Genomic DNA, 72,089 nt, shown 5'->3' on the forward strand with positions numbered 1-72,089 from the left:
GGATTGGAAAGGGGGACCAAGGATCTGCCCAAGCTCTTGTTGAGATGTCACTGTTAACTTAGAAACACATACCAAATTCGATGAAATCTCTTTGTTTTATGAGGCCCACCAAAAACAAGAATCAATTGGTTTAGAAGATACTTTAAGTGGAACTTTTCAAATATTTTATAGTTACACTACTTTCAGAGATTGTTGCTGACATTAATGAGGAACCAAGGCCCTCAAAGGATTTAGGCATATAGATGAATTGCCAAGATTTTGGGGTATATTTATGAAAAATCTAAGTATCAATACCAAAGTTATGAATACCGTTTTAGTGGCCATTTCGATTAAAGTACTATAAAGAAATATTTCGGTACCTGTACCGTTTTGGAATAGTCTACATATAATAAATTAATTATATATGTATAAATTATATTTCAAAATAACGTCAATGCAAGTTTTAAAAAGTTAAAACACATATTTATAAAACTTAATAATACTTCTAAGTACTCAATCCAACTATTTAAAAAAATAATCACTCATCTTCATCACGAAAATGAGAGTAGGGATTTGATTTTTAGTCCTTGAGAAAATGAGACTAAAAAATGCTAAGAAAATAGTTTTCAAATGTGAGAATTGGAGTGAAAATTACAAAAAATAAAAAATAAATTTTTTTACATTAATTACAAAATCCACTAATTTTGGCTGATACATCGAAAATTGGCCGATATTGACCGAAACATACCGGAACGGCAAGTATTTGACTTGGTACGAAATACATACATTTCTTGTACCAGTCACTACTTTGGCACAGTAAATACCAGTTGAACTGGCTAGTACAATAGGAAAGTTAAAACACTAATCAATACCCCACCAAAAATATTTGAAGGAAGCATCAATATGCTTAGTAATTGAGACAAAGGCCCCCAAAGGATTTATGCATAGATATAGGCTTCCATGATTTTGGAGTATATTTATGAAGATTTAAGTATCAATACCCCACTAAAAACATCCGAGGGAAGCACCAATTTGCTTAGTAATTGATTTTGGAATCCAAAGAGATGACGTGATGTAGGATGGAATAGAGTTGGCTATTGATCCAATTAGAGTGGTTCTACTTGCTTGAGATAAGATTCTTGATCTCCATCCTTGCAATTTGGTTTAGATTTTTTCTTGGATTTCTTTTAAGAGAGGTTTCTTTGAAGCCACAATGTAAAGGGGAAGACCTAGATATCTTAGATTCGGAGCGACAACTTTGAAGTTTTTATTTTTCAAGATTTATTTTGTCTCGACCAAGAAGCCTGTGAGTCTAAACAACTTGCAAAAGATTGATCTGTTGGTGATGATGATGTTCCAAAAAGGATAAGGTCGTCTACAAAAAGAAGACGAGTAAGGGATGGACCCCTCCGAGGGAGACTAATTCCTTCTATGTTATTCTATAGTTCTTCTATGAAGATTAACTTAGATAGGACCTTATTTCCTAAAATAAAGAGAATTAGAGAAAGATGGTCTCCTTGTCTTAAGCCACGAGATGGATGGAAGAAAATCCAATTGGTGATCCATTGATGATGATAGAATAGGAGACTAGTGTGATTCATTCTTCAATCCAATTAATCAAAGCTAGGTTAAAACCAAGAAATTGGAAAATAAAGAGAAGAAATGACCATTCCATGAAGTTTACAGCTTTTTCCATATCGATTTTTATCGCCATAAGACCTTTCTTCTCCCCCCCCCCCACGCCCCCTTTTCAAGTGATGGAAAACTTCTTGTGTTAGTATAGTATTTTCTTGAATTAATATGACTGACACAAAGGGTATTTGATAAGGGGAGATGAGATTGGGAAGGAAAATATTTAATCTGTTAGCATGTTTTTTGCAATAATTTTGTACAAACCATTTTGGAGAATTAGCTTTTGGAACAAGTGCTATATTAGTATGACTCAATTCCTTGAGCAATTTTCCATGAGTGAAAAAACTGTCTATGGCTGTTAGGAGATCCACTTTGATCAAATCCCTATAGAATTTGTAGAAGAAACTAGTGAAACTGTTTGTACCCAAGGCTTTTGAAGATGGGATTTGACGAGTGGTATCCAATATTTCCTTAGAAATGGTCCTGAAACATTGATTTGATTAAAGAAGTGTCAAATGACCATTGGATTGGCCTATTTTAAGGCTTTTAATGTTATTTCTGTGACGCCTTACAGAAGTATGTGTAGAAGAATTTTGTGTTGAAATTTGATGTAGTTAACCAAGTGATCCTTGATTTCTGACACCAAAGAGAGTCCTCTCTTTTGAGTTGCTCATTAAGATTTTCTTTAATATCCTCTTCCAATAAGATAGAGCTAGGAGTGGGCAATTGAGACTAAATCTCACTGAGGATTAGATTGAGGTCTTTGATAATGGATTGAATGTGACCAAAGCAAGTAAAGTTCTAGTGCTTTAGAGCTTTTTTGTGGCTTTCAATTTTCTAATAAAAATAAAAGCAGGAGTTCCTAAGAAAGGAAAATTCTAAGCCCTTTTGACTACCTCAAAGCGTGATGGATCTTGAGTCTAGAATTCTTCACACTTGAATAATTTTGGAGAGTTCCAAGTATTTATTGTATCAAGTAAGATCGGAGAGTGGTTTGAGGATGCTCTGGGTAGGTTTTTTTATGGAAGCATTAGGGAAAAGGGCATTCCATTTGACATTGACCACCCTTGTCTAGCCTTTCCCTTATATTACTAAGGCCATGCCTATTGTTGGACTCAGTGAATTTAGGACCCGAGTACCCCAAGTCTATCAACCCATTTTTGTTAATAAAGAGATGAAGACCATTCAAAGAAGATGTATTCGCAAAAGGTCTACCACCTGTATTTTCTTATTGATGAAGAATTGAATTATAGTCTCCTATTGCTAGCACTAGTCCATGTAAGAGATCTGAGGAGATCCCAAAACTGGATTTTTTGTACATTTTGGGAAGGGCAATAGACCATATTTAAAAGCAAAGGTACATGTAAGGGATAAGAGAGTACATTTAGAAAGTAATAATATTAATTAGATATATTAACAAGGTTTACATCCAAACCCGAATGCTACATAAACAAAAGGCCTCCCCATTTTCCAAATGGGAAAAAATGTACATAATGGGGAAAATCCTAATCTATTCACAACACATGTAGTTTTTACATCTTTTCTTATAAGTAAAAATATTATATATATATTAATAGGAGTAACCAAATATACTAGACGTATACAAGAAAACACCTAACCCATACTAGAGAACCCCTAATGAGCCAAAAAGCTCTTGAAAAACTATCCAAAATACACTAAGCTCAAATGGAATGGAACACACCTCCCCAACCCATTGTTCCCGAAAAACTAATACTCTAACCTAAACTCCCTCTACGGGAACGTCTTCACAATGCCCTCCTTTAGTCTTCCTTCGACTTGAGCTACCAGCCTTAGTGTTGTAATGGATTGCCCAAGAAAGACGCTTTAACTCCCTATTTTTCTTGAAACTTGATTTGGTTTCATGCGCATGGCTTGCCTCAATCGCAATGATTAGTGGTTTAAATTGGTCGTCACATCCTCCATGTGAAATCTCCACGATATGCTAAATATCGTTAATTTTTACATCTTGCAAAAGAGTTTTTAAGAGGAAAACAACATTAAGTTTTGAGTCCTGATATCTACCCTTAAGCTTCTTATTGCCTGGGGGCAGGCTATTCCCAACAATTCCATGTTAGAAGCCTCATGGTTGTGGTGGTGGTAGTTTTGGTCCTGCTACATTAGTCATTGGAAAAAGCAAGTAAAGATTCATAATTTGGGTCTGGGACTTGTTACCCAGGTTTACTGCCTCTGGCTATTGGTAAGTACAAAATCTATTCTTCTTGGAACGATGCATCAAAGCTCCCATCTTTTTACCTTTAGCAGGCTTGACATACTGCAGAATGAGACTTGCTTGAAAACTCTTCTTCATTAGGGGTCACTGAGATAACATTTTTTGCATGTTAGGATTGAGCTCTTTTCTCTCATGAGTAAATTCTCCTTTTCTTCAAGGTCAACATTCCACTATGGAGTTCTTCAGAGAGGGAGGATTCATTCATGGAGTTAGGGAATTCTATTTGGATTACTGGAGATGTGCATTGGTTGGTGTTTTGTTTTTGAGGTTGGGCTAGGCATTTGTCAAGTTGGTTTGGGTTAAAGGCAATGTAGGCTTTCCTAGATAAACTTACCTAGATTGAAATTTTATGATTTGGGGCTTAGTTTTTGATTGGCCCAATATGTTTTTGAATTGGGCTCTTGTATGTTTAAAAATAGTGAAGGATCGTCTAGTGTATGATTTTGGTGCATAAAGTGATTGGGAGGAATTAAAGGCATTGTTTAAGATTTCAGAAAGAGGCCTCGATTACAGAGATTATGTGTTTGTTGTTATTTGTTTTTTGAAGTTCTCCAAAGGCCATGTTTAAGCGGGGAGTTTTCTTGTCTATCGTGATGGGTTGGTTGAGTTGACTGAGTGGGTTGGGGTTATTTTTATCAAGGTGTGACAAGCTTTGGTGTATTGTGTCATTTTTATAGCTTTCCTTTTTAGCTTCTGATAGATTTGTCTGGTACCTTGGATTTGAGCCATGTGGCTGAGATGATCTATATGGAGTTTTTGCCATTTTGCATGGTTGATTTCTAGGAAGAAGAAGGCACAGGGGTGTATCCTGTGATCGCATTGTTGCTGCCTATTGGATTCCTGAACTTTTTGGGCCTAATGATTGTGTTGTCATCCTCTTCATTTGGTTCATATCATGAATTAATTTTATTCTTTACTTCTTTTATTCATCTTTTTTTATTATGTGTTAGTCACATGTTTTTATTTCCTCATGTATTAACGTAAATACATGTCTTTAGTTATTGTACACAATACGGCATATTCAATTACTTCATTTATCTTCCAGAAGATTCTCTCATCTTTGACCTTTTCTCTGTAGGGTTTCATTCCTTACTGTGCTACCTTTTGCCCCTTTGTATTCTTCTAGTTTTTTCACATTTTACATGGTATTAGATGTCTTTTTTCGACTCGCTTCCATGGCACCTTCTCACAAATTTGTATCCAAGGATGCTACTTCTCCTCATTTTCTTCATCCTAGTGATAATCTTGGTGTTCTTTTGGTCACTCATTCTCTTCTTGGTGAGAACTATCATGCTTGGTCCCATTCAATGTCCATGGCACTCTCGGTGAAGAACAAGCTTGGATTCATTGACGGATCACTCCCTAAACCTTCGGATCTAATGGATTCTCTATTTTCTCCATGGCTCCGATGTAACAATATAGTGATATCTTGGATCTTAAACTCTATTTCTCCTTAAATTTCTTCTAGTAACTTGTATATTGCTACTGCTTGTGAGATCTAGTCAGATCTTAAGGAACGATTTTTTCAGAAAAATGGACCTCGCATTTTTCACTTGCAGAAATTGATTTCTCTTTCTCAGTGTTCTCTTTCGATGAGTAATTATTTTACTCATCTTAAGGGCATTTGGGATGAACTTTCTAATTACAAGCCTATTCCTACTGGTTCTTGTGGCGTTGTACGAATGTTGAACTCCTATGTTCAACAGGAACGTATTTTACAATTTTTGATGGGACTGAATGAATCTTTTGCACCTGCTCGTGCATAGATTCTGCGTATGGAACCTCTATCTCCTCTGAATAAGGTTTTTTCTATTATTTTACAAGATGAACAACAATGAGAAATATCTTTTGTCTCTTTGCCCCTATTGATTCTCATATATTTGCTTCTCATGTTGATGGCACCAAATCTGTTAAATCATTTTCTAAGAAGGATAAACTAATATGTAAACATTGTGGAATTACTAGTCATGTCATTAACAAATGTTACAAGTTGCATACTTTTTCCCAAGGCAACAAACCGAAATAGAGGCAACAGTCCATGGCTAATACTACTATCCTTAGTGATAGCAAATCCTTAGCTGTTTCTCCTTTTTCCTTAATTGAGTCTCAATATAAGCAGGTTTTGTCCATGCTTCCTCCTTCTAAATCTGCTGATGCAATTCCTTCTGCTGTCAGTACAGTTGTTTTGAATAATTTTTCTGGTATTATTTTTCCCCATAATAATACTCTCTTTATGTTTTCTGTTGCTCAGTTTACTACATTTGATTCCAATTCCTGGATTCTTCATACTAGGGCCACTGACCATAGATTGTTTTACTTCTATTGCCAATTCTGTTAATGCTTCTGTGAAGCTTTCTGATGGTCAATCTGTCTGTTACACATATTGGCTCTGTTTCCATTTTTGAACATCTTATCTTACATGATGTTCTATGTGTTCCAACCTTTAATTTTAGATTGATTTCTATTAGCAAGTTAACACAGTCACTAACTTGCTATTTTTGTTTTTCTCTGACATTTGTCTCATACAAGACCTGATTTGTTGGAAGCTGATTGGAGTGGGTACATTGCATGGAGGCCTTTATATACTGCAAAAGTCAAGCCTTTCTAGTTCTATTTGTGTCCACATACTGCTTGTTTACCTGAAACAATATCTACACTTGTTTGTTCAATTACTTCCGAATGCTCTGATTATGAGCTTTGGCATAATAGACTTGATCATCCTTCTAATTCTATGATGCTATTTGTGAATAATTTTGTCCCTAAATTGACTGTTCCATGCAATCCTTGTATGATTTGTCCTTTAGTTAAACAAAGAAAATTACATTTTCCTAATAATGCTCATTTTGATCTTGTTTATTGTGATGTTTGGGGTCTATATTTTGTACCTATTGTTGGAGGTTATAAATATTTTTTGACTATTATTGATAATTCAATTTGTGCCACATGGCTTTATCTTCTTAAGCATAAATTTGAAGTTTAACATATTTTTAGAGTGTTTTTTATAAAATGGTTAAAACACAATTTTATTTAAAAATAAAATCATTTCGCACTGATCAAGACACAAAATTTTCATTTGCTCTTTTTTTTTGCATTCTAAAGGCATAATATATCAGTATAGTAGATTTGAGACTCCTCGATAGAACTCTGTTATGGAGAGAAAACATTAGCACATCCTTAATGTAGCTAGAACAATGGTGATTCAGTCTCATCTGCCTATTCAGTTTTTGGGTGATGCTGTTTTAACAGCAACTTACCTCATTAATAGGCTTCCTACTCATCTTTTAAACCAAAAATCTCCTTTTGAGCTTTTGTTCAAAGCTTTTCACTCTCATGATCATCTAAGAATTTTTGGTATCCTTTGTTTTGCTTCAACTTTACAAAGATCTTGAACCAAATTTGATCCTAAGGCTCAAACTTGTGTTTTTCTTGGTTATCCTTTTGGCATAAAAGGTTACAAACTTCTTGATTTAAAAACTAATCAATCTTTTATATCAAGAAATGCTATTTTTCATGAACATATTTTTTTCTTTTACATCTCAAATAAAATTTCAAAATAAAACTAAATTTTCTTCCATTTTTCCTATTGAATATTCAACTTTAGATCCTTTAACTATGCCTTCAATAACACCTTCTACTGATATACCTCTAAACTTGTCTTCACCTTCAAATGATTCATCTGTTCAAACTTCTTCCTCCCCAGTTTCTATCACTGTACCTTCAGACCTTCCCAGAAGATCTTTAAGAATCAGAAGGTACTTGGTTATTTGCGGAACTTTCATTGCAACTCCTCTTCTTCACACTCCACATCAGATCATTCAACAATTTCTTCTTCATCAGATTTTTTTTCCCATTTATCTTCCCCTCCTAAATATGATATCTTCAATTTTCTAACTTATGCTAATCTTTCTCATGCTAATCTTTCTCCTTCACATAAATCTTTTGTCATATCCATTTCTGCCGATATTGAATCTGAGTTCTAACATCAAGCTGTTAAGCACTCTCATTGGAGAGATGCCATGTCAGCTAAGATTACAGCCTTAGAAATTAATAATACATGGACTGTTACTTCTTTACCTCCTAATAAGAAGCCCATCGGCTACAAATGGGTTTATAAAATTAAGAATCATGTTGATAGTTCTATTGAAAGATATAAGGCAATGTTAGTTGTCAAGGGATATGTAATGACCCGTTTTTACGTTTATTTTCGCTGAAGGAATGTTATTAATTTAATTAATATATTGGCTCTTTTATTTTAAATTATTGTATTTTAAATTGGTTTTTTATTTTATTTGATGTAGTGTTTAATTTATTTTAGTCGTTTTATGTTTTTAAAATCGTTTTCGGCGGGTTAGTTTTTGGACTTCGGAGGTGAGGATTGAACCTCATTTCTTTTCCCTCATCTTTTCTTTTCTTTTCTCTTTTTTCTTTTTTCTTTTTTCTTTTTCCTTTTTCTTTCTTTTTCTTTCTTTTCTTCTTCTTTCTTCTTCCTCCTTCTTCCCGTGCGCGTGCGAGCTGCTTCTTCCCTTCCCGTCGCCGACCCATTGACCCGCCCAGACCGCCGCTGTCTGGCCGGTGATCACTCCCACCAAATATCACCACCATCTGAGCCGTCGATCACCACCTAGAGCACATCTAAGTAGCACGGCTTTTTACCGATTCCGGCGCCGTCGCTCTACCTCCGACCACCATCTATTCACCACTTCTTCCTCTACCTCTTGTCGTCCTAACCCACCCAATTTCAACCCTGATCCGTTGCCGGAGCAGCTCCCATGAGCTCAACTCCGATTTGACCTTTTTCTGCTTCCACCGCCGTTTCCACCGCCACCCACGGCCAAAGCTCACTTTTTTTAGCTTCATAAACATCCCTAGACCATTCCCTATCAATTTCGTGTCTTGGTTTGTCCCCGTTTGAAAGTGGGTAATTTATTACTCACGGCCACAGTATAAAATACACTGTTACGTTGCTTTTTCTCTACCGTTTGCAACGCCGCTAGCTTTTGAAAAATACCTTGTAGCGCTGTAAGTATTTTCCAAACTATACTTTTACATTTAAATATATTTTTCTTTTACAATAAATTATCTGGTTGGTTGGTTGATTCCGGACTGAGTCCGAGGAGTTCGGGGGTCGGATGGATTGAGGACGGACTTGCTTGGTTTGTTGATTTGTGATTGGTTGGTTGTTTTGTGCCTTGAGGTTGCATTTACATGGTGCATTGACATGCATTTTATTTAATTGAGAGAAATCATGTTTTGTTGGCGTAAATGGATTTTCGGGTGCGTGTGTATCACGACCCTAAGCCAAGATGGGGTATTATCTCGGTGGAGCTCCTCTGATCACTCGGGAGCATAGTATACTGAGTGACGTCCCCTGAGTTGTCGCTGGGTGACAACGGGATCGAGTGGGATGGTAACGCTCTCATACCAACTCTGTGGCCCTTTTCTGGCAAGGGCTAGAGGATGCTTGGCTACAAATGCACGGGGCGCGAAACTGTGCATCGCTCGTTTAGGTGTCACATGCGTGGTCGTTACCCGCTGTGTGTCACAGGAGCCAGGGTGTGCGGATGAGCCCTAGGGGAGGTCATGGTGCATTCGGATTAATTGGATTTTGGATTGAGTTGGTTTTGGGCCACATGAGACTTTTGGCGTGAGTTGGAAAGAAATATGTGTTTGGGGCCAAATGAGATTTTTGGCATGCGTGGGAAAATATGGTTTTACGGGTCCTGTGCATTTGCATCCTTTTATGCATATTGTTTGAGTTTTAATATGCTTTTATTTAGTGGCGTTTGGATTTTACTTACCTGCGGCACCATTTTTGGTACCGTAGATTTTGATGCGGAGATCGAGGAGGAGAAGGAGGCTGAGCCCGAGGATGCTGCTCTACCGGAGTACTGAGTTGAAGTTTAAGCTTTGTTGTTGGTTTGAAACTATATTTGTAGTTTGTAATATTTTAATATGTATGTTTTGAACAACTTTGTATTAAACTAAGAAAAATTCTGGTACTTAGTTATATGACTTTGTTTATCCGCTGTGTGTTTTCTTTTGCACACTTGTTGTATGTACACACACTTGGCACTTGGCGATAGGTGGTGACCCGTGTTGTCATCATCCAGATGTCTCAATTTACCCGTGTCCATACGTGGGGATTTGGGGGCGTCACAGGTGGTATCAGAGCGGTTTAGCTCTAGGTAAAACTACATGTCCTGTAGGTAGTACCAAAATGTTTTTTTAAGTTGTGTTTTAAAATTTATTTTAAGTATAGTTGCTATTTGATTTGTTTTATTTGGATTTGAATTTTTTTGAGCTTGTTCCTTGTATTTATTTATTTAGTTATGTTATTGCATGCTGGTTCCTTTTTGTTTCTCATTATGTGGTTTGGTTTTGGTTTTTGGTTTTATGTTGTTGGTTTTATTTGTTTCCTTAAAGGGGGTCAAAGGTTGTGTTGTGGCAGGAAGATGGTGAGGCCAAGAAAGTCTACTCAAGAGCCTCGGGACGATACGCCGAGGGATGATGCTATAGCCCCAGCGATAAGGCAGATGACTGAGTTCATACAACAGAATTTTAGGCCACAACAAGGAGGTCCTTGGCCACAACAAGGACTTTGGCCACAACAAGGAGGGCTTTGACCACAACAAGGAGGGTCTTGGCCACAACAAGGAGGGCCTTGGCTATACCCAGGAGGGCCTAGTGGCGTGGTGCAAGTTGGATGCACCTATGAGCGCTTTCTAGCGCATAGAACTCCACCCTTCACAGGAGAAGAGGATCCATTATGGGCTGGAAAGTGGGTCAGAGATTTAGAGAGAACTTTTGAAGTATGTGGTTGCACTGAGGCGCAACAAGTACTTTATGCCAGCTATCTATTGCAAGGCACCACTTCTGAGTGGTGGGATACAAAGAGAGCAATGTTGGAGTCAGAATTGGGGTCTTTTGCCGCTGTGACCTGGCAGCGCTTCAAGAAAGAATTTAATGATCGATTCTTTCCTACTTCTGTAAGGTGGCAAAAAGCAAGAGAGTTCTCAAGCTTGGTCCAAGGGGGTATGACTGTAGAACAGTCCACCCAAAGATGCAGGCTGAGCATTTCTAGGAGGGTCTGCCTCCCGATATACGCCAAATGGTGGTCTGCCACCGGATTTCCACTTTTCAGGATTTAGTGGACTTGGCCACTCTTGCAGAGCGAGAGAATAATCTGAGTATGGGCTCCCCTCCAGGACATAAGAGGCGGAGTTTTTCTGGTGAAAGAATTAGTTCGGGTTCGCCTAAAAAGTTTGTTTAGTGGACCGGGACCTGACCACAAGTGGCCTCCGGTGTACGTATGGGAGGACGGATGCCAATTTGCAGAATTTGTAATAGAGCTCATGAGGGTGAGTGTCGGCTAAGTGGTGGAACTCATTGTTACCGATGTGACCAAGTGGGACATTTCGCTCGTGAGTGCCCCGTTAGAGTTCAAGGACGACGTGGAGGTAGACGTGGTGGAAGAACAAATCAGAGGCAAGCAGTGCAAGCCCGGGTTTATGCTGTTACACCCGGAAATGTTGATGATGAGGCACCAGTGACCCACGATGCTGGAGTAATTACAGGTATGGATCTAATTTAATTTAATTTTGGATTTGATTTTTGGTGTGTATTGGTTCCTTCTTTGTATTTGGATTTCATGGGTTAATGTGTTTGGTTCAGGGAGAGTTCGTTTATCTGAGTTTTATGCTTGCACTTTGTTTGATTCGGGTGCATCACAGTCGTTTATATCTTTCACTTTCGCTCGGATGTGTAATTTGGTTATGGAACTTTTGCCAAAGTCATTGGTAGTGGCTCTACCAAATAGTGAAGTGGTATGGTGTTCCAAAGTTGCTTTGGGTTACCCTTTAAATTTTGATGGAAGGTCTTTGGATGCTGATTTGGTTGTGTTTAAGCTGTTGGGTTTTGATATCATCCTTGGGATGGATTGGCTATACCGATATTCTGCGAGTATTAATTGTAGAAGTCGGGTAATTAGCTTTCAGCTTCCAGATGGTGATTGTTTGGAATTTGCAGGGAGTAAGCTAAAAGAAAAGCCGGTAATTATATCGGCAATTTTTGTATGAAGAGAGATTGCATGGGGAGCAGATGCCTTCTTAGTCCAGATGGTGTCCTCACCGTCTGAGAAGAAATCATTGGTAGATATTCCAATTGTGGAAGAATTCCCCGACGTATTTGTGGATGACTTGCCTGGGCTACCGCCTGTTCGTGAAATGGAGTTTGTTATAGACTTGGAACCTGGAGTGGCTCCTATACATAAAGCTCCTTACCACATGGCATCGGCTGAATTAAAAGAGTTGAAGACTCAGTTGCAAGAGCTAGTTGATAAGGGGTTCATTCAACCAAGTACTTCGCCGTGGGGTGCACCAGTGTTGTTTGTTAAAAAGAAAGATGGAACCCTCCGTATGTGCATTGATTATCGGGAATTAAATAAGGTGACCATCAAAAATAAATATCCTCTCCCACGGATTGATGATTTATTTGATCAGCTTCAAGGAGCAGCTGTGTTCTCGAAGATTGATTTGAGGTCAGGATACTACCAGTTGAGGATAAGAGACAAGGATGTATCCAAAACTGCTTTCAGGTTGAGATATGGGCATTATGAATTTAAGGTAATGCCGTTTGGGTTAGCCAATGCCCCTGCTACTTTCATGGATTTAATGAATCGGGTATTTCGACCTTATTTGGATTCCTTTGTGGTAGTATTCATTGATGATATTTTAATTTATTCCCGAGATGTTGAAGAGCATGTTTATCATCTTCGTCTAGTTCTTGGGAAATTAAGAGAACACCAGTTGTAGGCCAAGCTCAGTAAGTGTGAATTCTGGTTGGAGGAAGTCAGATTTCTTGGGCATGTGATCTCCCGAGAGGGAGTGGCTGTTGATCCTAGTAAGGTGGAAGCCATTTCGTCATGGCAGCTTCCGACGACAGTGCGTGAGATCTAGAGATCCTTGGGACTTGCCGGATATTACTGAAGATTTGTGGAGGGATTTTCTCGCCTATCCGGACCTCTCAGAACTTTGACTAGAAAGAATGCAGAATTTATTTGGTCAGACAAGTGTGAGAGAAGCCTCCAAGAATTGAAGAACAGGTTGACAACTGCACCAGTGTTGGCACTTCTAGAACTGCATAAGCCATTCGTAGTCTTCAGCGATGCGTCTAAATTTGGATTGGGTTGTGTCCTTATGCAGGAGGGACGAGTTGTTGCTTATGCATCCCGTCAGCTAAAGGATCATGAGAAGAATTATCCGATGCACAACTTGGAATTGGCTGTGATTGTTTTTACTCTTAAGATCTGGCAGCACTTTTTGTATGGAGAAGTTTACGAGGTATACACCGATCATAAGAGCTTAAAGCACTTGTTTTCCCAAAAGAATCTGAATATGAGGCAGAGGCGATGGCTAGAGCTAATCAGTGACTACCAGTGCGAGATCAAGTATCATCCGGGGAAGGCAAATATAGTTGCTGATGCTTTGAGTCGAAAATCGCACTTGGAAGATGAGGTCGAGTCGTCAGGATTGGATTCTTTGCTTTGCGGGATGAGAAGACTCCTTATTGAGAGTTCACAACAAGAGGAAATATTATCTTCGATTCTTGATATTCGACTGGCTGATTTTGAAGAATTGAAGACTCTTCAAAGGAAGGATCCGAAGCTGTTGGATATCAGAAAAAGAGTTAGAAAATCTCGAGGGCCGTTGCATTACAGTATGGATAAAGATGGAATCCTTTGGTTCTGAGATCGTAGAGTGGTCCCCAAAGATTCAGAATTCAAGGAGCGGATTATGGCAGAAGCTCATGCGGCCCCTTATTCAGTCCATCTTGGTAGTACGAAGATGTACCGGGACTTGAATAAAAATTATTGGTGGGATGGAATGAAGAAGGATATTGCCTTGTATATCGAGAGATGCCACACATGCGGTCAAGTCAAGGTCGAGCATCAAAGACCCTCTGGTATGCTCCAACCCCTCCCTATTCCTTAGTGGAAGTGGGATGACATCACGATGGATTTTGTAGTGGGCTTACCGAGGACTCCTAGTGGGAAGAACTCGGTTTGGGTGATTGTTGACTGGTTAACGAAGAGTGTCCATTTCTTGCCTGTTAATAACATTGATTCCTTGGGTAAGTTGACTCGCTTGTACATGAAAGAGATAGTGCGGTTGCACAGTATACCGAAGAGTATTGTGTCGGATCGGGACCCAAGGTTCATGTCTCAGTTTTGGAAAAGTTTGCAGGCAGCATTGGGTACTAAGTCGAAGTTCAGTACTGCATATCACCCGCAGACGGACGGCCAATCAGAGCGCACAATTCAGACCCTTGAAGATATGTTGCGAGCATGTGTCATGGAATGTCAAGGGAGTTAGGAAAATCACTTGCCGCTCATAGAATTTGTGTATAATAATAGCTTCAATGCGACCATTCAGATGGCTCCTTATGAAGCTCTTTATGGGAGGAAGTGCTTGAACTTTTGGTGATAACCGAGTGCTTGATCTTCCAAATTCTGCCCTTTTAGCACTGTAAATAATTTTTCAAAGAACTTTTGAGATTTAAATATATTTTTATACTAACAAATTTTCTGCAGTCTGTTGGTTGTGTCAGAATTTGAGTTTGAGGAGTTTGGGATTTTTGCTTGGATTTGGAGAATGGGTTGAATTATGGAGTTGGGTTGTGTTCGTGTATTTTATTCAGTTGATTTTTGTGTCATTGCTTCTATTGCATTGTTGCATGCATTTTCATGTATATTGAATGAAAACTGGATTTACACGTGAGAAAGGATTTTTGGGTGCCTACGTATCACAATCCTAAATCCAGAGGAGACATTATCTCAGTGGAGCTCTCCTGGATTGTTGCTAGGCGACAATAGGATCGGACAGGATGGTAATGCTCTCGTGCCGACTCGATGGCCCCTCTACTGGTGGGGGCTAGAGGATGGTTGGCCACGAACTCACTAGGCGTGGAATTGAGCATCGCTATTTACAAAGTCACATGCACGGTCATTACCCATGATATGACGAAGGGAGCTAGGGTGTGCAGATGGTCATTATCGGAGATCATAGTGCATACGAGATAATTGGATAGTAGGTCATTTTCTGGAAAAATATTGGGCTTTGATAAAAGGATTTATGTGGACCATTTTCTGAAAAAATTGTGGATTTTATATTGGGCTATTTTTTGGAAAAATGGCAGGTAATTATTTTTAATGGACTTGTTTTTAGGCTAAATGGGATTTTGGCGTACATTGAAAAATAATCATTTTGAAAAAATGATGGCTTCGAGCTCATGCATGTTTCAACATGTGCATGCGTACATGTTGGTCGTTTAAATGTGTTTTTATCTCGTGGATTGTTAGGTTTATTACTTACTGAAACTTATAATCTCACATGGTATTCGACAACCTACGGTACCTTATTATGGTACCAAAGATTTTGGTGCATATGAGGACATTGAGCCTATGGTTTTGGCTCCGTCAAAGGAGTGACTTGGGGTTGCTTCTTCGTGGTTTGGGGATTTGTTACTTATTTTGCTATGTACCTTTGGTTTGTATTATATTTTTATTGGATTACTGTATAAAATTTGAAGGCATTTTATTTTGGGAGACTTGTATTTAAAATTCTAGTACTTGGTCGACTAAATTTAATTTATCCATTGCGACTTTTATTTTTACACTTGTTGCATGTGTACACACTTAACACTTGTCGTTGGGGTGTGTGACCCGTGTTGTCAGCATCTCGATATTACGATTCCTGCATTTCTATATGTGGGAGTCAGGGGCGTCACATTACCTCTCAAAGCCTTTGCTGATTCTAATTGGGCCTCCGGTTCTGATAGTTGAAGATCTACAAGTGGTTATTATGTTTTTCTTAGGTATTCCTTGGTTTCTTGGAGGATAAAGAAATAGATCACTGTTTCTAGATCTTCTGTAGAGGCTAAGTATAGATCAATAGCTTCTACCACTTGTGATATCATTTGGTTTCTTACTATCTTATATGATTTTCTTATTTCACATACTCATAATGCTCAACTTTATTATGATAGTCAGGCTGACCTAAACATTGTTGCCAATCCAATCTTCCATGAGAGAACAAAGCACATTGAGCTGAATTGTCACTTTATTCGACAAAATTACAAGCTGGAATTATCAAGATTTTCACTTGGCTTCTAGTCATCCACTTGCGAACGTGTTAACCATACCTATTGGTTTTCACCAATTCCATCACTTAGTTTTCAAGATGGGAGTCCATTCTATATACTCTCCATCTTGAAGGGGGGTATCATGAATTAATTTTATTCTTTACTTCTTTTATTCATCTTTGTATATCACGTGTTAGTCACATGTATTACTATAAATACCTGTCTTTAGTTACTGTACACAATATGACATATTCAATTAATTTCAAGGGCCATTATTCTTTACCTTTGTGCATGGACTGAGACATTAGTTTTTTGCTAGATGTCAGGTTTGTTTTAGGATAAATTTGTTGACTTGTTGATTCTTTAATTTTGTTAAGAGGTAGAGTTGGTGGCCTTTAAAGCATTTGAGATTCTGGTATAATGGGATCTAGCATTTGCTCCTCTATTCTAACATTCCTTCTCCGCTCTTGACCATTAGCTTGCATCCATTGACCATATGGGGGTTCATCAACATTACCATGGTTCAGTGGACAAGATTGTTGTATATGTCCTAAACTTTGACAACCATAACAAAACTAAGTGATGCGACTAAAATCTGACTCAAATTAATGAATCAAAATTTAAGTGCAGTTTTACCTGCAAGTATACAGGCGTTGTAGTATCTTACAGGATCGAATCCACAGGGAAAGGTTACTTAAAATTAAACTTGTTAGAAAAATGTGAAAAACTTCACAAAGAGAAAACAAAAGGATGATATGTACAGTGGATGGAAGAGGTTACTAGTCATGGACTAGATTCATATTTTTAGATGTTTGATTGTCGGATTGAAATGTAAATGACTACAAATTTATTAAAAAGCAATGCAAAAAGATAATCGAAATTGAAATTGGAGTGTCTAAAAAGAAAACAAATTAACGAACACTTGGGTTGGGTTTGAGACTTTCTTTATTTTGGATTCTAGATAATTTTCTCGATTAACAACCCAATCAAGGCATTGATAATCGGAAGATAAAAAGGTTAAGCTCAAGTTTTGCAATATTTTCCTAAGGGATTTTCTATTTTACTAGCCGAACACACATTAACAAACAAACGAGAGAAGCCTTGATAATTTTCAAGCTTTTGTTGTGCCTTACGTCAACAACAAAACAAGAGCAAGAGCTTCAATCTTGGTCCAATTTAAATCCAACTAGTAACTTAGTGAAATCAACATTCAACCATAAAATATTGCATCGATCTAGAACCTAAAATAAATTAAGTCTCATTCCACAACCCAAGTTTTAGAATTTAGCTACACATGATGTTTCTAACAACAAAAATTAATCTTAACAAAGCCATATTAAAATCTGTGAGAACGTATTCAAATGAGATGAAAACTAATATTAACCGGACGAAAGATAAAGGAACAAGTATAAAAACTACAATAAGTAACGTAAACGAAAAGGTAAAGGTAACAGAAAATAAATTCCAGCCATCTCTTAAACTCTAAACTAACAAGAACGAAAAGAAAACATAACCAAAGCTAAGAACAAAATTCTGCTGCTGCCACTAGCTTCCTAAACATGGAAGGAAAATAGATAAAAACTAAAATAAAAGCTGCTGCTTCTTGAAAACAGAAAACAAAAAGTAAAAGAACTGAAATAAACTGCCCGAGCTCAAGGTCTGAACGAAAACAAAATAAGAAAGCCAAGACTTCAAGCCCCTACTGCTCCCCCTTTCTATTTCTGGAAACACTCAATAAATCACCCACATCAACCGACCGAGTTCCTTAAGAGTAGCTGGTCTCACTCCAGCTCTCTTCCCCCTTTCTCTTTTTTTCTCTTCTGTTTTTATATTCACTCCCCGAACATCCCCCTTTTCCTTGAACGTGATCTCTTTTATTTTTTTCTTTTCTGTTTTGTTTTCTTCCGTAATCAACTCCAGCGACACACCTTTTCTTTCTCTCACTATATTCATGCATTCACTTTTTCTACCAAACCGACCCCACTCTCTCTTCCAGCCGAGTTGTTGATCTCTTGCGGTTGTTGATCTCTTGAAGCGTACCCCACGTTCTCACTTCTACTCTCCTGGAAAACTTCAGACCGACCCCACACTCCCCACCTTTCACCCCTTCAATCGGCTGCATCTCTCTATTCTAATCATGCACCGACTGCACCGACTGCCTTCTACCTCTTGACTGGTTCCACACCTTCTCTACACTCCTTCAATCTTTTCTTTAAGCGTTCAACACCCCAACTTCTGCTCCCCTTCAATCACGGCGCAACACAATTCTGTCTACTTGCTCTCACTCTCATTTCTTTCTTTTTCGTACATCCTCTTCTTGAAGTCTTCTTGAAGATTTCCTTAATTCCGGAATCAATCCTTCCTCTAGCAGATCATGCACCGAATATACACTCCACTCATTCTCCCACCGAAATCTCTCTATGTCCCACGTAACCATCACCAGCCGAAAATCAATACCCCACTTGCCTCTCTTGAAGAATTATTTTCTCCAACCGGTTCCTCTCACATGCATTGAATAACTACTCCACTAGCTCAATTCTGCACATTCCCCTCTCCTTCATCCATTGCACTCCCTTTTCTTCTCTTTGTGTTGAAATGTGCCTCCCATTCATTTCGGCTGTCTTCTTTTGCTTTTTATTTCTTTTATTTGCTCGACTTTTCTTCACACGTCTCTCCCTCTCTCAATTCCCCACCAATTCTGCTGCTGCCTACCCCCTAAACGAAAAGTAAGGAACACAGCCCTCTCTCCACTCAAACGAAAAAGATCTTTCCGTGAAGTCTGCCAGCCAAGAAAACCCCACCTCACGAAAAAGTAAAAGCTAACATGAGTGCTCCAGCCGTATGTGAATGATGTTGTTCCTGCTGATGTGTGAGTGCTGCAGCTCCAAGTGTGGTTTGTTGAGCATGTTTGCTTCGTGTGAGTGGGTCCCATGCATGGTGTGAGCATGTGTGCATGTGTTGCTTTCCTGCATGTGTCCGGTGTGAGTGGCTGTGTGCGGAATGAAGCTGTCCGAATGAGGCATCTGCCAGCTGTGTTGCATGTGTATTACATGTTGGTCATTTCTTTTGCTGTCCATGTATGGTTGCATCGTGTGAATGGATTTCAAAGGACATCAAGCACAATGAAAAACATTTTCCTTTTGCACCAGCCCATCGTTGCCTATTCTCAATCAAGCTTTGGGCCCTTCTTCACCATCATCCTCTATCTTTCTTCCAACTCAATATCACACACTGCATCATGCACATATGGTTGTCACTTGTTCACAAACAATAAAAATAACACCCAAAAATAAATTAAAAGAAAAATAGATTATCACAAATAAACTATATATGTGAGGAAATATTGTCCCATTAAATCATAGTTATAAAATTAAGCATAAACATGATATTAATCAATTAAAAATCGCAACTCGTATTTATGCTTATTAACTATTTTTTTCATTTAAAACCAATAATAGTGTCATGAAGAATTTAAAATACATTGGTTTTAAACAGCTAAAACATGCAATATTTCAGCTCAATCACTAAGGAAGTCTTTCATATTAAAAATAGCCTTAGTAGGGGCTTGTTGAGGCATGGAAGAAAGAAATTGTTGGGTTTTGCTCATTTGCTTTTGTTTCACATGGGTTGGGAGTGAAGGAAGAGGAAGGCCCAAGGCCTATAAAAGGATGCTAATCCTCCTTGGTAAAGTGCACCAGTAAAAAAGTTTATCTAGTAACTTTTGACTTTAATTAAAATCCTCTGTTGGCCATTTTTGTAAAAGAGGAAGAGGTGTGAGTTAAAATTTTGCTAGTGGGGAAAGCTTTGTTGGTGTATTTGGGGTGAGGAGAGAAATTGTGTAATTTTAACAATTTTCACATAGTGGATTTTCTTCTTTAGGTCTAGTGGTTTTTCTCTTGTTTTGGGAGTTTTCCACGTAAAAACATGTGTTGTTATTATTTTTCTATTTTTCTTAATATTTCTATAAAGGGTAGATCCTAGGGGGTAAATTTGGGAGGTCCAAATTCCCAACAGAAATCATCTGGGAGTGGTTTTGTGATGTCAGTCATCCTAAGAAATCTTTTATGGCTAGATGGGAAATTATGGAGTGACCAAATTCCAAGAGATTTCGCATCCCTTTTCCTATCTTATTTGCATTCTTCAATGTCATCATTTCTAGAGGGCATCCATGTATTTGAACCCAAAATGCTGAGTGATTGAGACCAAATTCTTTTAGGCTTTGACCTGGTTGCCATTCTTTGAGAATCATGTGGAATCCTTTAAAATTCTAAGGCCTTTGGTTGAATACATGATTTTTTTCCTGTGATGAAGGGAATGCATGTTAAAAGGAAAGTGTTGGTACCAAGGTCTTCTATATTGAGGCCAATGATGAAGCTCCATACAATTTTGATGATGGAATGGTATGAGATTAATTTTCCAATGAGAGTATGGCTGGAAATTATTTCAGTAGCTTCCATGGTTGGTTCAAGGATGATATCTTTCCAACATAGGACTTTTGTTTGAGAGATAAGTAAGACAGATGCGCCTTGATCTGAACAATGAAATTCTTTGCATACAACGAAGTAAAGGGGTGCCAACTTACACAATGATATAGGAGGTGTTTGTTTCATGGCTAGATGTAGAAGACGGATGAGTAGGAGTTTGGCAAGGTATTTTTTGTGAAAATTGAACAGAAGTGACGAGGATCTGAGACGAGGTTAGATTAGGAACGGACGAAGTATAGGGAAAGGCTACTGAGAGGAGAGGGACACTCATCTTGAGAGAGAGAAGGATATTTTTAGGAGGTTTCCACCAACCAATTTGATGTGCAAAGGACATATTCTAATGTTACTTTTCGATGTCAAAGTTACTATTAATGACAATTTTATCACTCCACACTTATATTTGGAAAATGCTTGGGGGATGATAATGTGCCTTCCAAGTGGACCGATACATTTTTTTTTTACTTAATAGTTAAATAAGTAGTTTTTAGTAAATTTGTGATTTAAAAAAAAAGCATTTTAAAATGTTTAAAAATGTGTGAAAGAAAAAAAGAAAAAAAAAAAAAGGTTGTGCACCGGTTCTAGTAGCACCATCCATTATGTTTATACCTTAAAATTGTTACAAATATGCCATGCCAAGAATCAAAACCAATCGAACCATTTACAAACTTGACCAAATCCACCAGTTTGGTTCAGTTCAATGAGTTCAACTAATTTTTTGAGTTTTTTTTTTAACCTCTATACTAATACAAGTAAAATTAATATCTCCAAACTATGAGAGAACATATTAACAAGAAAAAGAATATTAATGATTTTGAGATACAAAATAGTCAAATAGTAACGTCTATATATATATTATCGATCTCACATATATTGTTCTTGAAGTGATGTTGTTATGCTCTCTAATTTATGCCACTCACTTTGCCCGGCCTTGATGTGGCACCACATTGTATTTTGGGTTTTCGTCCTATTTTTGTATTTTGGGGTTCCATTTTTTTAATATATATATATATATATTTATTACTGCATGACATTCTCCTTATGGCTCCCAGCCTACATTCTTGTACCACTTCATCTTCCTATGACCACCATCCTTCTTCTTCTTTCTTTACTTCTCCTTCTTCAAACCATTCCCTTCTCATTTTCTTCTATTTTGAGCTCCACCATCTTTGAGTGTTTCATAGTTCTCCTACTTTGATGGCTCCTAGAATTCCTTCATGTAACCTTCTCGATCACGTAAGTCCCTAGATAGTTCCCATGGAGTTGACTCCTCACAGCATGTTTTTTAGGCGAGTTGTTAGATTGCCACCACTACTAAGGTAGAGTTGGATTCTATGATGATATCCTTGAATCGGTAAGATTTGACTCTTCCCAACTCTCGTAGTGGCATAGTCAATGCAAAGGGGGTCACCAAATATGCTGGACTTTGTATTGGCATGTTCTTGATGGGAGTGAGGCTTCCTTTTTCTAGCTTGATTCATGACATTTTTGACTACTTGGGAATGGCTTCGGCTCAACTCTTACCTAATGTTTGGAGGATCCTACTATCTTGCTATATTGTTTGTAGGCAATCCTTGGAGGTGGTGGGAGAAGAGAACCCTGAACTCACTGCTCATAAATTCTTCCATGTCCATGGCATAAGAAGGCATGACAGGAACCAGTGTAGTTAGTTTCTATTCACAAATAGGCTATCGGTTCATACACTAGAATCCAGCTATTCTCACATCAAGAAAACTGTTGTGAGTTTCATTTGAGGGCCTCTTGGCTTTTGTGCTTGACGGCCATAACTTCGAAGTTGCTCCCACTAGGGAGAGATGGAGCACCTGGACCTTATCTATGCATGGGTTAGGAAAAGCCCAAACTCTATTGGTTGAGCCAGAACTTTAAAGTTGCTCCCACTAGGGGGGAGATGGAGAACCTGGACCTTGTCTACAGATGGGTTAGGAAAAACCCAACCTCTATTGGTTTGAAGGTTCACTCAAGAGAGTATTGACCCTTTCTTGGTTATAGTAGACTGATCACATCTTATAAGTCATCAGACTCCTAATTCCGTGAGTTTGCAACACATTCAAGTGTGCAAGGTGTATGCCTCTACTTCATCGTACATGAAAAGAAAGAGACCCTATAATGATGGTGATGAAGTCCATGGTGTGTCACATGCCCGTTACAACCCTGCTTGTCAAGAGAAGAGGCTACAAAGCATCCTTGGCCTCTTACTATCCCTTTTTCTTGGAATTGTCAGGAGACTTAGCGCTCATCTTGCCATTACACCCTGATCACTTAGCCGATGTTATTTTTAGATATGATTTCTAATGTCTTCTAGGGTTCTTTTCTTGATGCATTATATGAAAAGTTTAAATCTTCAACATCTTCTTTGTCGTCAGTGGTCCATCAAAGTGTTGGAAGTTGGTAGTGGAAAGTTAACCTAAGTGTTCCGAATAATCTAGTGGGGAATGAGGAAATCGCTGCTGATCCATTTGCATCCGTGAGACAAGTTGCAGCGTCGGGTGAGTAAATCCTACCTACCAATGTTGAGATTGTTGAGGTGGCGATAATCTCCCTAAAAGGATGCGCCCTTACTCATCATTTTTTGTTGTGAGGAAGTTTCAGTATTTGTTGTTTTCACTAGTTCAAACAATGCTCCAAGGGTTGGCGAGGATGATGGTTCCTCCATTGACCTCTTGAGGAATCAACATGTGGTCCTCTCGCTGAGTATGGGAACACCTTCCCCTATGATGCATCCTTCGATGGCTTCTACTGCGTAGGTGGACATCCCTTCAGTTGAGGCATCTCCTTAGTAGGCTGGTGCTTGTTTAGAGGATTTCGATTCCTCCCAGGTTCCACCTACTTTGTCTATGCCACTGGCAGGTATATCTTTTGATCATTTGGTCACTCGAATTGCTCGGGAACTTGACCAATTCCTCTCTTCGGTGTGTAACCCTACTACTAAATTATGTTAAAAGTCATGATTGACAATAAGTATGAATGACAATATATGACACAACCCATAAACCTAACATAAACATGATACGAAATTAGTATGTTTGGGTTTGAAATAAATGGGTTCGGATCAAAATGGGTTGACCTGTTATGACACTATCAATAAATGGGTCAACCTGCTTAACTTGAAATCAACTTGCTTAAATTTCATTTCAAAATTAAAATTTTATTATTTTTAAGTTGTATTAGTATTTCTCAATATGCATATGTTTTTATTGTTATAATTGTAATTTTGGACCTATGTTCATATTCATTACTGTCCAGTTTTAAATATTGGTTTAATTATAGGTTAAACATGAAAAGTATAGATACTTTTTGTTAGTAGATAGTCTTTTTTTTTTTTGGAGATATTATGGTTATTAATAGATATAGATTTTAAGTTTTATTTGAGATTATGTTAATTAGGTTAAATAGGTTATGTGACACCCCCAACCTTCACATGGGATGTAATGGAGATTTGAAGTGTTGAGACATGCAACACATGGTTACATACCCCCGTTTATGACAGTTAATATGTAATGCGTACTAGTATGCAACTAGTAGTATGCAATAATTGCATAGAAAAAAAGGTGACTTCTAAAATTTTTGTGCCAGAACAAACTAAACATCCAAATATTCAAATTAAATAAAGTAGTGTCTTACTTAAAGAGGTCCACTTCATAAGGCATAAGTTCAAACACAACTAAGAGATACAATCTCCTTATTACAAACAACTTAAAGATAGCTTAAATCATTTCTCTAAGGCGTTGAATAGCAATCAAGAAAATCTTTAAAAACATCATAATCAATTCCAAATTACGGTAAGGGTCAGGCTCATCGTCAATCATATGTATCCAAGGGTTGGAGTTCATCTCCATCTTGATCATCGAAGTTTAGTCCTATTACAACTTCTTCCTGGAGAATAGTAGTAAAGACTACCACAGTGAGATTTCTTGAAATGTTAGTAAGTTAAACAATCAACTTGCACAAAGATATCTTGCATGATAGATGATAAAATGAGATGTATGAATGAAATGTAGAAAATTGTATTTTTGCATTTCATCCAAATTCCTCAACGTCTTTTAAAAAACTTTGATAAACATTTTCTTACAGAGAACATCTTTTTAAAACATACTTCTTGTTATTAGAGCCATTATCGCATAACAAACATAAGGTATCATCACAATTCCCATTTGCATTGTGAGTACCCATTGGTGATTATTGTACAACTCAAGTTGAGACTACGTTTTCAAAGTTGCTTAGATATAACTTTCAATGCGTTAATATTAAACATTTCATCATCATCATCATCAAAATATATGCACCCACCAGTATTAAATGCCATATACAACTGCACTTCAGAATTCTTTACAAAGAATCTTTCCGAAGCTCATTGACGGCTTGTTGTCAACTCAGGGGTTACCACTCTATTTTTATTCACTTCAGAGTAGACATATGAGTTCTACTAAAATATTCTCCCATCCTAGCATTGGGTCATGATAAAACATTTTCATGCTATGTTTTATGACAAGATATTTAATGGCATGCTTAAAAAGACATTCTTATATACCATGCTAAAATAGTGTTTCATTCGTGCTTTGTGCAAAAGTAACATAACACATGTAATGTATGCAAGTAGCCAAATGCTCAATGATGTATCATATGACAATTCATGATCAAAATGATATTTATAATATGAAGGTGGCGTTTGTACAAGAATCATAGATAAATTATTGAGAGTAAGTTATAAACTAACTTACAAATTTCTTGAGTTATAAAAAAAAATCGTCACAGCTGAAATAAAAATACATCTAGAGTTAGGAATTATGAAATTTTCAGAATTTAATAAATTAAATTAATTTTTTACAAAGTTGCTGCTATCTCAAAATTGCTATTTGGACCCTAAACTTTTACTATTTGTATTGTGGCTCTAGATTCTACCAAATTCTACAAACTTCATATAATCCATATTCTTATTCCATATATGACCTTAGACTTTCATGAATCAAATATCCACTATGAGAAAATCATCTAACCTATGGCATGCATATGACTTAGTTTACACAATATGTAATTTTAAGCCTATAATCTCTATGAACTCTTTATAACCAAATATTAGATATGAAATTATTAAGATGCTAATAACTTAGATTTAGTGCATGTTTAGAGTTGTGGTGGAAAACATTGCTTTTAGCTTAAGGCTTATAGCTTAGAGCTTAACGTAATAAGTTCTACTATTAAAAAGTTATCTACTATTTGGGATTCGTATATTTAAAGTAATTTCAAACATATTAAATTTATTTGGAAACGAATTAAAGAATCACTTTTTAAGGTAGGAATAACACAAAAGGGCATATCCTTGATAGAAATAAAATATTATGATAAAATAATAGAGAAAATAGTTTAATAGGTTTTCCAATAATTATAATGAAAAAAAAATCTCTTTATAATCATGCTCAATATTCATAACATTTTCACTGGATATCTCTGATTGTTGCATGCTTGAGTAATCTTTTGCTTCTTCATCCTCCATGCTTCTAGGAGGTAGATAATCCTCATCGTCATCGTATGGCTTGAACTCAATGTCCTTTAATTTGTGAGTTCTAATAAAATTATGAATAGCCATAGACGCCACGAAAATTTTAACTTGCTTATTATAAAGAAAATTTGGCATATGGTCTAATATCTTCCATCTATTCTTCCAAACTCTAAATGTTCTCTCAATAGTGCATCCGAGCAATGAATGTGCATGATTAAATATTTATACCCATTAGTCGAGGACCATGATGAAATTTTGGTAGATGAAATCATTCCCTTCTGTATGACCCCATGTATCCATTCATATGAGGATATCCAGCATCTACCAAGTAATATTTACCTATATATACTTTAGGATAATAAATCAAAAGTAATGCAAAAATAATTTATTATCTTATTAAAGTTCATTAATGTCATTCTTATTAAATTTAAACCTCTAGGTGGATGTGGAAAGCGCAATACCTCCTTCCGAATAGCTTCCATAAAAATATGTGTATCATGTGTTGTACCTTCCTATCCAGCTCAACCAAAAGTGAAACGTATATAAAAATCACAAACTACCATTATATTCTGAGTAGGTATGCATTTTCTACCAATTAATAGAATATGATTTGTTAGAGAAATAGTAACTGGCACATGGGTTCTATCAATAACTCCAATACAATCTTTAAAGTATGGCCAATATCGCTCATCTTCACTGAATTTTTTTTAACATCCTTAAATTCCCTATTAATGGGGCTAATAATGTCGACCACCATTTGTGAAACATCCATTAATACACTATTAAAATGCCTACTAATAGTCTCTCCCGAATGTTGAAATCTTTCTTGCACCATTCTATTCCTTAACCCATGGCCTAATGTGATCAAGAAAATTCCTACCATTTCTTCAATAATATGTTTCGAGTACCAGTTAAGTTATATATTCCATTCAATTCTTTGCATGAAGTATGATATAAATATTTTTCCAACCTAAATTGTTGATAACATCTATCATGATGACCATTTAGAATCTCCATAACAAACTTATGACCTATATGTGGAGAGGTCCTACAAGGTTCCTTTACAATATATGTTGTGTAATATTTAGAAACCACCATTAATTGTAATGTTATCACAAAGTCAATATCATTCTCTTTCTCTTCTTTTTTGCAACTATCAACATCACTTGTGTAATCTTTAGTGTCGCGACCATTATTCGCCATGTCTATAAAAAGATAAAAATTTGACGCCACCAACTCCTACGTACGGACACGTGAAAATTGAAGCATCGGGATGATGACAACACGGGTTACACATCTCATCGCCAAGTGCCAAGTGCGTATACATGCAACAAGTGTACAATAAAATCACACAGCGGATAAGAAAAGTCTTATAACTAAGTACCAATTTTTTTTTAATACAAACCCGCTTAAACCACACATAATAAAATACTACAAGTTTCAAATATTGTTTCAAAACCAAAATACAAGACATAAAAATCAATAGAGATATTTTTTGACATAAACAACTCCAAATCAAAACTCTGGCCGCCTCCTCGGGCTCAGCCTCCTCCTCCTCCTCGACATCTGCATCAAAATCTGACCCCTGACTCCTCGGACATCTTCCGGAATAACCAACTAGTCACAATTTATCGTTAAAGCAAAGATATATTTTAATCTAAAAAAAGTTTGGAAAACACTTACAGTGCTATATAATAATTTTTGAAGGATCAAGGAACTGCAAATGGTGGATAAAAAGCAACGTAACAGTGTAAAATACACTGTGGCCGTGGGTTGTAAAATACCCACTTTCGAACGGGGACAAACCAAGACTTGAGATTGATAGAGAATGGCTTATAGGTGTTTATGAAGCTAATGGAAGTGAGAGTTAGTCATGGGTGGCGGTGGAAATGGCAGTGGAAGCGAAAATATGGCAAAATGGAGATGAGCTAGTAGGAGCTGCTCCGGCAACGGATCGGGGCTGGAAATGGGTGGTTTAGGACAGCAAGACGTAGGTGATGAAGTGGTGAAGAGATGGTGGCCGGATGTGGAATGACGGCGGCGAAAAGGGGGAAAAACAGTGCAGAATGGTGGGACTCTCAGTGGCTAACGGTGGCACGGGAGGGGCTGATATTTGGTGGGAAGGTGCATAGCCGGAGGGGAGTTGTGATGACCCGCTTTCGCTTGTATTTTCGCTGAAATGGTTGTTTTTATTTTAATTAATATATTGGTTTATTTATTTTAATTTATTGCGCTTTAAAATTGGTTTTTTCTATTTAATTGATGTTGTGTTTTATTTCTTTTAGTCTGTTTCCTTTTTACGGATTTTAAATCTCGTTGCGGCGGTCTAGTTTTGTTTTCCCGGACTGAGGATTAGACCTCATCTTCCTTCCCTACACCTCTTTTCTTTTTTTTCCTTTTTCTTTTTCTTTTTTCTCTTTTTTCTTCTTTCTTTTTCCCTTTCTTTTTCTCTTTTTTTTTTCTTTTTCTTTTTTTTCTTTTTTTTTCTTCCTTCCCCTTCCCGCGTCGACCCCCCCGGTCTCTCTCTCTCTCATGCCGGAGCCCTTTCAGCCTCGACCCGCCGCCGTCCGGCCACCGTGCGGCTCACCGCCGTCACCGTTCGACTCCCCTCCCTCCGACGCACCTCTCCACCAAAACCCACCCCCATCCGGCCAGCCGTTTGGCCGGAAAAGCCCTTCAAAGCCTGCACGGTTTTTGCTCCGTTCCGCCGCCGTCGCTCCACCTCCGGCCACCATTTCTTCACCACTTCATCACCGGTCCCTTGCCGTCCTAACCCACCTATTTTCGGCCTCCAACGACCACTGGAACAGCTCCCACGAGCTAGCTTTCCTTTTTAGGAAATCCGGTCTCCCACCGCCGTTTCTGCCGCCACCCACGGCCAACCACCACTTCCAATAGCTTCACAATCATCCCTAGACCATTCCCTATCAATCCCAAGCCCTGGTTTGTCCCCGTTCAAAAGTGGGTATTTCACAACCCACGGCCACATCACTGTAACGTTGCTTTTTCTCCGCCGTTTGCGACGCCGGGTGTTTTCTAAAATTGCCATATAGCGCTGTAAGTATTTTCCAAACCCTATTTTCAGATTTAAATATATATCGCTCATTCAATTTATTTATTGCTGCTAGTTGGTTGATTCCGGACTGAGTCTGAGGAGTTCGAGGGTCGGATGGATGGAGGACGGAGTTGCTTGATTTATTGTGTTATGGTTGGTTGTTTGTTTTGTGCATTGATAATTGCATTTGCATGGTGCATGCATGTGTATTTTATTTTATCTGAGAAATCCTGTTTTGTTGGCGTGAATGGTTTTGGGTGCGTGTGTCTCACGAGCCCAAGCCGGGATGGGTTATTATCTCGGTGGAGCTCCTCTGGTCACTCGGCAGTGGATAAAATTGAGTGACATCCCCTGGGTTGTCGCAGGGCGACGACCGGATCGCACGATACGGTAACGCTGTCGTGTCGACTCCGTGGTCCTTAGAGTGGCGGGGACTAGAGGATGGCCTGGTCAGGTACGCGCTGGGCGCGAGTCTGGGCATCACTCGTGTAGGTGTCACATGCGTGGTCGTTACCTGCGGTGTGGCACAGAGCCAGGGTGTGCGGATGATCCCTAGGGGAGATCATGGTGCATGCATAATTGGATCGTTTTTATGGTTTTCGGATGTGGGCCATTTTCTGAGGAAATGACGAGGTTGGTTTCGAGGCTTTTGATCCATTTTCTGGGAAAATGGTGGTTTGGGCCATTATCTGGGATAATGGCGAGGCTTGGTTTTGAGGATATGTTTTTATGGACCAAATGGGTTTTTTGGCGTGCGTGATAAAAATGTGGTTTTGCAGGACTTGTGCATTGGCTTTTCTTGCATCCATGTTGCTTGAGTTCTATGTGTTTTTATCTGGTGGTGTTTGGGTTTTACTTACTCGCGGTACCATTTTTGGTTCCGTAGCTTTTGGTGCAGAGTTCGAGGATGAGGAGGAGGAGGCTGAGCTCGAGGATGCGGCTCCGCCGGGTTGCTGATGTTATGCTTTGTATTTGATATTATATTATATGCGTGTTTTGTAATATTTTATTTATGTACGTTTTGGAATAGCTTTGTATTAAACAAGAAAAATTCTGGTACTTAGTTATTGACTTGCTTTTCGCTGCATATTTCTCGTGCACATTCTTCGTTTATACACACACTTGGCACACGTCGATAGGGTGATGACCCGTGAGGTCATCATCCGGACGTCTCGATTTTCCCGTGTCCGTGCATGGGGATTTGGGGGCGTCACAGGTGGTATCAGAGCGTTTGGCTCTGGGTAAAACCACATGTCCCGTAGGTAGTACCAGAATGCTTTTTAAAGTTGTGTTTTGAAAATTATGTTAAGTACAGCTATTTGATTTGTTTTATTTGTTTGATCTTGTTTGTTCGTTTTTATTTATTTGGTTATGTTTTTGCAAGTTGGTTTCTTTTGTTTTCTGTGATGTGGTGTTGGTCTTTGGTTCTGTTTTTGTTGGTTGTTGGTTTTATTTGTTTTTGATTTCTGAAGGGGGTCAAAGGTTGTGGTGGCAGGAAAATGGGAAGGCCAAAGAAATCTACTCAGGAGCCATGGGACAATACATCAAGAGATGACTCCATAGCTCAGGCCATACGGCAGATGACGGAGTTTATGCAGCAAAATTATAGGCCACAACAGACAGGGCCTTGGCCACAACCAGGGGGACCTTGGCCACAACAAGGGGGTCCCTGGCCGCCACAAGGAGGGCCTTGTCCGCAACAAGAAGGATTTTGGCCGCAACCAGGAGGTCCTTGGCCGTATCAGGGAGGGCCTTGGCCTTACCCGGGAGGGTCTAGCAGCATGGTGCAAGCCGGGTGCACCTATGAGCGCTTCCTGGTGCATAGGACTCCACACTTCACTGGAGAAGAGGATCCGCTTCGAGCTGGAAAGTGGATCAAGGACCTGGAGAGAACATTTGAGGTGTGTGGATGCACCGAGGCGCAACAGGTACTCTTGCAAGGCACTGCTTTGGATTGGTGGGATACCAAGAGAGTGATGCTGGAATCGGAATTGGGGTCTTTTGCTGCGGTGACTTGGCAGCGCTTCAAGAAGGAGTTTAATGACCGCTTCTTTCCCGCATCGGTAAGGAAGCAAAAGGCGAGAGAGTTCTCAGATTTGGTCCAAGGGGGCGCGATAGTGGAACAGTACGCCCGGAGATTCATAGAACTTGAGCGATTTGCTCCTCACCTTATCGCCACAAAGGAGATGCGAGCTGATCGTTTTCAGGAGGGACTACGCCCTGATATATGCCGTATGGTGGTCAGCCATCAGATATCCACTTTTCAGGAACTAGTGGATGTGGCCACCCTGGTGGAACGAGAAAATAATCTGAGTATGGGCTCCCCTCCAGGGCATAAGAGGTGGAGTTTTTCTGGTGAAGGAAGCAGCTCAGGTTCGCCTCAGAAATTTGTTCAGCGGACTGGGACTCGACTGCAAGCATCCTCAAGTGTTCGCATGGGAGGACGTGTGCCTGTATGCGGAGTTTGTAATAGAGCCCATGTGGGTGAGTGCCAACCTAGTAGAACTCGATGTTATAATTGTGGCCAGCAGGGTCACTTTGCCCGAGAATGTCCAAGAATAGTTCAAGGAAGCCGTGGAGGTAGACGCGGTGGAAGAACAAACCCGAGACAAACAGTGCAAGCCCGGGTTTATGCTGTCACACCTGGAGAGGTGGATGATGAGGCACCAGCGACCCATGATGCTGGAGTAATTATAGGTATGGATTAATTTAATTTTAAGTTGGATTTAATTTTGGTGTATTTGATTTATTCTTTGCTTTTTGGATTTCATGGGTTGATGTGTTTGGTTCAGGAAGAGTCCGTTTGTATGAGTTTTATGCTTGTACTTTGTTTGATTCCGGTGCGTCGCAGTCATTTGTATCTTCCACGTTTGCGCGGGTGTGTAATTTGGTTACGGAACCGTTGCCGAAGTCTATGGTAGTGGCTCTACCTGATGGTGAAATGGTGTGGTGTTCCAAGGTTGCTTTGGGATGCCCGTTAAATTTTGAGGGAAGGTTCTTGGATGCTGATTTGGTAGTATTCAAGCTGTTGGGTTTTGATATCATCCTCAGAATGGATTGGCTATACCGATATTCTGCTAATATTAATTGCAGAAGTCGGAAAATTAGCTTTCAGCTTCCAGATGGTGATTGTCTGGAATTTGCGGGAAGTAAATTAAAAGAAAAGCCGATAATTATATCGGCGATTCAAGCAAGAAGAGAGATTGCATGGGGAGCGGATGCATTCTTGGTTCAGATGGTGTCCACGCCGTCTGAGAAGAAGTCGTTGGCAGACATTCCAGTTGTGGAAGAATTCCCCGATGTGTTTGTGGATGACTTGCACGGACTAGCCCCTGTGCGGGAGATGGAGTTTGTTATAGACTTGGAACCTGGAGCGGCTCCTGTGCATAAAGCTCCTTATCGCATGGCACCGGCTGAATTAAAAGAGTTGAAGACTCAGTTGCAAGAGCTGGTAGAGAAGGGATTTATTCAGCCTAGTACTTCACCGTGGGGTGCACCAGTTTTGTTTGTTAAAAAGAAAGATGGAACCCTCTGTATGTGCATAGATTATCGGGAATTGAATAAGGTGACCATCAAAAATAAATATCCTCTCCCGCGGATAGATGATTTATTTGATCAGCTTCAAGGAGCAGCCGTGTTCTCTAAAATTGATTTGAGGTCGGGATACTACCAGCTGAGGATCAGAGACAAGGATGTGCCTAAGACTGCTTTCAGGTCGAGGTATGGGCATTATGAATTTAAGGTGATGCCGTTTGGGTTAGCTAATGCCCCTGCTGCTTTCATGGATTTAATGAATCGAGTGTTTCGACCTTATCTGGATTCCGTTGTGGTAGTATTTATTGATGATATTCTGATTTATTCCCGAGATGTTGAAGAGCATGTGTATCATCTTCGTCTGGTACTTGGGAAATTGAGAGAACACCAGTTGTACGCCAAGCTTAGTAAGTGTGAATTCTGGTTGGAAGAAGTTAAATTTCTTGGGCATGTAATTTCCCGAGACTGAGTGGCTGTTGATCCTAGTAAGGTAGAAGCCATTTTGTCATGGCAGCGCCCGACTATAGTGCGCGAGATCTGGAGTTTCTTGGGGCTCGCCGGGTACTACCGAAGATTTGTAGAGGGTTTTGCTCGCCTATCCGGACCTCTCACAGCTTTGACTCGGAAGAATACAGAGTTTGTTTGGTCAGAGAAATGTGAGAGAAGCTTCCAGGAATTAAAGAACCGGTTGACGACAGCACCAGTGTTAGCGCTCCCAGAACCGCATAAGCCATTTGTAATCTTCAGTGATGCGTCTAAGTTTGGTTTGGGTTGTGTCCTTATGCAGGAAGGACGAGTTGTTGCCTATGCATCTCGTCAGCTAAAGGACCATGAGAAGAATTATCCGACGCACGATTTAGAATTGGTTGCGATTGTTTTTGCTCTCAAGATCTGGCGGCACTTCTTGTATGGGGAAGCTTGCGAGGTATTTACTGATCACAAGAGCTTGAAGCATTTGTTTTCCCAGAAAAATCTGAATATGAGGCAGAGGCGATGGCTAGAGCTAATCAGTGACTATCAGTGTGAGATCAAGTACCATCCGGGGAAGGCTAATATAGTTGCTGATGCTTTGAGCCGGAAGTCACACTTGGAGGATGAAGCCGAGCCGTCAGAATTGGGTTCGTTGCTTTGTGGGATGAGAAGGCTCCTTATAGAGAGTTCGCAGCAAGAAGAGATTTTATCTTCAGTTCTTGATATTCGGGTAACTGATTTTGAAGAATTGAAGACTCTTCAAAGGAAGGATCCGAAGCTGCTGGATATCCGAAAAAGAGTCAGAAAATCTCGAGGGCCGTTGCATTATAGCATGGATAACGATGGGATACTTCGGTATCGAGATCGCAGAGTGGTCCCCAAGGATTCGGAATTCAAAGAACGAATCATGGCAGAAGCTCATGCGGCCCCTTATTCAGTTCATCCCGGCAGTACAAAGATGTATCGAGACTTGAAGAAAAATTACTGGTGGGATGGAATGAAGAAGGATATTGCCTTATATGTTGAGAAATGCCACACATGCCGTCAAGTGAAGGCCGAGCATCAAAGACCTGCAGGTATGCTCCAACCCCTCCCTATTCCTGAGTGGAAATGGGATGACATCATGATGGACTTTGTAGTGGGTTTGCCGAGAACGCCTAGTGGGAAAAATTCTATTTGGGTGATTGTTGATCGGTTAACGAAGAGTGCTCATTTTCTGCCTGTTAATAACACCGACTCTTTGGGTAAGTTGACCCGCTTGTATGTCAAGGAGATAGTGCGGCTACATGGCATACCAAAGAGTATAGTGTCGGATCGAGACCCGAGGTTCACGTCGTAGTTCTGGAAGAGTTTGCAAGCAGCTTTGGGTACTAAGTTGAAGTTCAGTAATGCATATCACCCGCAGACAGACGGCCAGTCAGAGCGCACCATTCAGACCCTTGAAGACATGTTGCGAGCATGTGTCATGGAATTTCAAGGGAGTTGGGAAAACCATTTGCCGCTCATCGAGTTTGCATATAATAACAGCTTCCATGCGACCATTCAGATGGCTCCCTACGAAGCTCTTTATGGGAGAAAGTGCAGGTCGCCCTTGTGTTGGGATGAAGTCGGGGAGAGTAGGATAATTGGACCCGAAATAATTCAAGAAATGCAAAGTCAAGTCTGGATCATCAGAGATAAAATGGCGGCAGCTCAGAGTCGCCAGAAAAGCTACGCTGATACCAGGAGGAGAGAGTTGTCTTTTGAAGTTGGTGATTGGGTTTATCTCAAAGTCTCTCCCATGAGAGGTGTTAAGCGTTTTGGTAAGAAGAGGAAGTTAGATCCGAGGTATGTCGGCCCTTTTCAGATTCTGGAGAAGGTAGGGTCCGTCGCCTATAGAGTTGCTTTGCCAGGATATTTTGGGGATATTCATGATGTCTTCCATGTATCATCCCTGAAGAAGAGCTTTGGACAGTAGGAGCCACGCTTCGTCGACCCAGCGGGTATTCAGTTGCAACCGGATCTCACTTATGAAGTTGTTCCGTCGCAGATCATGGATTGGAAGGAGCAACAGTTGAGGTCCAAGACGATACCTTTGGTTAAGGTGGTTTGGGGAGATCCGTTAGCTCAAGACTTCTCTTGGGAACGAGTAGCGGACATGAGGGAGCAGTACCCGTATTTGTTTGAAGGATGAAGGTATGTATCTTAATCTTGGTCACAGTTGGTTTATGTGCTTTTATGTGGCTTGCTTTAAGATGGTGGTTGATATTGCAAATTTCGAGGACGAAATTTGTTTTTAAGGGGGGGAGGATGTGATGACCCGCTTTCGCTTCCATTTTCACTGAAATGGTTGTTTTTATTTTAATTAATATATTGGTTTATTTATTTTAATTTATTGCGCTTTAAAATTGGTTTTTTTTATTTAATTGATGTTGTGTTTTATTTCTTTTAGTTTGTTTCCTTTTTACGGATTTTAAATCTCGTTGCGGCGGTCTAGTTTTGTTTTCCCGGACTGAGGATTAGATCTCATCTTCCTTCCCTACACCTCTTTTCTTTTTTTTCCTTTTTCTTTTTCTTTTTTCTCTTTTTTCTTCTTTCTTTTTCCCTTTCTTTTTCTCTTTTTTTTTTTCTTTTTCTTTCTTTTCTTTTTTTTTCTTCCATCCCCTTCCCGCTTCGACCCCCCCGGTCTCTCTCTCTCTTCTCTCTCTCTCTCTCTCTCTCTCTCTCTCTCTCTCTCTCTCTCTCTCTCTCTCTCTCTCTCTCTCTCTCTCTCTCTCTCTCTCTCTCTCTCTCTCTCTCTCTCTCTCACTCACGCCGGAGCCCTTTCAGCCTCGACCCGCCGCCGTCCGGCCACCGTGCGGCTCACCGCTGCCACCGTTCGACTCCCCTCCCTCCGGCGCACCTCCCCACCAAAACCCACCCCCATCCGGCCAGCCGTTTGGCCGGAAAAGCCCTTCAAAGCCTGCACGGTTTTTGCTCCGATCCGCTGCCGTCGCTCCACCTCCGGCCACCATTTCTTCACCACTTCATCACCGGTCCCTTACCGTCCTAACCCACCTATTTTCGGCCTCCAACGACCACCGGAACAGCTCCCACGAGCTAGCTTTCCTTTTTGGGAAATCCAGCCTCCCACCGCCGTTACTGCTGCCACCCACGGCCAACCACCACTTCCAATAGCTTCACAATCATCCCTAGACCATTCCTTATCAATCCCAAGCCCTGGTTTGTCCCCGTTCAAAAGTGGGTATTTCACAACCCACGGCCACAGTGAATTTTCACTGTAACGTTGCTTTTTCTCCACCGTTTGCAACGCCTGGTGTTTTCTAAAATTGCCATATAGCGCTGTAAGTATTTTCCAAACCCTATTTTCAGATTTAAATATATATCGCTCATTCAATTTCCTTATTGCTGCTGGTTGGTTGATTCCGGACTGAGTCCGAGGAGTTCGAGGGTCGAATGGATGGAGGACGGAGTTGCTTGATTTATTGTGTTATGGTTGGTTGTTTGTTTTGTGCATTGATCATTGCATTTGCATGGTGCATGCACGTGTATTTTATTTTATCTGAGAAATCCTGTTTTGTTGGCGTGAATGGTTTTGGGTGCGTGTGTCTCACGAGCCCAAGCCAGGATGGGTTATTATCTCGGTGGAGCTCCTCTGGTCACTCGGGAGTGGATAAAATTGAGTGACATCTCCTGGGTTGTCGCAGGGCGACGACCAGATCGCACGATACGGTAACGCTGTCGTGTCGACTCCGTGGTCCTTAGAGTGGCGGGGACTAGAGGATGGCCTGCTCAGGTACGTGCTGGGCGCGAGTCTGGGCATCACTCGTGTAGGTGTCACATGCGTGGTCGTTACCTGCGGTGTGGCACAGAGCCAGGGTGTGCGGATGATCCCTAGGGGAGATCATGGTGCATGCATAATTGGATCGTTTTTATGGTTTTCGGATGTGGGCCATTTTCTGAGAAAATGGCGAGGTTGGTTTTGAGGCTTTTGATCCATTTTCTGGGAAAATAGTGGTTTGGGTCATTATCTGGGATAATGGCGAGGCTTGGTTTTGAGGATATGTTTTTATGGACCAAATGAGTTTTTTGGCGTGCGTGATAAAAATGTGGTTTTGCGGGACTTGTGCATTGGCTTTTCTTGCATCCATGTTGCTTGAGTTCTATGTGTTTTTATCTGGTGGTGTTTGGGTTTTACTTACCTGCGGTACCATTTTTGGTTCCGTAGCTTTTGGTGCAGAGTTCGAGGATGAGGAGGAGGAGGCTGAGCCCGAGGATGCGGCTCCATCGGGTTGCTGATGTTATGCTTTGTATTTGATATTATATTATATGCGTGTTTTGTAATATTTTATTTATGTACGTTTTGGAATAGCTTTGTATTAAACAAGAAAAATTCTGGTACTTAGTTATTGACTTGCTTTTCGCTGTGTATTTCTCTTGCACATTCTTCGTTTATACACACATTTGGCACACGTCGATAGGGTGATGACCCGTGAGGTCATCATCCGGAAGTCTCAATTTTCCCGTGTCCGTGCATGAGGATTTGGGGGCGTCCCAGGAGTCGACTGGTGGGGGCGGTGCAGGTCACGGCGGTAAACTGGGCGGTGGAAGAAACGGACGGAAATGGGTGGCTGGGTCGCGCGCACGGAGAAACGAAGAAGGAAAAGGAAAGAAAGAAAAAAAAAAGGAAAAAGAGAAGGAAAAAAAAAAGAAAAGAGGAAAAAGAAAAAGAGAAAAAGAAAAGATGGAAAAAAGAAATGAGATCCAATCCTCACCTCTGGAGTCCAGAAACTGATCCGAGAAAAATAATTTTAAAAGCTATAAAACGACTAAAATAATTTAAACACCACATCAAACTAAAATATAATAAATAATTAGTAAAAACCAACAACTAAATTTTAAATCAAAAAATAAACTAAAATAAATTACACAGCAATTTAAATTCAAAACGATAATAATATTAAGAAAACTCTACAAAACAAATATCACAACTAAATAAATCTAATTAAAATACGATAATTTAAAATAAAAGAACTAATATTTTAATTAAATTAAAATACTCATTCAGTGAAAATACACTTAAAAATGGGATATCACATCCTTTCCCCTTAAAATAAATTTCGTCCTCGAAATTTGTAAGGTCAAACATCATTGACAAAGCAGGATACAAGATACAACTCATAACACATTTGGGAGAAACATACCATCATTAACACCCAAACAATTAATGATATTTCTCTCTCTTGTCTACTCCTATAGGCGATTCCATCATACCCACACAAGTCTCCAAATGACCATCACTTCTAGTACTCCTAAGGCAACTATGTAATCCGAAATCTCCAATTCCACAAAAAACTTAATACAACACCCAGTAAACTCCAATGGTTATTATCTTTGCGCTATAAACTGTATTAATCTCAATCGACTCTCGTGCTAAAAGAAAACTTCCAAACCTCTATTATATTCCACAAGTTGGTAACCTATTAGTCACTTCCAAAGTAAACCATCAATAAGCATAAATTACACAACCAATGATTAATCTTCCATTAAAATTTTGAATCACTACTAATTCCTCAAAATCAGCACAAAATTTGAATATTTAATTATCTCAAGAAAAAAGCATGCTTCCGTGTGCATTTTGATAATTCGACAAAATATAAAAAAGACTATGTCCTCATAAATCAATAGTACAAGCTAACTCAACACCTGAAAACAAGAAAATAATTTCTCACACTTCAATAGAAAATAATATACCTCCAAAAGCCATGAATTATTACTCACTCCTCATTTGACTCTTGCTACCTTAATCAAAATTAACATTCCGCAAAAATACATCCATTGATTGAGGACAGAAATTAATACTAATCAACCTCCAGGCCCCAAATTGAAAACACATAACATCATCCCAAAATACATCTGTCTCTTCTAAAGATAAGGAACATATCCAAAAGGCCCAAGTCCTTCTCGGCCAACCAACGAGAGCGCCCATAACTTCTACCCGATATCTCACACTTCAAGCTCATTACCTATATTTTGAATAACATCTAATCTTGCAATAACTAACTCACTATAAACTACCATTGACTTCACCTAGACATAATTGAAATGCTCTTGGTAACTCACCCACCTACTTGTACCCTCAAAAACTCTAGTATTAAAACTTCTAACGCACATCACAAATGAATCTCAAGACACGCCATACTGTTTAAATCTTCAATCCATCAAAAACTATTGAACAACACTCATGGATCTTAATGCTTTATTACTTCATACATATGATTATGCTACCCACCGTTGATGCATAAGTTTCAACTTCCAAGATTTTATCATACACCACACATGGTGACCTAATGAAACAATATCCCTAATTCTCCCAACTGGATACTTGATCTCCAAAGAAAAGTATAGCCTCACAAATTTAAATTCCTATGACTTCAAGTCGCAATTACTTCTCAAGATAAACACAACAGTTGTTACAAACCATCATTCCAATGGGTAACCTGCTTCGACTGCACATTTCGTTCAACTTACCAAACAACTCAAAGCCAATATCTCTTGAATATAATATTATCACACAGATTCCTATTCAACTCCTACCAAGCCAAAAATAAATGAGACTAGGACCAGCACTCTTCGAAATCCATACATACTCACCATTACTACTCATCGATCTCTTGCACTCTTAGCCAACACCAAAAATCATTCAAACGTACAAGTGATCCATTATCACATTTCCATCATTTGGACTTATATCCTCAACTCAACAAGAATTATTCTTGAATCCACTCAACTTATATCCTTAAATCAGCAACTAGCCATTGCTTAAAATTTGGTACCAATAATGACCTTAAACCTGCTAAGAATCCATTCCCAAAAGTCTATGGATCATATAGCCTCAAATTCAATCGTATTCAATACCAACATAATATCTACTATTTCCAACACCCTGATAGACCTATATCTTTCGAATCAATAAAATCATTCCCTAAAATATGCTACTACAACCTCGAGTTAAAAATAATTATTTTTTAAACTAGCTCGATATCTTCAATCCTCAAAGAAATACACGAACTAGATCATTACCTTCAATCCTCAAAGAAATCTACTCTAGAAAATTTTTTATATCAATAACTCAACTCTAATCAACCTCATTTTAATGGTTACAAACTAATCACTCACTAGAGTAGATCAAGCTACAACACTAAGTCTGTAAAACTAAGAACTCAAATCTTATTATATATCAGTCCTTCAACTTTGCAATTCTAAAACCTTAAATCAAATAAGAACCATCTTCCAGAACTTCTAAGATCAATGAACTTATATCCCATGATAGAACAATCGACTCCCAAATCTTTCAAAATCTAAAACATTAATGGATAATAAATCATTTTCTGAAATTCTCAACATTGATGGCTTTAATCCAAAACATTCACCTTAAAAGCTTGTAAAATCTAAAGCCCCAATTGCCACGAAATCACTCATCCGAATCAAGGAAATTTAAAACTTGAAATTTAATTATTTCCCCCAAAGCTTGTCAAATCTAACACCTTAATTATCATAAACTTATTTTCCTAAAATCTATAAGGCCTCAAACCTTAAATAAAATTCTCTTAAACATATCTTTAAAGTTCGTTGAACCTACACTCTCCTATTCTATAGCCTCGTTACATAAATTCTACAAAACCTTGACCTCAATCATCTTAAGCGACTTAAAGCTAATTCCTCTCCTCATTGCGATGTGAGTTCCCACCTTACAAAGATTGCCTAAACCATGACATTCCCTTCAGACCTCAACATCATACAGGCAAACTACATCGCTAAAAATTCAAGCCTACTACACTAAATGTTCATGCCTAATAATAGTATCCTCGATTATACCGCCTTCTTGCCATAACGTAACCCTTAACCCCAATTTCAACTCCGAACAAAACAAATCAAAATAAATTAAAACAAAATAAATAAAATAACATACACTGAAATAAATAAAACAAATAAAACAACATACTTCCAATTCCAATAAGATCAAACCAAACCAAACCAAATCAAATAGAATTAAATCAAATAAAATCGAATCAAGTTAAATAAAAACAATTCAAATTAAATAAACAAGATAATACCAACTCAAGCTTTTAAAACTTTCTGGTACTCCACCTATGGGACATGTGGTTTTACCCAGAGCCGAACCGCTCTGATACCACTTGTGATGCCCCCAACTCCCACGTACGGACACGTGGAAATCAAAGTGTCGGGATGATGATAACACGGGTCACACATCCTATCGCCAAGTGTCAAGCGCATGTACATGCAACAAGTGTACAATAAAATCACGCAGCGGATAAGAAAAGTCTAAAAACTAAGTACCAGAATTTTTGTTTAATACAAACCCGCTTAAACCACACATAATAAAATATTACAAGTCTCAAATATTGTTTCAAAATCAAAATACAAGACATAAAAACTAATAGAGATATTTTTTGACATAAACAACTCCAAATCAAAAATCTGGCAAAGCCGCCTCCTCGAGCTCAACCTCCTCCTCCTCCTCGATATCTGCATCAAAATCTACAGTTCCAAAATAGTACCGCAGGTAAGTAATAAACCAAACAAACGTCAAGATAAAAAGTATATTCATGCCACAACAATATGCATGAAAGTGATGCCAAACGCATATATCCCAAAAGTCCACGTTTCCCACGCATGCCAAAAATCTCATTTTGGCCCAAAACATTCCCTTTAAACATAACTTCGCCATTATCCTAGATAATGGCCCAAAAACTAAATCATCAGAGCACTGTAGGCGGGAATAGTAAGCGGGATTCTACCACCATCCCTACGCATGCACCGTAGGTGGGAATCACAGGCAGGATTCTACCGTCGTCCCTGCTTACCACCATCCCTATGCCGCGTGCACCGTAGGCGGGAATCATAGGCAGGACTTTACCACCATCCCTGCTCACCACCATCCCTACACGTGCCTTTTACTCAAACCAGTCAATCCAATTGTTCACATATACCATAAATCATTTCTCGCTTACAAGCCCAGTTTTCATTTTACAAACACATGTACATGCATGCAATTACACGAAAATCTAGTTTTTCCTTTTTAAACATGGACATGCATGCACTATACAATGAAAACATCAAGGCACAAAATCTCCAACAAATTTCAACATCAACCAAACATAATAAACTCCATCCTCAAATCCATCTGACCCCCGACTTCTCAGACTCCATCCGATTAACCAACCAGTCACAATTTATCGTTAAAGCAAAGATATATTTTAATCTAAAAGAAAGTTTGAAAAATACTTACAGTGCTATATAATAATTTTTGAAGGATCAAGGAGCTGCAAACGGTGGAGAAAAAACAACGTAACAGTGTAAAATACACTATGGCCGTGGGTTGTAAAATACCCACTTTCGAACGGGGACAAACCAAGACTTGGGATTGATAGGGAATGGCCTAGAGGTGTTTATGAAGCTAATGGAAGTGAGAGTTGGCTGTGTGTGGAGGTGGAAATGGCGGTGGAAGAGAAAAAATGACAAAATGGAGATGAGCTCGTGGGAGCTGCTCCGGCAACAGATCCGAACTGGAAATGAGTAGTTTAGGATGGCAAGAGGTAGGTAATGAAGTAGTGAAGAGATGGTGGCCGGAGGTGGAACGACGGTGGCGAAAAGGAGGAAAAACCATGCGGAATGGTGGGGCTCTCGGTGGCTAATGGTGGCACGAGAGGGGCTAATATTTGGTGGGCAGGTGCGCCGGCCGGAGGGGAGTCAATCGGTGGGGGCAGTGCAGGTCACGACGGCGAACTGGGCGGTGGAAGAAATGAACGAAAATAGGGGGCTGGGTCGCACGCACAGAGAAACGGAGGAGGAAAACGAAAGAAAGAAAAGAAAAAAAGGAAAAATAGAAGAAAAAGAAAAAGAAAAGGGGAAAAGAAAAAGAGAAAAAGAAAAGATAGGGAAAAGAAATGAGGTCCAATCCTCACCTCTGGAGTCCAGAAACTGATCCGACGAAAACAATTTTAAAAGCTATAAAATGACTAAAATAATTTAAACACCACATCAAACTAAAATATAATAAATAATTAGTAAAAACTAGCAACTAAATTTTAAATCCAAAAACAAACTAAAATAAATTACACAGCAATTTAAATTCAAAACGATAATAATATTAAGAAAGCTCTACAAAACAAATATCACAACTAAATAAATCCAATTAAAATACGATAATTTAAAATAAAAGAACTAATATTTTAATTAAATTAAAATACTCCTTCAATGAAAATACACGTAAAAACGGGGTATCACAAAAAATATGAAAAAAAAACAAATAATAAAGATGCAATACTTAAGAACAAACATCACTAAAAGAATGTTGTCAAAATTCATCCAAAAAATATAATAAATAAAATTAAGTCTCAACAACCTCTAAAATAGCTTATTACAAATCATTCAGAAAAGAAAGTAATAATGAATCCCTAAAATAACATCGTGATAGTCAATATTGACTCCATTTATTTTTCATTCGTTTAATAAAATCAATCTGAATTGTTGGGTCCTTTAGGGCAATAAAAATTTCTCTATAAGATTTTAAAAAACGTACCTCACTTGCATCCCTAAAAATCTCATAGTAATTTTCTATCTATTCTAACTCCCATACAATAGCCATCACCTTGTAAATGCTACGACCAGGTTTATCGAAGGATGATGTTATAATCCACTTTTCAAGTACATCACACAAATGTGTGAAATATTTATCAAATATTTGAATTTCTTTTTTCCTTTTCCTACCTTGGACTGCAGGACTAACCTGTTTATTTTCTTTCATCTAAGTGTCTAAATTAATTTGAATATCACCAGATTCGTCATTTGAGTCATCAATCTCTTCTAACTCTAACAATGCATCATTTTACTAATCACATCTTATTGCATCTTCAAAACTCAATCCAGAGGATGATGCCCAAGTTCCCTCATCAGTTGCAGTTATACCCTAAACATTATATCCAACTTGAAAATATGAGCCAAACCTGCATTCCGAAACTTAGCTGCTTTTGGAAATTCCTGTATATGCAATGTAATTAATTAGATTAAGTATTAATTGATTATATAGAAGAAACTAAATAGGTGAAAACTTAGTACCTGTAACTTTTTGCCCACCACTCATCTGTAGCATCAACTGTCTTCTTCACAAGATCCCATCCAAGGTCAATTTCTTTTCGAATCAATTTTGTCCAAATTTTCCAATCATTTTTTAAACTTATGAATTTGTAGTTAAATTCTTTACCAATTTTCTCGCTAAACTTATTAATTACATTTTTCCATCCTACCTCATTAATATGGATTCCTGGACGGTTACCAGCTTAAATCTCACTAATTCATATGTCTACATAATCCTCTAACATTTTATCTATCCAAATTAATCTTGTTGTCTGACTATCTTGCCTTTGTATAGTAGCAACAACATTATTTTGATTTATCTTAGAAATGTTTGTTATGTGCTGAAAATTATAGAAGGAAGTAAGTTTACAAATTTGATACAAGAGAGTTTTTAATCTTCACATAATCGCAATAGAAAATAAATGAAACATAATTGCAAGGGAAACCCAATATTTATTCAAATAAACTATTGAAGAAATTTAAGAACTAAATTCTAGAATTAGAAAGATATGAACTACAAAAGAATGACACCCAGCAGACAAATGAGAATTTAATTAATGCATACGAAACACTACGGTCAACTATAATGAAAAATCCAAAAGCACTCATGTTTCCAGAGCACCTCTATTAATGTCTTGTTAGGGCATAATTGAACAAAAGGAACCTATTTCTAAATATGGGCCACTGTTTTGTATACAAGAGTCATCTCATCTGGATTGAAAGAGCATACATACAAAGATAAAAATCTGCCTAAGTGATTACTGTACTGTTGTTTTTTTTTTTTTTTTTTGTATTTTTGGTCCTGATATTAATAGATTGATTGGATTCATCATTCATGAGTTGAAATGAGCATGCTTAACATGAATATTTTTCATACTTGTACTTGCTAGCAACCAATATGATCTCTCTATTTCAGAGGATATTGTAATCTAATGACTGCATATTCCATTATATCATCATTTTTTGGCAATCACGAAGTGCTAATGCAATAAGATTGGGGAAGGCAATATTGTACAGAAAATAAATAGTACTAGTTTAATTACTAGTTTAGACTTGGGAGAAGGTATGAGTTGTCCTCAACTTGTATTTTGTCTCTGTCCTTAACTAGTTTAGTTAGGAGGTTCTATACTTGTACTAGAAATAAAGATACAAAATCAAGAGAGATTTGACTAGCTAAAAAGAGGAGTTCACCTTCTAGGAAAAAAAAAAAATCTCAACACAAAACAAACATCTTCTCAACACAAATAGAGGGCTTACAATCATGAATCAATACAAACAACATATATGCAATGTTTACACAAAAATATGATAACATTATCCAAGGGTAAGTTAGAGGCTAACTTACAAAGCTTCGAATCAAAATAAAATTGCCAACAAACAAGAAAGTTGTAAATATATATATTCTAAGCGTTAGAATCTTGAAAGAACTTCTAAAGCCTATGCATACCCTTGTACTAAGGGGATAAAAATTCCCAACTCTAATTGGGTTTAGTGATCACCCAACCTTCCAATTCACTCTTGTTTTTATACATCTTGGCTCACACTTAAACACAAGGCAACAAGCGGTAGGGGGGGCGAATGGCATTAAGCTTGTTGTCAAGCTTTCCCATTACATGGATGAAACCCTAGTAGGTTGCGCGTGTTACAAATCATTCTTGTGTTTGAGTAAAACCCTAATGGCCAAATGTTACTAAAGATGTAATGTATCATTCTAGATTTTGTTTTTCTCATTTGACGACTCAATTAGAATATGCTATGATCTTACCATTACCGAAATCTCTCCCCTCATCATTGTTTCCTTGAAAACTTAAGAGACACCCCATGCATGGGTGCCATGTGGCACATTTTCTTGGCTAACCAAACCCTTCTTCCATCTTCATCATTATCTTCCTTGAAAACCTAAGAAATTCCTATGCATGCATGCCATGTGGCAATTCTCTTTGTCATAGCCGAATACTCTTTTGTCTCTTTCTTATCATTGTCTACTCTTGGGAACTTAAAGAATTACTTAACCACTAGTGCATTGTTGCCATGTGGCAATATGGATTGTGAAAAATAGTGGGTTGGAGTATGCCTCTTCCTCTCCCACTCAATCAAATCTTACATTAATGATTGGGCTAACCAAAACCCTAATATGATGTGTGCTCTTGTGGCAAGCGTGAGTCTCCTTCCATCAACCTCATCATTGATTTATTGGAACTCTAAGAAACAATGTATTATGAATGCCAAGTGCCTCCTTACACTTGATGGCCGAAAATTACAAGGGCCTAAAGCCTTAATGGGTTTGGTCAACCATCTATCCCAAAGGGTGGGGTAATAAGCCTCTAAGCAAGCAAGTTCCAACTATATGGGCCCTAGGTCTATGAATCCTATATTTACTAAGGCCCAAAAGATACATAACACTACCTCCTAGCCCTAACTTTAATATGGAGTGTCACATAAATTCTCATATAAGGGAGTTTTGAGTTGTTCTAGGAACTGCTAATTTTAGAATGACAAATATCATACGGCTTCATTGTATCTTACGAACAATTTCTTCAAAATACTATAACATTAAAAAAAAGGGAACAAAATATGTTCTAAAGAAATCACCGTTATGATTGAGCCTTTGAGTTTGATTTGATATTCACATATAGTTTGCCTTCATGATTTCCTAATTTTCTCATATTGTGTATCATGGACGTGATGCAATCCATTCAAGTGATGAACCAAGACCCTATTTGACTTGATTGTTTCAAAATAAAAAACTGCACTCGCTAGCAACAAAGATAATGTTCTTCCTCACCACTTTGAAGCTCACATATATTTTGAAAGATGATTTGGGGGCGATATCAAATCCAACATTAGAAGAAAGTGTCAAATTGAAGGATAAGTTTAGGAAGCAAAAAAGGACGATTTTCTATGCAAAGGTCACATCCTCAACACTTTTTCCAATTCCATATAGGATGTTTATTGATCCCCTACTTTGGCAAAAGATAGCATTTCTCCTAAACCACACCCCCCTCATCACAATTGCAACCAGCTCTAGATCAGCCTTTGCTACCACATTTAGTAACCTATCCCATAATTCATAAAACTAAACCTCATTACTTAGTCATTTCTGAAGAGGATTCTTCTGTTTAGCCCAAACATCCATAGACCCCCTACAACTCCACAAGGCATGAGTAATTGTCTCCTCCCCAGTTTCACAAATGGGACAATAGGCATCTTTAACCAATTTTCTTTTTTTCAAGTTGCTTCTAGTTGGTAAACAGTCATTTAAGGCTTTCCAAAGCAAGACTTTAAGAACCCCTGGCATGTTCAAACTCCACAACTTCTTCCAATCAAAAGAGTGCCCCTTTGATTTTTCCCCTTTCTCTCTTCTTTTCCTACTCATCTCTAGATGATAAGTACTTTTAACACTCAGCAAAACATCTTTTGTATAACCCCAAATCGGTTTATCAGGCAAACCAGATTTGCTAATAGGTAGACTACACACTATCATAGCTTCATCCTCAGTAAGCACCTCCTTTACAAGCTCTTCCTTCCATTACCCTCTGCTACCATCAATTAATTCATTAACTTTTGCATCACTATTTAAAACAGCAACAAGAGATTGTATACAATGTGTCACCAAAGTTGGAATCCATCTATCACCCCACACTTTAACGTTATGACCAGTACCCACCCTCCAAACCAATCTTGTTTCAATAAATCCAAAGAACTCCATAAGCTTTTCCAAATCAAAGAAGGTCTATGACCCAATGTTGCTTGCGGAAAGTCTAAATGTCTGAAATAATCTTTCATGACCATGGCTACTAAAGATTGAGGATTAGTAAAAGTTCTCCAACACTGCTTAGCAAGTAGAGCAGTATTGAAGCTTTCTAGTTCTCAAAACCCCAACCCCCCTTCAACTTTTGACAACCCCATCTTTGACCAACGCTTCCACTAAATCTTCCTTTCATTTTTCTTGAATCCCCACCAGAATTTGGCCATAACAGCAACTATTTCCTTACAGAGTTTTCTTGGAAGTTTGAAAACATTCATATGGTAATTAGGCACTGCTTGAATGACAGCTTTTAGAAGGACTTCTTTACTAGCAAGAGACAAGAACTTATGCTTCTAGTTATTAACCCTCTGCTAGACCCTATCCTTTATACTTATGAAAGAATTGTACTTAGACCTGCCAACCATAATTGGCAAACCCAAATACTTCTCACAGCTTGTAACCAATCCGGCACCCAACTCCTTAAGTACACCCTCCTTCACATTTTTCTTTGCATTAGAATTAAAAAAAAATGGTAGTTTTCTGCTTGTTTAAACTTTGTACCGAGGCTTTTTCATACAGCTCCAATATGCTCATTATCTTCCTCCACTCACCCTAACTTGCTTTGCCAAAAATAATAATCATCTGTAAACAACAGATGAGTTACTCTTTTTCCACCTCTGGCTACTACTAACCCTTTTAACTGTTTTTGTTCCTCTACTGTTTGAAGCATAGCACTCAACCCCACTGCACACAACAAAAATAGATAGGGGGAAAGTGGATCCCCCTACCTCAATCCCCTAGTTGGTTTCAAAATCTCACCTGGCTACCATTTGTCAAAACTGCATATGTAATAGTTGACACACACTCCATGATTAAAGACACCCATCTTTCACAAAACTTCAACTTTTCCATGACTTTTTTAGGAAAGACCATTCTACTTTGTCATAAGCCTTTGAGATGTCCAATTTGAGAGCCATACTTCCCACCCTATCCTTCTGCCTTGTTTGCATAGAATATAACACTTCATAAGCAGTGATGATATTGTCAGTGATAAGTCTTTGAGGGACAAAAGCACTCTGATTTCTTGAGATAACATCACCTAGAACCTTCTTTAATCTATTGGCTAGGGTCTTTGCAATGATCTTATACATTACATTGCAAAGACTGATAGGGCGAAAATCACTAACAGATTTTGGTTCTTTTACTTTAGGGATCAAAGCAATGAAAGTGTGGTTCAAACCCTTGTCCATCCCTTCCATTCAAAAATTTTAGAGCAGCTTCACACACATCACTCCCCACAATTTCCTAATATGACTGATAGAAACAAGCCCCATGACCATCTGGCCTTGGTGATTTTAAAGGGCCCATCAATCTTACAGCTTTCACCAACTCCTCCCTTGTAAATGTCTTTATCAGGTACTGATTCATCTCTTTCGTCCCATTGCCTTTTACTGCACTCAAACAAGCCTCAATAATGCTACTAGAAGGAGCTGCAGTAATGTATATCTCAGAAAAATGATCTTTAAAAGCTTCAGCAATCCCTTCTTTATTCATCCTCAGATTAGACTTTTAATCCACTACTGAGAAGATTAGGTTTTCCTTCTTTCTCTGGTTTGCACAAGCATGAAAAAAATTTGTATTCTTGTCTCCCAAACTATACCAGTTTCTCTTAGCTCATTGTTTCCATTTAAGATCCTCTTGTTCTAACATAAGTCCCACTTTATCCTAAAGATATCTGAGTTCTTCAACATTATGTGGACCTTCATGCTCTTATAACTTTTGAATCTTCTCAGTTAACTCCTTTATAGCTTTGACCCTATCTTGATCCTTCTTCCTGAACCACCCCACAAGGCCCCCTCTGCAGGCCTCCAATAATGCAGAAACTCTTCTAATAGAATCTACCATAAGGCCCTTCCTTTTCTAGCCTTGCCTGACAAGCTGCTCACATTTATCTTCTTTGATCCAACTGGCCTCAAATCTAAAGGGAAACTTTCTTTTACAGTGTCTTTCCTCTTTTCCCATCATAGTTAATAAGATGGGAAGATGATCTGAACACCTTCCTATAAGACCTTCCACTCTAACCCCCTTAAACATATCCCTCCATTGGTTATTTGCCACATACCTGTCTAATCTCTCTTTTGTAAATGTAGTGTCCGAATGCCTGTTAGTCCATGTGAAGAAGCCACTACAACAACCCAAATCAGAGAGGTTATTATTCTCTAGCACCTCCCTAAATTGAGCCACCTGCCCTTAACTCCTCAAATTACCCCCACTCTTTTCTACTTGGATAAGGATTTCATTGAAATCACCTGCAACACACCATGCTTCCTGGTTCAAAGGCCTCGGTCTATTTAACAATTCCCATGACATACTTCTTTTTCTCACATTAGGATGGCCATAAAACCCTGTAAAAACCCACTCCTTAATCTCCCCTTTCCTTTTTATTAGGACATTTATATGCCACTAAGAGAAGTTCAATAATTCCAATTCCTCTTCCTCTTTCCAAAAAACAACTAAACCAACTTTCCTTCCCATCGAGCTCACAGCAAAACATCCCTCCATCTGTAATTTTCCCTTTAACATGTCCACCTTACCACCATGCATCTTTGTCTCCATTAGGAACACTACATTGGGCTGCTTATTTTTTACCATAAGGTAAAGATCATGAACTGTACGAGGGTTCCCAAGCCCTCGGCAGTTCCAACAAATTATTTTCATAATACCAGGTGGGGCTGTTCCACACCCTCCACCTCACAGAGATTTGACCTAGGCTCTGCACCCTCATTCAACCTTACCTTTTTTCCACCCCCTATCAACATCATATCCACATCATCATCAGTTTTTGTATGTTTAGAATTAAGATTTAATGGACATGCTTGACTCACCTAACCTCTTCCCCTCACTCTTCTCTTCTAGCACCTTTTCTTTTCTATTTGTGTACCCTTTTCTTGCAGTTCCTCATCACCATTCTTATCTACCTCCAAATTTGGCTCTGGTGTCAATACAAAGTTCACAATAGGGACCCCAATTGAATTAAGCCTCTCTCCTTGCATATCTAGTTCATCAACTTTTAACTCAGTCTCTACCCCCACTCCACTCTCTTCATCTCCCTTATAAGCCCCAACAATAACTTCCTTAGACACCACTCCCTCACTCAATCCTTTCCCCTTAGAATCCTTCATTCCCTTCATTCCCTTCATTCCCTCTCCATCATCACTTCCATAATTCTTTTTACTATTTTCTATTTGCTGACTTTGTTTTTTAATAATCAATGATGCTCTCAGCCAGGTACCATATTGATTAGTACCAGAACCCTCTCCCATAGAGCATCCCTCATTACCATGTACTATGCATCCACATTGAAAACACATCCTAGGGAGCTTCTCGTATTGAAATGGCACCCAAATCTGACCTCCTTCAACCTTAACAGTTCTGCCTCAAGCTAGTGGGACTTTCAAATTACACTCAATTCTAACTCTCAAACATCGCCCCTAAGCCACCCCTCCTCATCTACATCTACCTCCATCACCCTTCCAACCAAACTCCCAATCTCCTCACCCATCCTCTTATTCATATACCCGAGTGGTAAGTTATGCATTTGGATCCACAAATTTTCAAAATCAAAGTTCATTAAATTTGGCTGAAGCTCACCATCATAGTCTTTAAACACAAACAAGTAATTTTCAAAGAGCCAAGGACAGCCCTTTAACACTCTCAATTTGTCCCTCAAACAAGCAAATGTAATAACAAAGCATTGCAGACTAATTTCTTTAAAATCCAAAGGTAATCTAACCTTCTAGAGCTTCTCCATTAGCCCCTTCACTGTCTATTTTCCGATTCTCCTTGTCGCACATACTTTTCCCACTATACTCCTTTCCCCCCTTCGTCGAACACTATCCACCGTCCCTTCATTCACTACAATCGGAGTATTCTCTTCCTCACTGAGCCGTAATCGACTCCAAACCTTCGCAATCTCCGACATCACTACGGCTCTTCTCACCACAGTGAACATAAACTTCACCGTTTTCCTCCCACGAACGCGGGAAAAAATTGACTAACAAACTTCACCTCCAATCACCTTCAGACGATTGAGAGAGAAACTTTTTTCATTCTAATATGTTAGTATTAAATCAATATAACTACATATATTATTAGTAATAAGAGTATTACTATTATTTAATATAGTATTACTAATTTATCACTAACATATAGTATTTTAGTAATACTACTAGTATAGTTATTAGTTAATATAGTTATTGTGACGCCCCCAAATCCCCACGCATGGACACGGGGAAATTAAGACGTCCAGATGGTGACATCATGGGTCACCACCCTATCGACGAGTGCCAAGTGTATGTATAAGCAATAAATGTGCACGAGAAACACGCAGCGAATAGCAAAGTCATAAACTAAGTACCAGAATTTTTCTTATTTAATACAAAACTGTTCAAAACTTACATATTAAAATATTACAGAATACAAATATATTCTCAAAGCTGAAAACAAAGCATAACCCAACTCAGAACTCCGGCAGAGCTTCATCCTCGGGCTCAGCCTCCTCCTCCTCCTCGAACCTTGCACCAAAATCTACAGAACCAAAAATGGTGCCGCAGGTAAGTTAAATCCAAACACCACTAGATAAAACATATAAAACTCAAACAATATGCATGAAAGAAAAACCAATGCACATGTCCCGTAAAACCATATTTTTCCACGCACGCCAAAAGCTCATTTGGCCCAAAAACATATCGCTTAAAACCAAGCCTCACCATTATCCCAAATAATGGCCCAAACCACCATTTTCCCAGTAAATGGATCAAGAGCCTCAAAACCAAACCTTGCCATTTTTCTAGAAAATGGCCCGCATCTGAAACTATAACAACGATCCAATTATGCATGCACCATGATCTCCCATAGGGATCATCCGCACACCCTGGCTCTGTGCCACACCACAGGTAACGACTATGCATGTGACACCTAAACGAGCGATGCCCAGGCTCGCGCCCAGCGTGTACCTGGCCAGGCCATCCTCTAGTCCCTGCCACTCTAGGGACCACGGCGTTACCGTATCATGCGATCCGGTTGTCTCCCTGCGACAACCCAGTGGATCTCACTCAGTATTATCCACTCCCGAATGACCAGAGGAGCTCCACCGAGATAATAACCCATCCCGGCTTGGGCTCGTGAGACACACGCACCCGAAATCCATTTACGCCAACAAAACACGATTTCCTCAATTAAAATAAAATGCACATGTATGCAATATGTAATGCACGCCTCATGGCACAAATAATCAAGCAATCACAAACAACCAAAACCAAGCACTCTGTCCTCAATCCATCCGACCCCCGAACTCCTCGGACTCAATCTGGAATCAACCAACCAGCAGATAAATATTTATTGTAAGAGTAAAATACATTTGAATCTAAAAGTAGAGTTTGAAAAATACTTACAGCGCTATATGGTATTTTTTGAAAGCTCGCAGCGTTACAAACGGCTAAAGAAAAGCAACGTAACAGTGTAATTTACATTGTTGCCGTGGGTAATAAATTACCCACTTTCAAACGGGGACAAACCAAAGCTCGGGATTGATAGGGAATGGCCTAGGGATGTTTATAAAGCTAAGGGAAGTGGAGTTTGGCCATGGGTGGCGGCGAAAACGGCGGTAGGAGGCCAAAATACCCAAATCGGAGAGTTAGCTCGTGGGGATTGTTCCGGCGACAGATTGAGGCCGGAAATGGGTGGGTTAGGACGGCAAGGAGTCGGTGATGAAGTGGTGAAGAGGTGGAGCGACGGTGGCAAATCGGAGCAAAAGCCGTTCGGCTTGGAGGAGGTATTCCGGCTAAACGGCGGCTCTGTTGGCGGTGAAAATTTGTGGGGTGGTTCAACGGAGGGAGGGGAAGAGATTGGTGGTGGTGGTGTGGCTCATGGTGCAAGCGAACGGCGGTACTGGGTGGCTGGTTGCTTCGGCGTGAAGGAGAGGAGAGAGAGAAATCACACGGGGGTCGACGCATGGGGAAGAAAGGGAGGAAAAAAGAAAGAAAAAGAAAGAAAAGAGAAAAGAGAAAAGGGAAAAGAGAAAAGAGAAAAGAAAAGATGGAGGAAAGAAATGAAGTCCAGTCCTCACCTCTGGAGTCCAAAACTGATCCGCTGAAAACGATTTTAAAACCGTAAAATGACTAAATAAATTGAACACAATTTCAAATAAATTAAAACTAATTTAAAACACAATAATTTAAAATAAATAAATCAATTTATTAATTAAATTAGAAACAACCTTTCAGTGAAAATACACGTAAAAACGGGTCATCACATCCTCCCCCCCTTAAAAACAAATTTCGTCCTTGAAATTTGCAAGATCAAACACCAACTTGAAACCAGCCACATAATTCCACATAAAACCACTTGTGACCAAGATTAAGAACGTACCGTTATTACTCAAACAAGTAGGGGTACTACTCCCTCATGTCAGCTACTCTCTCCCAAGAGAAGTCTTGAGCTAACGGATCTCCCCATGCCACCTTAATCAAAGGTATCATCTTGGACCTCAACTATTGCTCTTTCCAATCCATGATCTGCGATGGAACAACCTCATAAGTAAGGTCCGGTTGCAACTGAATACTCTCTGGGTCAACAAAGCGCGGTTCTTGTTGTCCAAAGCTCTTCTTCAAGGATGATAGTGGAAGACATCATGAATATCCCCAAAATATTCTGGCAAAGCAACTCTATAGGCGATGGACCCTACCTTCTCCAAAATCTGAAAAGGGCCGGCATACCTCGGATCCAGTTTCCTCTTCTTACCAAAACGCTTAACTCCTATCATGGGAGAGACTTTGAGATAAACCAATCACCTTCTTCAAAAGATAACTCTCTCCTCCTGGTATCAGCGTAGCTTTTCAGACGACTTTGAGCTGCCGCCATTTTATCCCTGATGATCCGAACTTGGCTTTGCATTTCTTGAATTATTTATGGTCCAATTATCCTACTCTCCCCGACTTCATCCCAATACAAAGGTGATCTGCACTTCCTCCCATAAAGAGCTTCATAAGGAGCCATCTAAATGGTCGCATGGAAGCTATTATTATACACAACCTCTATGAGCAGCAAGTAGTTTTCCCAACTCCCTTGAAATTCCATGACACACGCCCACAACATATCTTCAAGGATCTAAATGGTGCGCTCTGATTGGCCGTCTGTCTGCGGGTGATATGCAGTACTGAACTTCAACTTAGTACCCAATGCTGCTTGCAAACTCTTCTAGAACTGAGACGTGAACCTTGGGTCTTGATCCGACACTATACTCTTCGGTATGCCGTGCAACTGTACTATCTCCTTGACGTACAAGCGGGTCAACTTTTCCAAGGAATCGATGTTATTAACAGGCAAGAAATCAGCACTCTTCATTAACCTGTCAACAATCACCCAAATAGAATTTTTCCCACTAGGCATCCTCGGCAAGCCCACTACAAAGTCCATCGTGATGTCATCCCACTTCCACTCAGGAATAGGGAGGGGTTGGAGCATACCTGCGGGTCTTTGATGCTCGGCCTTGACTTGACGGCATGTGTGGCATTTCTCAACATACAAGGCAATATCCCTCTTTATTCCATCCCACCAGTAATTTTTCTTCAAGTCCCGGTACATCTCCGTACTGCCGGGATGAACTGAATAAGGGGCCGCATGAGCTTCTGCTATGATCCGCTCCTTGAATTCTGAATCTTTGGGGACCACCCTACAATCTCGGAACCGAAGAATTCCATCTTTATCCATACTATAGTGCAACGGCCCTCGAGATTTTCTGACTCTTTTTCTGATATCCTGCAACTTCGGATCCTTCCTTTGAAGAGTCTTCAATTCCTCAAATCAGTTACCCGAATATCAAGAACTGAAGATAATACCTCCACTTGCTGTGAACTCTCAATAAGAAGCCTTCTCATCCCACAAAGCAAAGAATCCAATTCTAACGTCTCGACTTCATCTTCCATTTTCGGCTCAAAGCATCAGCAACTATATTTGCCTTCCCCGGATGATACTTGACCTCGCACTGGTAGTCACTGATTAACTCCAGCCATCGTCTCTGCCTCATGTTCAGATTCTTTTGGGAAAACAAGTACTTCAAGTTCTTGTGATCGGTGTATACTTCGTAAGCTTCCCCATACAAAAAGTGCCGCCAGATCTTAAGAGCAAAAACAATCGCAGCCAATTCCAAATCGTGCGTCGAATAATTCTTCTCATGGTCCTTTAGCTGACGAGATGCATAAGCAACAACACGTCCTTCCTACATAAGGACACAACCCAATCCAAATTTAGACGTGTCACTGAAGACTACGAATGGCTTACGCTATTCTAGAAGCGCTAACACTGGTGCAGTTGTCAACCTGTTCTTCAATTCTTGGAAGCTTCTCTCACACTTATCTGACCAAACAAATTCTGCATTCTTTCTAGTCAACGCCGTGAGAGGTCCGGATCGGAGAGCAAATCCCTCCACAAATCTTCGGTAATACCCAGCAAGTCCTAAAAAACTCCAGATCTCGTGCACTGTAGTCGGATGCTGCCATGACAAAATGGCTTCCACCTTACTAGGATCAACAACCACTCCGTCTAAAGAAATCACATGCCCAAGAAATCTGACTTCCTCCAACCAGAATTCACACTTGCTGAGTTTGGCATACAACTGGTGTTCTCTCAATTTTCCAAGAACTAGACGAAGATGATACACATGCTCCTCAACATCTTGGGAATAAATAAGAATATCATCAATGAATACTACCACAAAGGCATCCAGATAAGGTCGAAATAACCGATTCATTAAATCCATAAAAGCAGCAGGGGCATTGGCTAATCCAAACGGCATCACCTTAAAGTCATAATGCCCATATCTCGACCTAAAAGCAGTTTTGGGCACATCCTTGTCCCTTATCCTCAACTGGTAGTATCCTGACCTCAGATCAATCTTCGAGAACACAACTGCTCCTTGAAACTAATCAAACAAATCATCGATCCGTGGGAGAGGATATTTATTTTTGATGGTCACCTTATTTAATTCCCGATAATCAATGCACATACGGAGAGTTCCATCCTTTTTTTTAACAAACAGAACTGGCACACCCCACGGTGAAGTACTTGGTTGAATGAACCCCTTATCTACCAGCTCTTGCAACTGAGTCTTCAACTCTTTTAATTCAGCCGGTGCCATGCGGTAAGGAGCTTTATGTACAAGAGCCGCTCTAGGTTCCAAGTCTATAACAAACTCCATTTCACGAATAGGGGGTAGTCCAGGCAAGTCATCTACAAACACGTCGGGGAATTCTTCCACAACGGGAATGTCTACCAGAGACTTCTTCTCAGACGGCGTAGGCACCATCTGAACTAAGAAGGCATCCACTCCCCATGCAATCTCTCTTCTTGCTTGAATTGCCGATATAATTACCGGCTTTTCTTTTAGCTTACTTCCCGTAAATTCCAGACAATCACCATCTGGAAGCTGAAAGCTAATTACCCGACTTCTGTAATTAATACTCGCAGAATATCGGTATAGCCAATCCATCCCGAGGATGATATCAAAACTCAACAGCTTAAACACCACCAAATCAGCATCCAAGAACCTTCCATCAAAATTTAATGGGCAACCCAAAGCAACCTTGGAACACCATACCATTTCACCATTGGGTAGAGCCACTACCAATGACTTCAGCAAAGGTTCCGTGACCAAATTACACATCCTAGCAAAAGTGGAAGATACAAATGACTGTGAAGCACCAGAATCAAACAAAGTGCAAGCATAAAACTCATATAAACGGACTCACCCTGAACCAAACACATAAACCCATGAAATCCAAATACACAAAGAAATCAAAGCACACCAAAAAATCAAATCCAACATAAAATTAAATTAAATCCATACACGTAATTACTCCAGCATCATGGGTCATTGGTGCCTCATCATCCACGTCTCTGGGTGTGACAGCATAAACCCGGGCTTGCACTACTTGTATTGGATTTGTTCTTCCACCGCGTCTTCCTCCACGGCTTCCTTGAACTGGCCTCGGGAACTCACGAGCAAAGTGACCCTGCTGGCCACAATTATAGCATCGAGCCCCACCAGAAGGGCACTCACCCACGTGGGCTCTATTACAAACTCCGCAAACTGGCACTCGTCCTCCCATATGAACACCTGAGGATGCTTGCGGTCGAGTTCCGGTCCGCTGAACAAATTTCTGAGGCGAACCCGAGTTGCTTCATTCACCAGAAAAACTCTGCCTCTTATGTCCTGGAGGGGAGCCCATACTCAGATTATTCTCTCTCTCCACAAGGGTGGCCACATCCACTAAGTCCTGAAAAGTGGATATTCGGTGGCTGACCACCATACGGCGTATATCCGATCTCACCATTTTTCCTGCCACAACACAACCTTTGACCCCCTTTAAGGAAAACAAATAAAACCAACAACATAAAACCAAAAACCAAAAACCAACACCACATAACAAGAAACAAAAGAAACCAACATGCAATAACATAACTAAATAAATAAAAACAAGTAAACAAGCTCAAACAAGTAAACAAATAAAACATGACAAATAGCAACTTTACATAAAATAAGTTTTTAAAACACAACTTTAAAAATATTCTGGTACTACCTACGGGACATGTGGTTTTACCCAGAGCCAAACCGCTCTGATACCACCTGTGAAATTGAGACGTCCGGATGGTGACATCGCGGGTCACCACCCTATTGACGAGTGCCAAGTGTGTGTATAAGCAACAAATGTGCACGAGAAACACGCAGCGAATAGCAAAATCATAAACTAAGTACCAGAAATTTTCTTGTTTAATACAAAGCTGTTCAAAACTTACATATTAAAATATTATAAAACACAGATATATTTTCAAAGCTGAAAACAAAGCATAACCCAACTCAGAACTCCTGCGGAGACGCATCCTCCGACTCAGCCTCCTCCTCCTCTTCGAACTCTGCACCAAAATCTACGGAACCAAAAATGGTGTTTCAGGTAAGTAAAATCCAAACACCACTAGATAAAAACATATAAAATTCAAACAATATGCATGAAAGAAAAACCAATGCACATGTCCCGTAAAACCATATTTTTCCACGCACGCCAAAAGCCCATTTGGCCCAAAAACATATCGCTTAAAACCAAGCCTCGCCATTATCCCAGATAATGGCCCAAACCACCATTTTCCCAGAAAATGGATCAAAAGCCTCAAAACCAAACCTCTCCATTTTTCCAGAAAATGGCCCGCATCTGAAACCATAAAAACGATCCAATTATGCATGCACCATGATCTCCCCTAGGGATCATCCACACACCCTGGCTCTGTGCCACACTGCAAGAACGACTACGCGTGTGACACCAAAATGAGCGATGCCCAGACATGCGTCAAGCGCGTACCTGGCCAGGCCATCCTTTAGTCCCTACCACTCTAGGGACCACGGAGTCGACACGACATTGTTACCATATCGTGCGATCCGATCGTTGCCCTACAACAACTCAGGGGATGTCACTCAGTATTATCCACTCTCGAGTGACCAGAGGAGCTCCACTGAGATAATAACCCATCCCGACTTGGGCTCGTGAGACACACGCACCCGAAATCCATTTACGCCAACAAAACACGATTTTCTCAATTAAAATAAAATGCACATGTATGCAATATGAAACGCACGCCTCATGGCACAAATAATCAAGCAATCACAAACAACAAAAACCAAGCACTCCGTCCTCTATCCATCCAACCCCCAAACTCCTCGGACTCAGTTCGGAATCAACTAACCAGCAGATAAATGTTTATTGTAAGAGTAAAATACATTTAAATCTAAAAGTAGAGTTTGAAAAATACTTACAGTGCTATATGGTATTTTTTTTGAAAGCTCGCAGCGTTGTAAACGGCGGAAGAAAAGCAACGTAACAGTGTAATTTACACTGTTGCCGTGGGTAATAAATTACCCACTTTCGAACAGGGACAAACCAAAGCTCGAGATTGATAGGGAATGGCCTAGGGATGTTTATGAAGCCAAAGGAAGTGGAGTTTGGCTGTGGGTGGCGGCGAAAACTGCGGTAGGAGGCCAAAATACCCAAATCGGAGAGTTAGCTCGTGGGGATAGTTCCGGCGACAGATTGAGGCCAGAAATGGGTGGGTTAGGACGGCAAAGAGTCGGTGATGAAGTGCTGAAGAGGTGGTGGCTAGAGGTGGAGCGACGGTGGCAAATCGGAGCAAAAGCCTTTCAGCTTGGAGGAGGTATTCCGGCTAAACGGCGACTCCGTTGGCGGTAGAAATTTGTGGGGTGGTTCACCGGAGGGAGGGGAAGAGATTGGTGGTGGTGGTGTGGCTCACGGCACCGTCGAACGGCAATACTGGGCAGCTGGTTGCTTCGGCGTGAAGGAGAGGAGAGAGAGAGAAATCGCACGGGGGGGTCGACGGACGGGGAAGAAAGGGAGGAAAAAAGAAAGAAAAAGAAACAAAAGAGAAAAGAGAAAAGGGAAAAGAGAAAAGAAAAGATGGAGGAAAGAATGATGTCCAGTCGTCACCTCTGGAGTCCAAAACTGATCTACCGAAAACGATTTTAAAATCATAAAACGACTAAATAAATTAAACACAACATCAAATAAATTAAAACCAATTTAAAAAAAATAATTTAAAATAAATAAATCAATATATTAATTAAATTAAAAACAACCCTTCAGTGAAAATACACGTAAAAACGGGTCATCACAGTTATAGTATTAGTACTAGTGTAATAGTGTATTATTAGTTATAGTAAATACGTTAATAACTATTAATATATATTAATAGACTAATAGTATTATATTTATACTAATATATATATATATTAATATATAAATATATATCATAGTATACTATATGTATATATATTTATCACATATAGTTACATAAGTAATAAAAAAAGGCTCATTATGCATTAACTATCATAATATATTGATATGCTCTTAAGTTAGTAACAAAATAGCAATTAACATCATCAATATAATTTTAATAAATTATTTTCTAATGAGTTAATTAAATAATACACATTAAATAGTTTATTTTTCTTTCAAGTTCTTTTATGATATTTTTTGCTTAAAATTGGATAAACTATTAGTGGGCTTTCATTGTTGAGCCGAAAAATAGAAGATATAAAAATTGGCCCATTTGGAACAGGGTTGGACCATCCCGAATGGGATCGGACTGGCCCGGTTCTTAGGTTATTCGGTCCGGCTAGGGTGGAAAAAGCTTGGACCAAATAAGTCTGGTCCGGTACACAAAACCTCTTGGAACTGGAACAAACTGGACCAAACTCACCATATTCCTATTGTTCTACAAACTGAAGGCAATTTCTCAAGATTCAAAGGACCTAACCATTTAGATTTGAGGCAATGTGAATAGAAACTGAAGAATGTAGGAAGGTGATAGAAAAGGCTTGGTAGGTAAATTCTGGACAATGACTAATTGGAGATGTAATGCAAAAGTTTTCTGGTTGCAGTGAGAGCCTTTTAAAATGGAATAAACACAATTTTAGATTAGTACACAAGAGATGAAAATAGCTTGGAGAAAATTCAAGTTGCCAATTCACTATCTGTCAACAAAGAGGCATTGCATAAAGCTCAAGAGGAAGTACAAATTTGGCTGGAAAGGGAAGAAATAGTATGGAGATAGAGATCAAAAGCACATTGGCTAAAGGCTGGGGATCAGAATACAAAGTTCTTTCGTGTCAAAGAAAGTCAGAGGAGAAAGAATATTACCATTTCAAGACTGAAAGATGGGACATGAGAGTGTCAAGAAGGAGATAGAAGGGATGAGCTGATCATCAAGTACTTTGAGGAGATGCTTATCTCAAGTGTTCATTTCAGTAACTTGGACTTTTTAACATCCCTAAAAGGTAGAGTGACAGAAGCAATGAATGAGGACCTCACCAAAAGTTTTACTAAGGTTGAGGTGGAGGCACATTACACTAGATGAATCCAACAAACGCTCTTGGACCCGATGGTATGGCCTTTATTTTTTATAAAAAATATTGACATATTGTAGGAAAGTCAGTAACTAAGGTTGTGTTGCATGCTTTAAATGATGGTCAATTTCCTTTTGCTATGAACCATGCTTTCATAGCCCTTATTCCTAAAACAAAAGAGCCTAAGAAAGTGTCAGAATATAGACCCATCAGTCCATGTAATATCATTTATAAATTGATCTCAAAGGTTATGTCCAATAGGTTGAAAATGATCTTACCTCAAGTTATCTCTATGTCATAAAGTGCATCTGTAATAGGTAGTGTCATTTATGATAATATTCTAGTAGATTATGAAATGAAATGATTCATTTTTTAAGAAGGAAAATGAATGGCAAAGAAGGATTCATGTCTCTTAAGTTGGACATGAGTGATGCATATAATAGACTTGAATGACACCATTTGGAGGTAGTTATTCTATAGCTAGGATTTGCAAAAAAGTGGATGCAGTTGGTAATGCTTTGTGTTAAATCTGTTACTTTCTCCATCCTTATCAATGGTGAACTAGTTGGTCCTATTTATCCTTCTTGAGAGATAAGACATGGAGATCCCTTATCTCCCTGTCTGTTTTTGCTAGGGACTGAGGGCCTTATCTCTCTTTTGAATCAAGCTGGTACAAAGAAGCAAATGAGTGGAATAAGAGTTTGTAGCGTTGCCACTGTGGTGAATCATCTGCTATTTGTAGATGTTAGTGTCCTTTTTTCTAAGGCTTCTATTCAAGAGAACATGGAGGTACAAAGAATTCTTGGAGTTCATGAGAATGCCTTAGAACAAAAAATCAATCGAAAAAGACTTCAATGGTATTTAGTAAGAATGTCTCTTCAGCAACACAACAACAACTGCTCTCTTTTTGGGTAATTCAAGTATTTTAGAATTATGACAAGTACTTAGACCTACCACCTATGGTTGGCAAGGATAAGAAAAGGGCATTCTCAAACATTAAACACAAAGTGTGGTTAAAGTTACAGCATTGGAAGGAAAAGCTTTTATCTTAAGGGGCAAAGCAATTTTAATTAAGGCAGTTGTTCCAACCTACGCTATGAGCTGTTTTAAATTACTCAATTCACTTTGCGATGAACTAGAATAGATAATAGTTAATTTTTGGTGGGGTCAGAAAAAAGAAGAGAAGAAAATACATTGGGTGAGCTAGAAGAGGATGTGTAACCCTAAAAGAGATGGGGGCATGGGGTTCAAAGATTTGAGAACTTTTAATGATGCTTTGCTTGAAAAACAATGGTGGAGAATAATACAGAATGAGGATAGCCTACTTCATAAAATGTTCAATGCTAGATACTTTCCTAAAACAAATTTTCAGACATTGAATCTTGGACATAACCCATCTTATAAGTGGAGAGGAATATGGTCAGTGAAATACAAACTATTTTAGGGTTGCAAGTGGAGGGTTGGGAATGGGAGGATTATTAGATTATGGGAAGCTCATTGGGTCCCTGGTTTCAAAAATCTACAACAGATGGTGGAGGTGACAAGAGGAAATGATCAAATGGTGGAGGATCTAGTTGATCAGAATACTGGTTGGTGGGATGTGTAAAAAGTAAGAAGATTACTGTCACCTGAACCTGCTGATGCAGTTTTGAAAATCATTCTCAGTTCAAAAGACCATGAAGATAAAATAAGATGAGAAATGGAGAGGAATGGGTGCTTTAGTGTGAGAAGTGCTTACAAAATATTTAGAAGGATGAGTTCAGAACCAGTAAAGGGAGTGCTTTACTAGCAATGCAAATAAGGAGCTATGGAAGAATATCTAAAGTAGGAAGGTTCCTCATAAGGTTAAGGTATTTGCTTGGAGGGCATGCATTGAGGCTCTTCCTATAAGAACTAATCTGAAAAGAAGAAAAAAGTAGTTGAAGAATATGCAACATGTCAGCTTTGTTCTTCAAATGTAGAAAGCACAATACATGCCCTTTGTCACTGTCAACTAATAACAGAAATGTGGAGTAAGCAGATTCTTCAGCTCATATCACATAATCAAATGGAAATTTTAGGTAGTTGGTTTCTCGAGTATAAGACAAAGACTGTAAAGATGAATTAGAGAAATTTTTTATGACAGCTTGGGCATGCTGGTATAGAAGAAATCAATAGATTTTTGAAGATAAACAGATCACACTAGAAGAGGTCATCAATTATGCTCTCTCTTTGCATAAGACCTACAAGGCAGTCAAAGTTCTCAATCAAAGTAGCATAAAAAAGATCATAGTTACCTCCTCAAGGAATGACAAAACTCAATGTGGATGGGGCAATCTTTTATGCTGAGGGCAGTGTAGGGGTAGGGCTAATTTTAAGAGATTGGGATGGAAAAGTTTTAATGGCAGTGAGTAAGAAAGAAGCTTTTGGGATTGAGAAATTGGGGATTGAGCTAATAGCTATCTTGAGATGATTACAATTATGTATTCCTCTTGTCTTCAGTACTTATGCATTGAAACTGATTCATTGCTACTAGTCCAAGTGATAACCATCTCTAATATTTCGAATTCCATTCATGGGAATGTAGTAATAGATATTCACGGCTCAAGAGCAGATTTCAAAGTTGTACAATTGTACACATCAATAGAGAAGCCAATGAATTTGCACACAAACTAGAAAAGTTCTCTATAAATATTGATTCAACTAATGTATGGTGGGATTCTATTCTTAGTTGTATTCAACAAGTCCTATGAGCTGCTTTACACTTGTAATACAATTTGGCAGTTAATGAAAAGTGTTTTCTTAATAAAAAAAATAATACTAGAAGTACATTAACAAATATTACTGCATCGTCTTCACAAACTAATGTATCATTTCACTGATCAAAAGTTAAAATGAAAAATACCATATTAATATTTAGGACATTGTTGAGGCGTACTCAGTTTTCTATACTTTTATTAGTTTTATTAGGATTCATTCTTAGAATCTAAACAGAGAGACTAGCACAGCAATTCACGATCATAAGTACTTCCACTTGAATCTTAATTTGATTCCAAAAGAAAAAAAAAAGAAAAACATCTGAACTGTAACATGACAAGCTGGTACATGCAAACGAGTTCAGACTTATCTCGCGCTATAATGTTATGTCACTCTCAGTTCCTACACTTGTTAGGCACTACAACAAAATTGAGATTTAGTGACGCTTTAGAATCGCGCTATAGAATTGAGATTTAGTTTTTGTGACAGTTTATACAAACCGTCACTAAATCTAGATGAGGATTCGTCTGACGTTCGAATGTAGGCAAATTTATGTTCGAACGTTACATGAACGTTCGAACGTTAAACATTTTTTCGTGCAAACGTAATATTTTTTTGCGCCAATATTCGAACGTTAATCAGTAACGTTCGAACTTTAATCAGTGACGTTCGAATGTTTGTGGGTGAAGTTCGAACGTTAGGTAGAGTATTTGGTAAATATGACTATAATTTAAATTTTATGTAGTTTTTAAATAAAATAATGCATCATTTGTGAACAATTATTACAAATTTAAAGAGATTGAAATTTGAAGCGCAATGATTTAATAATAAAATTGGATAAGCTAACTTTAGTATATTATATACTATATATATAATATATAATACACTATATTATATACTAGTTAAGTATATAATATATATTATATAATATATATAGTGTATATATACTCATTATATATTATATAGTTAATATATATAGTATATATTATAGTATATAGTTAATATTATATATAGTTAATATATAATATATATTATTATATATTATTTATAATAATAGAGTACATTTCTTTTACATATGTTCGAACATTAGTGGGTCAAATTCGAACGTTAGATAGAGTATTTGATAAATATGACTATAATTTAAATTTTATATAGTTTTTAAATAAAATAATGCATTCTTTGTGAACAATTATTACAAATTTAAAGAGATTGAAATTGGATAAGCTAACTGCAGTATATTGTATACTATATATAAGATATAATACACTATATTATATACTAGTTAAGTATATAATATATATTATATATATAGTCATTACATATAATACATAATATATATTACATATAATATATAATATATAATATATTATATAGTTAATATATTAATATTGTATAGTTAATATTATATATAGTTAATATACTATATATATTATTATATATTATTTATAATAATAGAGTACATTTCTTTCACATATATTCAAACGTCAGTGGGTAAAGTCCGAACGTTAGATAGAATATTTAGTAAATATGACTATAATTTAAATTTAATGTAATTTTTAAATAAATAATGCATCCTTTGTGAACAATTTTTACAAATTTAAAGAGATTGAAATTTGAAGCACAATGATTTAATATTAAAATTGGATAAGCTAACTGCAGTATATTACATACTATATATATAATATATAATACACTATATTATATACTAGTTAAGTATATAATATATATTATATATGTGATGACCAATTTTTACGTGTATTTTCACTGAAGGAGCTTTTCATTTATTTAATATATTAGTTCTTTTATTTTAAATTATTGTATTTTAAATTGGTCTTAATTTATTTGATGTTGTGTTTAATTTATTTTAGTCGTTTTATGGTTTTTAAAATCGTTTTCGACGGATCAGTTTTTGGATTCCGGAGTGAGGATTGGACCTCATTTCTTTTCTTTTCTCTTTTTCTTTTTCCCTTTTTCCTTTTCTTTTTCTTCTTTTCTTTCCTTTCTTTCTTTTTCTTCTTCTTTTCTTCCCCGTGCGCTACCTCTTCCCTTTCTCCTTCCCGTCGCCGCCTGTTTGTCAGCCCGGTTCTCCGTCGTCCGGCCGCCGTGTAGTGCACCACCCCCACCATTCTCTTCCCCTCCCACCAGAGATCATCCCCACCAATTTTTAGAACCATCGAACTAGCCGTTAGCTGCCACGAGCTCCTGGAAGTTACGGCACCAGCCCTGTTTTTCCCCCTGTCACCGGTTGCTTTAGTAGCCTAGAACTGCCGCTCGTCGGTGGCGTGGCCTACACCACCCACCCAGTTTTCTTCCCCTCTCACCGGTGAACATCCCCACCAAGTTTTACCTCCATCAGAGCCACCGTTAGCCACCACGAGCTCCTCCAAGCCACACGGATTTTCACTGATTCTGGCGCCGTCGCACCACCTCCGGCCACTATCTCTTCACAGCTTCTTCCCCCACCTCTTGCCAATCTAACCCACCCATTTCCGGCCTCGATCCGTTACCGGAGCAGCTCCCACGAGCTCAACTCCATTCAGCCCCTTTAAGCTCCTCCACCGCCATTTCCACCGCCACCCACAGTTAAAACTCGTTTCCCTTAGCTTCATAAATATCTCAAGACCTTTTCCTATCAATTTCGTGCCTTGGTTTGTTCCCGTTCGAAAGTGGATAATTTATTACCCACGGCCACAGTGTAAATTACACTGTTACGTTGCTTTTCTTCCGTCGTTTGCAACGTCGCGAGCTTTCAAAAAATACCGTATAGCGCTGTAAGTATTTTCCAAACTCTACTTTTAGATTTAAATATATTTTGCTCTTACAATAAATATTTGCTATTGGTTGGTTGATTTCGGACTGAGTCCGAGGAGTTTGGGGGTCAGATGGATTGAGGACGGAGTGTTTGGTTTTGGTTGGTTATGATTGGTTGGTTATTTGTGCCATGAGGCGTGCGTTACATATTGCATACATGTGCATTTTATTTTAAATTGAGAAAATCGTGTTTTATTGGCGTAAATGGATTTTCGGGTGCATGTGTCTCACGAGCCCAAGCCGGGATGGGTTATTATCTCGGTGGAGCTCCTCTGGTCACTCGGGAGCGTAATATACTGAGTGACGTCCCCTGAGTTGTCGTTGGGCGACGACGAGAGTGGGGGCTAGAGGATGCTTGGCTACAAACGCACCGGGTGCAGAACTGGGCATCACAGAACTGGGCATCACTCTACACACGACTCCGTGGCCCTTCGCTGGCGAGGGCTAGAGGATGCTTGGCTACGAATGCGCAGGGCGCGAAACTGGGCATCGTTCGTTTAGGTGTGACATGCATGGTCGTTACCTGCGGTGTGGCACAAGAGCCAGGGTGTGCGGATGACCCCTAGGGGAGGTCATGGTGCATACGGATTAATTGGTTAATGGTTTGAGTTGGATATGGGCCAAATGTGACTTTTGGCGTGATATTTGGAAAGTTTATGTTTTTAGGCCAAATGAGATTTTTGGCGTGCGTGAAAAAATTATGGTTTTATAGGACATGTGCATTGCATTCTTTCATGCATGTTGTTTGAGTTAATATGTTTTTATCTAGTGGTGTTTGGATTTTACTTACCTGCGGTACCATTTTTGGTACCGTAGATTTTGGTGCAGAGTTCAAGAAAGAGGAGGAGGCTGAGCCCGAGGATGCGGCTCTGCCGGAGTGCTGAATTAAAGTCTATGCTTTGTAGTTGGTTTTAAAACAATATTTGTGTTGTAATATTTTATTATGTATGTTTTGAACAGCTTTGTATTAAATTAAGAAAAATTTTGGTACTTAGTTATATGACTTTGCTACCTGCTTTGTGTTTCTCGTGCACATTTGTTACTTAAACACACACTTGACACTTGTCGTTAGGGTGGTGACTCGTGATGTCATCATTCGGACGTCTCAATTTCTCAGTGTCCTTGCGTGGGGATTTGGGGGCGTCACATGTAGTATTAGAGCGGTTTGGTTCTGAGTAAAACCACATGTCCCGTAGGTAGTACCAGAATGTTTTTAAAGTTGTGTTTTGAAATTTATTTTAAGTATAATTACTATTTGATTTGAATTTATTTGATTTAACTTGTTTGTATTTATTTAGTTATGTTATTGCATGCTAGTTTCTTTTGTTTCTTGTTATGTGTTTTGGTTTTTTGGTTTTTGGTTTTATGTGGTTGGTTTTAATTGTTTTTCTTAAAGGGGGTCAAAGGTTGTGTTGTGGCAGGAAGGCGATATAATCTTGGATACTATTATTAGGCATGAACATTTAGTGTAGTAGGCTTGAATTTTTAGCGATGTGGTTTGCTTGTATGATGTTGAGGTCTGAAGGGAATGTCATGGTTTAGGCAATCTTTGTAAGGTGGGAACTCACGTAGTAATGAGGAGAGGAATTAGCTTTAAGTCGCTTAAGATAAATTCTAACGAGGCTATAGTATAAGAGAGTGTAGGTTCAATGAACTTTAAGGATATGTTTAAGAGAATTTTATTTAAGGTTTGGGGTCTTTTGCCGCTGTGACCTGGCAGCGCTTTAAGAAAGAGTTTAATGATCGCTTCTTTCCCGCTTCCGTGAGACGGCAAAAAGCAAGAGAGTTCTCAAGCTTGGTCCAAGGGAGCATAACCGTGGAACAGTATGCCCGAAGATTTATAGAACTTGGGCGATTTGCTCCCCACCTCATCGCCACAGAGGAGATGCAGGCCGAGCGTTTTCAGGAAGGTTTGCGACCAGTTATATACAAAATGGTAGTTTGCCATCGGATTACAACTTTTCAGGAATTAGTTGTTTTGGCCACTCTAGCAGAGCGTAAGGTTAGTTTGAGTGTGGACACCCCTCTAGGTCAGAAGAGGCTGAACATTGATGGTGAAGGAAGCAGTTCTGGATCACCACAAAAGTTTATGCAGAGGATAGGAATCTGATCGTTGGCAGCCCCTGGTGTGCGTATAGGGGGCCGAGTTCCAGTTTGTGGCAAATGTAATAGAGCTCATGGAGGCGAGTGTCGTCTGGGTAGTAACCAATGTTTTGAATGCGGTCAGATGGGGCACTTTGCTCGTGAGTGCCCTAGTCGAGTTCAAGAAAGCTGTGGAGCTCGTCGCACTGGTAGAACTAACCAGAGGCAATTAGTTCATGTTCAAATGTATGCAGTGACTCTTGGTACCGTTGGAGGCGAGGTTACAGAGACTCAGAATGCTAGAGTCATGGCAGGTATGGATTTCGGGGAGTGTTGGTCCTAGTCTCATCTATTTTTGGCTTGGTAGGAGTTGAAGTGGAATTTGTGTGGTAATATTAAATTCAAGAGATTTTGGCTTTGAGTTGTTTGGTAAGTTGAACGGAATGTGCAGTCAAAGCGGGTTACCCATTGGGATGATGGTTTGAAACGATTGTTGTGTTTATCTTGAGAATTAATAGCGACTTGAAGTCATAGGAATTTAAATTGGTGAGGCTATACTTTTCTTTGGAGATCAAGTATCTAGTTGGGAGAATTGGGGATATGGTTATTTAACTTGAAAGGAGATCGTTAGGTCACCATGTGTGGTGTATGAAGTAATAAATCTTGGAAGTTGAAACTTGTGCATCAACGGTGGGTAGCATAATCATATGTATGAAGTAATAAAGCAGTAGGATCCATGAGTGTTGTTTAAGAGTTTTGATGGATTGAAGATTTAAACAGTATGGCCTGTCTTGAGATTTATTTGTGAAGTGCTATTGAAGGAATTGGTTGTGTTAAAACTAGAGTTTTTGAGAGAGTACAAGTAGGTGGGTGAGTTACCAAGAGCGTTTCGATTATATCTAGGTGAAGTCAGTGGTAGTTTATAGTGAGTGAGTTGTTTCAAGATTAGATGTTATTCAAAATATAGGTAATGAGTTTGAAGTATGGGATATCGGATGGAAGTTATAAGCGCTCTCGTTGGTTGGCCGGGAAGGACTTGGGCCTTTTGGAGATGTTCCTTATCTTTAGAAGAGATAGGTGTATTTTAGGATAATGTTATGTGTTTCTAGATTGGGGCCTGGAGGTTGTTTAATACTGGTTTTTGTCATCAATCAATTGATGTATTTTTGTGCAATGTTGATTTTTCGTTTGGGGTAGCGATGGCCAATTGAGGAACGAGTGGAGATTTGTGGGTTTTGGAGGTATATGATTTTCTATAGAAATGTGGTAAAGGTTTTCTTGTGATTAGGTGTGGATTGAGCTTGTACTTCATGATATTAATTTTTGAGGATATAGCCTTTATGTATTTTGGTGAGTTATCAGAGTGCGCGCGAAAGCATGATTTTTGGAGATTCTTAGAAGTTCAAATTTTGTGTTGACTTTGAAGAATTAGTAGTGATTCGAAGTTTTAATGGGAGATTAATCATTTGGTCGTGCAATTTCGTTTATGGATGGTTAACTTTGGAAGTGGCTATTAGGTTACCAAAGTTGGAATGGGATGAAAGTTTGGAAGGTAAAGCAGAGACGAGTTATTATCTCGGTGGAGCTCCTCTGGTCACTCGGGAGCGTAATATACTGAGTGATGTCCCTGAGTTGTCACTGGGCGACGACGGGAGTGGGGGCTAGAGGATGCTTGGCTACGAACGCGCCGGGCGCGGAATTGGGCATCACTCTACGCACCGACTCTGTGGCCCTTCGCTGGCGAGGGCTAGAGGATGCTTGGCTACGAACGCGCAGGGCGTAGAACTGGACATCGCTCGGTTAGGTGTCACACGCATAGTCGTTACCTGCAGTGTGGCACAGGAGCCAGGGTGTGCGGATGACCTCTAGGGGAGGTCATGGTGCATACAGATTAATTGGTTAATGGTTTGAGTTGGATATGGGCCAAATGTGACTTTTGGCGTGATATTTGAAAAGGTTATGTTTTTGGGCCAAATGAGATTTTTGGCGTGCGTGGAAAAATTATGGTTTTATGGAACATGTGCATTGCATTCTTTCATGCATGTTGTTTGAGTTAATATGTTTTTATCTAGTAGTGTTTGAATTTTACTTACCTGTGGCACCATTTTTGGTACCGTAGATTTTGGTGTAGAGTTCGAGGAAGAGGAGGAGGCTGAGCCCGAGGATGCGGCTCCGCCGGAGTGCTAAGTTAAAGTCTATGCTTTGTAGTTGGTTTTAAAACAATATTTGTGTTGTGTAATATTTTATTATGTATGTTTTGAACAGTTTTGTATTAAATTAAGAAAAATTATGGTACTTAGTTATATGACTTTGCTATCCGCTGCGTGTTTCTCGCGTACATTTGTTACTTAAACACACACTTGACACTAATCGTTAGGGTGGTGACTCGTGATGTCATCATCCGGACGTCTCGATTTCCCCGTGTCCGTGCGTGGGGATTTGGAGGCGTCACAATATATATAGTCTAGTGCTATATACTATACTCATTATATATTATATATATAGTCATTACATATAATCTATAATATATAATATATTATATAGTTAA

Source organism: Carya illinoinensis, chromosome 4, assembly GCF_018687715.1.
Source record: "Carya illinoinensis cultivar Pawnee chromosome 4, C.illinoinensisPawnee_v1, whole genome shotgun sequence".
NCBI classification, from domain to species: Eukaryota; Viridiplantae; Streptophyta; class Magnoliopsida; order Fagales; family Juglandaceae; genus Carya; species Carya illinoinensis.